General features: G+C 48.0%; 2 protein-coding genes and 1 long non-coding RNA gene across 8 annotated transcripts in view; 2 read left to right on the forward strand and 1 right to left on the reverse strand.

Moving 5' to 3' along the window:
• The window catches only part of LOC120867981, a 30,926-nt gene extending 19,923 nt beyond the window's left edge, over positions 1-11,003 (forward strand). Inside the window, exons 4-5 of the long non-coding RNA XR_005722104.1 lie at positions 9,804-9,877; positions 10,561-11,003. This is a non-coding gene — a long non-coding RNA (uncharacterized LOC120867981). The remainder of the gene's footprint in view (positions 1-9,803; positions 9,878-10,560) is intronic.
• Positions 11,004-18,511: 7,508 nt separating this feature from the next.
• Positions 18,512-28,449, forward strand: KCTD6 (potassium channel tetramerization domain containing 6). 4 transcript variants are annotated; one of them, XM_040246507.1, is made up of 4 exons: positions 18,638-20,840; positions 23,469-23,678; positions 25,583-25,652; positions 27,019-28,449. In XM_040246507.1, exons 3-4 carry the CDS (start codon positions 25,626-25,628, stop codon positions 27,703-27,705), a joined length of 714 nt encoding a protein of 237 aa, XP_040102441.1. In that variant the 5' UTR covers positions 18,638-20,840; positions 23,469-23,678; positions 25,583-25,625; the 3' UTR covers positions 27,706-28,449. The 4 variants fall into 4 exon arrangements, with proteins under 4 accessions (XP_040102444.1, XP_040102441.1, XP_040102442.1 ...); XM_040246508.1 differs by having other exon boundaries at positions 23,516-23,678; XM_040246510.1 differs by lacking the exons at positions 18,638-20,840; positions 23,469-23,678 and adding an exon at positions 18,512-18,622.
• A 2,571-nt stretch (positions 28,450-31,020) lies between these two features.
• ACOX2 (acyl-CoA oxidase 2) lies at positions 31,021-60,695 on the reverse strand. 3 transcript variants are annotated; one of them, XM_040246513.1, is made up of 15 exons: positions 60,614-60,695; positions 58,398-58,636; positions 57,622-57,784; positions 57,019-57,170; positions 56,492-56,599; positions 54,197-54,316; positions 53,765-53,880; positions 52,912-53,084; positions 50,694-50,856; positions 49,380-49,570; positions 47,661-47,840; positions 45,080-45,185; positions 41,871-42,088; positions 35,238-35,370; positions 31,021-31,374 (listed from the first exon to the last, which is right to left on the reverse strand). In XM_040246513.1, the coding sequence occupies exons 2-15, from the start codon at positions 58,558-58,560 to the stop codon at positions 31,312-31,314; spliced, it is 2,049 nt and encodes a 682-aa protein (XP_040102447.1). In that variant the 5' UTR covers positions 58,561-58,636; positions 60,614-60,695; the 3' UTR covers positions 31,021-31,311. The 3 variants fall into 3 exon arrangements, with proteins under 3 accessions (XP_040102447.1, XP_040102445.1, XP_040102446.1); XM_040246511.1 differs by having other exon boundaries at positions 58,398-58,679; XM_040246512.1 differs by lacking the exon at positions 60,614-60,695 and adding an exon at positions 59,420-60,603 and having other exon boundaries at positions 58,398-58,679.
• Positions 60,696-60,948: the final 253 nt, after the last annotated feature.

Raw genomic sequence — 60,948 nt, forward strand, 5'->3', positions numbered from 1 at the left:
GCACAACGGCACGAGGCCAAAGCCACGTGAGACTCTGAGATATTTTTAATTTCTAGAGAAAATTAATATACATTAGATGGAGAAGAAAAGAGAGCTCAGGACTAATCTCTTTATTAGTTCACAAGGCCCCATGTTTATCATCTTGGGTTTTCAGAATGATTCTTCCCTCACCATCAAGCTAACCTTTGGTTGGAAAGCCGCAACACATTGCACCGGCCACTGGGGTGTACCCCGGACCTTTGATCCCTGCTTGTATTCCGTCCCAAGGCTCCCTCGGAAGCTTGGTCTCACTGTGGAATCTTCTACCTCCGAGAATAGTCATTTCGACACCTTTTAGAGTCATTTCAGAACCACCTCCTCCCAGGGGCTTCTGTACTTACCTTGCTCACCAGGTCCCCAGTACTAAACAGCATGAATGTGTCTGTCCACCCTGACCCCTGCCCTCCAGGCTTCAGTTGTTAGGGTCCAGATGTCAGGTCACACACTTCCTCGTGTCAAGAATGGAGGCTCCAGGTCATGCTGCCCTTCCTGATGTCCTTGGACAAGTAGTAACAACTGAACCTGAATTTGCTCCCCTGTACAGCTGAGGTGATAGATTATAACAGTACTAACAGGGCCATTGGGTTGTCCTGCAGGTAGTAAGAGGGCATCCACCATGGGCTGGCTGAGGACACAGTGGTGAACAAAGATGAGGCCTTGTCCTCAGGGAGCAGAACTAAAAGAGAACAAAACTGCAGTGTTCAGCCCAGCCTTTGACATGTAGCTGAGAAATGTTAGTTGTTTCATTATTGTAGTTAAACTCAATACTTGCATATGGATCTGAATGGAGTGTGAACACAGTATTTACACATCAGGTCTCTAGTATAGACTCGTTCATTGTAGTCAGCCATTAATTACCATTAATTGTTAGGAGGTATCCTGGTTTCATCCCATTGCTAAAGTCAGATCAATTCCTGACCAAGGTCACTCCATTTTGTGCTTAACACTTAGAATTATTCTGAATTTAATATCTTATGTCAAGTTAAGTAAAAGTCTCTTACTGTAAACATACAGCTTAGAAAAAAGTGTTGTTATTCACACTTGCAAAAAAGTCCCTAACAGTGTGTTCAAAGGTTCATATATTATCAAAAGCCTCGCATAACAATAAAGAACAATTTCATTGTTCATAAAAAGCAACACATTCATAAATAGTTAATCAGAAATACAAAATTTAGCAGGGGAAAAAACCCTTAGAGGAATTAATTTTTCAAATTTGTAAAGATGTCCAAAAGTTGGCAAGAAAAAAAAAAAAGAAGCAGCAGATGACAGCTGAATGAATACTGATAAGAGTATTTGACATTTAGGCAAACCGTTCATTATGCAGCTGGTTACTGAGCAAGCTGGTCACTAGGACATGTAGCTCTGGCCAGAGTGCTCTGTTCCTAGGCCAGAACCAACATGATGGCCGTGGGCAGGTTGGCTGTAGTAGGGCTGAATGGAAGTGTCCTCTTGGATGAGTCTTAAGCTCCACCCGTGCTTCCAGGAAGTGGGGAGAGAGATATGGGGCCTCTCTGACTTCCACATGGTAAATTGGGGCCTTGTTCCCATCTGTGACCCACACAACCACAGAGGCTCCCAAATAGTAACCAAAAGACGTTCATTATGGTAAATAAATATCATGAGAAACGCTGGACTGGAAGAAACACAAGCTGGAATCAAGATTGCCGGGAGAAATATCAATAACCTCAGATATGCAGATGACACCACCCTTATGGCAGAAAGTGAAAAGGAACTAAAAAGCCTCTTGATGAAAGTGAAAGAGGAGAGTGAAAAAGTTGGCTTAAAGCTCAACATTCAGAAAATGAAGATCATGGCATCCGGTCCCGTCACTTCATGGGAAATAGATGGGGAAACAGTGGAAACAGTGTCAGACTTTATTTTGGGGGCTCCAAAATCACTGCAGATGGTGACTGCAGCCATGCAATTAAAAGACGCTTACTCCTTGGAAGAAAAGTTATGACCAACCTAGATGGTATATTCAAAAGCAGAGACATTACTTTGCCGACTAAGTTCCATCTAGTCAAGGCTATGCTTTTTCCTGTGGTCATGTATGGATGTGAGAGTTGGACTGTGAATAAAGCTGAGCGCTGAAGAATTGATGCTTTTGAACTGTGGTGTTGAAGACTCTTGAGAGTCCCTTGGACTGCAAGGAGATCCAACCAGTCCATTCTGAAGGAGATCAGCCCTGGGATTTCTTTGGAAGGGATGATGCTAAAGCTGAAACTCCAGTACTTTGACCACCTCATGTGAAGAGTTGACTCATTGGAAAAGACTCTGATGCTGGGAGGGATCAGGGGCAGGAGGAGAAGGGGATGACAGAGGATGGGATGGCTGAATGGCATCACTGACTGGATAGACATGAGTCTGAGTGAACTGTGGGAGTTGGTGATGGACAGGGAAGCCTGGCATGCTGCGATTCATGGGGTTGCAAAGAGTCGGACACGACTGAGCGACTGAAATGAAATGAAATGGTAAATAAATAGAGTAAGGTAACATTGACTTCAGTCACTGTTCATCCGCCATCCAGCAATGTGACTTTGCAAAAGTACTCTAAGCTCTCCTCAGCCTGAGTTTACTCATGCATAAAATGTCAGTGGACTTAGATGGTCGCTGCCATCCCTGTAAGCCCAAGATTTCCTGAGATTTCACTGCTGTCAGGACTCCTCCCATGCTCTGACCTTTCCAGAAGGCTGGAGGCTAGAATGGAGATAAGGAGTACCTTTTTTTTTTTTGAGGTGTTTGAAGACAGGCATGACTTTGCTATAGCAAAGGTTAATGTTCCCTGTCTCTAAGATCCATTTCCCTAGGCTCTCAGAATGTAAATGTTAAAACGATGAAAACAGTGAAATCTAGCTCTGGTTCATTTGAATTAGGGCTCCTCACCCCTCATGGTGTAGTCCTGGAACAGAGGGCTGCCTCTGTGGCCTGCAGCTTCATAAACTTGGGTTTAGGTTGTCAGCACTGATTTAAACAGATTTGGTAGTTCAGTTTGCTTCTGGGAAAGAACTGACATTCACAGTGGGGTTTGGGGGCTAACAGTGAAACCTGAGCTGGCTTCTTCCCTCCCTGGAGGGGCAGAGTGAGTCAGATGTTTGCACAGAAGGCTGTGGTGTCAAATCCTCAAATTCACAGGCCTTATGCTTTCTCCACTTCAAACTAGAAGGGTGTTGCAACACGGTTTTAATTGCTAAACCCTAGCTGCAAACCCAAATCTCTGGATTTATTAAGAGCTGGGTGTGAAAGGCTATGAGTACTGGCTGTTTTCTGCCAGGTGTGTTTCTTTGTTCCTCCTTCACTCATTTGCTTCTGTGTTTGTGCCTAAAATCCCAGACCAAAGGGCTGCTGTCCTCCAGGCGCTAGGCCTGTAGTGGTGGCTACGTTTGCCTTTATTTCGCTTCCTTGCTGGAGTCTGTAGACCTTGTATTCACCTCAGTCTGTTGAGAACAAGCAACTCTTGAATTCTTGCTGTAGCTGGTATGAATCTCAGCCCGCAACTCAGGTGGGCAAGAAATAAGGCTTGCTTTCCTAGAACTCCACTCTGAGTGCAGGTCTCTGTCCTGCTAAGCTGGTGTAAAGCCTCTAATGGCAGTCTGTCCTGGGCACACCCGCCCTCTCCTAGGCAGTATATACATACTGAGTGTCTCTCGGTCCTGGGGATTTAACCAAGACCAAGGTTGGGGAGAGGGAGAACTCTGGCTCTGGGTCATTAGTCACATGGTTGGTCACAGGACCTGTTGACCTCACCCATATTGACTTAAAAATATGAGTAGTCACGATCTGAAAGTTGAGAGTTATGTTTTATTCAGAAGGAATTTTTAGGACTTCAAGCCTGGGAGACAGCATGTTAAGTAACCCATGGGAGGGGCTGGCGGGGGTGGGGATGTCGGATTATATAGAAATTTGCAACAAAGGGCAGGTAGTCTAAATATCAAAAATATTTTTGTGAATTAAAGAAAACCAGGTATCTCAAATTAAGGAATTTAGTGCTTCTCTGTGTGGGAAGATGCAAGTGTCTGGGCTCACTGAAATCATCCCTTTCAGCTGCACCTCAGCTATCTGGGGCCAATATCGTGCGATTTTCCTCAGTGTTCACCATAGGGACTGGCTGCAGCCTGGTGGCTGCTGGATCTCAGGTATCCTTCTCCTTCCTGGTTGCTCTTAGGGCTCAGAAATTCACATTTGGAGGGCCTAAATTGCAGATGACTGTGACATCCTTGTTTATGGAGATGACAAGAAATATTCCATTTCTCCCTGTGTGGCCCTTTTGGCTCCAGGATTATCTGCTGCTTTCCTGACATTGTGGGGCCCCAGGAATATTTGAGGTTGTCCCTCAGGCCGGTTGCACCGCCTTTGATAGGCTTGCAGACTCCAGGCAGCATTCCCAGAATCAGTTCCCTTTTCAAGTAAGAGGAAGGGAGAAAGGAAAACACAAGAAGAACTGACGGTGTGGATTAACAGTCTCTGGCATAATCCAGGCTGGTAGTCAGTTCACCCTTTACTCCAGCTCTGTGTTTCTACATGGGAGACTATAGGCAGCTACTTTTTAAAAAGGGATAATTAAATGTTAAAAAGTAATCTCCTTTTAACATCCATTGAATACATTCTGAACCCTGGCATTATCCAATTTAATCAGCACACCTGCCTTTTGAACTAAGAACTGTAGTTATATCCATTTTTTACAGATCTGCACACTGAGGTTCAGGAAGATAAGAAACTTGCCAAAGGTCACACAGACAGTAGTGAGAGAGTTGGGATTTGAATTTCAGTCATCCTGACTCTAAAATCCAAATCCTTATTTGTAGGCAGTGCTCAGCTGCATCCTAAATGCTCAGCAGTAATGCCAGACCTGTAAGCCTAGGGTAGAGTTTAAAAACTTCTATTTCTATGAAATTTGTAGTATAGTTTAGCTCTTCTTTCAGTGGGCTGTAAAACAGCACCCAGCAGTTATTCCAGCTGCCAGGCCCATGTTATGAGCTCCATAAATGCCTGTTACCCGATTGATCGTGCATCTCACAAGCAATTTTGCACTTGAAATACTTTTGTGACTGGTTCAGAAGTGGCCAAAAAAAGTGAAAAGTTGCTGGCAGCATTGTCTTCCCTAAAAAAGTAAGAAATACCCTTGTAGATCTGTTTGTTTGTTTGTTTGTTTGTTTTGCCTGTTGAGGTTCCTTCAATTCTTCCTTCATTTGGATTTCTTAGTCCCAGCCAGACTCACTCAGAATGGGATGCCCTGCAGGGTTTTGGCAAGACAGTAAGAACTGGCCTTTATATCCTGGCTCGGACACTTGCTGTTTGTGTGATCTGGGCTCATCGTACACCCGTCTGAGTCTCCACAAAATTTCTATAAAACAGAAGCAATAATAAAAACCTATGTCAAGGATATTATGAGTGTACATAATAGTTACTCAATTCCTAGTTCTTATCTTTATTAATTAAACCTGTCAATTTAGACATTAAACTTAAGGTCCTTCTGAAAACTCTTTACAAATGCCTTGAGTAAGAAAAAAGAAGAATGTCATGGATGGATAGATTAAGGAATTCACATTAACATAGCTTAAAGGTGATGTGCCAAAAGGATGTTTTCAGCCGCAAGGAAGAGAAAATGCCGACCCAGACTGGCATAAATAGTAAGAAAATACATCATCCAAAGGTGTGGCTGTTGAATCAGTGGCTTACTGGTGTTGGTAAGGATCCAGGTTTCCCTGCTCTCTCTCATTCTACTCTCGAGTAGGCTGTATCTACTGGTGGTCAGAGGTTAACTGGAGCAGCAAGTAAAGGCATCCTACCTGGATACAGCAATATCCAGAGGTAGAGCAGGGGGGCTTTTATTCCAGTTTCTTCTTCTTAGGAGGGCTTTCCTGATGGCTCATTTGGTGAAGAATCTGCCTGCAATGCAGGAGACCCCAGTTGGATCCCTGGGTTGGGAAGATCCGCTGGAGAAGGGATAGGCTACCCACTCCAGTATTCTTGGGCTTCCCTTGTGGCTCAGCTGGTAAAGAATCTGTCTGCAATGCAAGAGACCTGCGTTTGATCCCTGGGTTGGGAAGATTCCCTGGAGAAGGGAAGGGCTCCCCACTCCCGTATTCTGGCCTGGAGAATTCCATGGACTGTATAGTCCATGGGTTGCGAACAGTGGACATGACTTTCACTCACTCACTCACTTTTGGAAACCAGGAAACCTTTCCCACAGTCATCCCATCAGATATACCTTACATTGCAGCGGGCAGAACTGAATTACATGCTAGGGTCTAATGAGACCCCTAAGGTGGAATTAAACCAGTTAGGATTTATCTCTGAGCTAGAGATAAGTCATGTTAGGGAGGATGGCTCCTTGAATGAAACGCAAGTTCCATTAGCAAAGGAAAATGGGGGAGGATTGTTTTGATCACCTCCTATTCTCCCCGTTAGTGAGGAGGGATTCCTACTCTGTGGTTGTGGGGATGACCAAACACACGACGCCGCTGGGCAGATGAGACTGACAGCAGCTGTTAGTCACTGGTACTGTCAGCGTTGGAGAGGAGGACGCCACACACCCATGCAGGACCACGTGAAAATACACTTGGGAACCGAGAATGCATCGTCACAAGAGGTGAGGTGCCACTTAGTTGCTGCAGGAGGATCTGATTGGCTTTTTGGAATAATGCCATGGGCTGGCAGGAACTGAAGCCCACTTCTCAGGGTTAAGCAGGAACTGTGCCCGATGCCCTCGACAAGAAAGGTTATTTGGCTAAGGGACCTTATGGGTGCAGAAAAATGGATAAGGAGACTTGTGGTTAGACCATTTAAGGGCCTCCCAGTTTTATCAGATGTCAAGGCAGCATATAATACAGAGCTTTAATTTTAGAACTTAACAACACAGGTATGGACGTGGAATATATTACATGTGGCAGATGACCATCCATCTGAGCAACCATCCTTTTCTGCCTTTTGTCATCCATCCAGCCATCCATTATCCATCTGTCCATCCAGCCATCCTCAGTTCAGTTCAGTTCAGTCGCTCAGTCGTGTCTGACTCTTTGCGACCCCATGGATCGCAGCACGCACGCCAGGCATCCCTGTCCATCACCAGCTCCCGGAATTCATCCTGCTGGCCTCTGTATCTTCCACAACGGACTGACATTATGACTGCGTCTCTGGTTAGTTTCCGTGGCGTCCAGCGCATAGCTGTTTGAGAGTAGTCAACATTCAGATCAGCCCTTCTAGTCCTGTTGCCAACTCTTCACCTTTCTCAACTCTGCCTTTGCCAGTAGAATCAACTCTTTGGAACCTGGAATATGTTTGTTTTCTGCTCTACTTCTGCTTTTGCTATAACCATCTTCCTTTCTTTTAAACTACTTGTCCAACTTTCCCCTCCCTTGAGCCAACTCCCTCATCACTCAAACACACTTTCTCTCCCTTCCCTGAATTCTGGTTCTCTCTCGTGTCAGCCCAGAACTGGTTGGGCAACTGCTTTGTGAGAGTGCATACCCACACACTCCTGTTGTCACTGCGTTTACCATCAGAGTGAGAGTGAAAGTGTTAGTTGCTGAGCCGTGTCCAATTATTTGTGACCCCGTGGACTGTAGCCTCCCAGGCTCCTCTGTCCATCGAATTCTCCAGGCATGAATGCTGGAGTGGGTTGCCCATTCCCTTCTCCAGGGGATTTTCCAAACCCAGGAATCGAACCCACGTCTCCTGAATTGCAGACAGATTCTATACTGCCTGAGCCACCAGGAAAGCCCATTTACCATCAAAGTCCTGTAAAAAATATTTATGATGTAGATACAAAAGTGGTGTGACTAGAATCTCTAAGTGAGCATTTATCTAGCATCTGGCATGCAGAAGGCACTCAATAAAAAAGTATAGAAATGGTCAATAAAACACCTGAATAGCCCTAAAATTCTAAACATTATTTTTAAAAGCCTGCATATTGATTGATCTGTAGAGAATTTCAGAGCTCAGAGAAATGATTTCTCTCAATCTAGCTCACTATTTGACTGGCTTCAACATTTGCTGCACACACCCTTAGAATTTTCACGTTATCTATGCACTATCTATATTATTACCAACATGTTTTTTTAAATTGATTCATTTTAAAACCTATTCTAGCTCAAAGCAACAGTATCTGTGATACTGAGGGCTTTATGTCCTAGTTATTTTCTGGTATCTTAGAAAAAAACACAATTCAGGTATCAACTAATGTCTAGGTGACACCTGAACTTCTTTCGTGTGCCACAGTTGGGAAACTGTAATCTTGCTATATTCATATTTATATCTTTTATGATAAAAAGCCAGTCAGACACAAACACACCATTGAATGTTGGCTTCTGTATGCTTCTATATGAACATTTTATTAGAGGCAAGAGACGGAGCATCAGTGGTTGCCTGGGGCTAGAGATGGAAGTGAGGTTGACCTTGAACAGGCACCAGAGGACTTTCTGGGGGTGATGGAAGTATTCTAATGCTGGATGGTGGTGATGTTGTACACTATATACGCTCAGTCGTGTCTAACTCTCTGTGATGCCGTGGACTGTAGCCCACTAGGCTCCTCTGTCCATGGGATTCTCCAGGCAAGAATACTGGAGTGGGGTGCCATTTCCTCCTCCAGAAGGTCTTCCCGACCCAGGGATCGAACCCACATCTCCTGTGTCTCCTGCATAGGCAGGCAGATTCTTTGCCTAAACTAGCGCCACCGGGGAAGCCCCCCGCACACTGTATGAATTTAGAAGAATTCATCAAACTATATTTTAAATGGATACATTGAATGGTTTGTAAATTGTATGTCAGAGAAGAGGAAGGAGGAGGAAAAGTAAGAAAAATGATCAACCAGCAAGGTGTATGATGGAGTTTCTGGCGTCCTGGTGGTAGTCTGTTTCTTGATCTGGGTGTTGATTACAAGGTGTGTTCACTTTGTGAAAAATTCATCAAACCATTCACTTATATTTTATGCACATTTGATATATGAATGTTATATCTCAGTAACAAAATTTACAAAAAACAAACAAAATAAGCCAAGGTTGGGGAGGGGCACACAATTCCTCTCCAAATGATAAAAATTTATTACTTTCCTATTTATTATTTTGTATAATCACATTACCCTGCCAATTTAGTCTCATGACATTACAGGATCAGATTTGGTCTATCTTAATACATAAAGGGCTATAAAAAGATCATATTTAGCTTGTTACACAAATGCTATAAGAATGTTAGCGGAAGCCATTGTTTCTTAATTATCCACTGCTGTTATCAACATGGACGATATTCAACTTGCAACCAAAATAAATAGATGTCTTCTTAAGAGACCTTGGTGGAACAATCAAATCACCAAGTCTCAAAAAGTAACCCCCTCTCTTAGCCCAGTTCTCCTGCTGCCTGCCAGAGTTTCGATTCTATATTTATCTTTCCAGATCAGCAGTAGAGCAATTAGTTATTATAATAAGAGCTACCAATTTATTGTGTGCCGACTTTATGCCAGGCTCTGCATTAGCAGAGTTTTTCATACTTTAATTGCCTCACTTCACTGTCATAACAACCCTGCCCCAGAGTTGCTTTATTCGACTTTATGATGGAAGAAACTGTGGCTGAGGGTCCAGACCTATACTGCTGGTGACAGGGCCACGTGAGTCAGCTGGAGTCCCACCCCGAGTGCTCTGCTCTCTCGGAACCTGACGTCAGGCGCAGGAAATAAGTGACACGTGTAGAATTCTGAATCCTGAAACATGGCTCTTTACACGGTTACTATAGTTACTTCTCTACATGATGCGCTCATTTTTTTTTTTTGCCAGGATAACAATGAATCCACTATTAGCCAGTGAGGTTTTGAACCCCCACCATCATCATGAAACCCAAGGACATCTCAGTAGGTTTAAAATAATGTTCCTGCCTTTTAAATAGACCTTATGTTTCAGAAGCCCCTGGGGCATGAACAGATCCTTTTCTGTGGCAGCTTTACAAATATTGTTATTTGCCCCTTGTGTAAAACATAGGAGCTTTCTAAAGGTAATACAGCTGTAGTTCAGGCAGAGTCCCACAGGACTCCTTCATAAAAGCGATGCATTTGGGTGTTGGGGGCAGGGTGCACGGGTGTTCTCGTAGTACATAGGGGTAGGGGGAGAGCATCCAGGCAGGAGGGCATGTGGAAAGAGAGGCCTTGGATGCGTTAAGAAGAAGAGACTCAGCCTGAGAGGGACTGGACAGAGGGAACAAGAGCGGTGTGCTCTGCTAAGTGAATAAGGCTCTTGCTAAACTAGGACACCCATGCTGAGGAAATGGTTTGGATTAGCAACAGGCAGGAGGGCAGCAGAGGCCTGAAATGTGTTACTGACAAGCATTTAGAGCACTTAGCTGTCAGGGAGGGTGAGAACTCAGAATTGGGAGTTGTCTTGCCTCCTGCGTGCCAGCTGGCTGTGCCTTGGTCCAGGCAATTTTCTTCCCTTTCGGCACAGAAGGACTCTCAAGGCCCGTGAACTTCTCACATGTGGCCCACTAAAACACTCCAGGGACTAAAGACAGAAGCTGACCTCCTGATCCCTTTAATTACAGAGTCAGAATGGTGAAGAGGCTGGTGACATCCAAGGACGACCACAGGGCCTCTCTCTCAACACTGGTGAGAACCAGATTCCTTCCCCTGGTTCTGTAGCTCCAAGCTGAGTTTTGGAAGCCGATTAAAGAGAAGATTAGACATAATAGGTAATTAGAAACCTTATAAAAAGGAAAAATGCTCTTGTCAAATTTACCAAAGCGTCTCCATGGCTGGAAGTGGGGGAGGCGTTGGAAACCTTGCCGGCTGCAAGAGGGTGGCCCAGAGGCTGGGGCAAGTGTGCGGAGGGACTGGAGCCGGGCCCCAGGGTGGAGCCGGGAGACTGTTTACAAATGGATATCCCAGTCAGGGCAGCCAGTGGGCAAAAGGCTAAGGAAGCCTTTACCAGCCCCAGGAGAAGCTGAGACAGTGAAACTAGTGGCTCAAGGACTGAGGGGGAGAAAGCGAGAGATCCCAACCCAGGGATCGAACCCGGGGCTCCCGCATTGCAGGCAGCTTCTTTACCATCTGAGCCACCAGGGAAGCCCTCAGCCAAGTCTTGGGTCCAGATAATTCACACAGCTGCTTTAGGATCCCTTACCTCCTGGGGTCCTGAAAGACTGTCTCCATCCTGGGAGGGGTTGTGGGGGGGTAGTTCAAGCATCACAAGTGGCTGAATGTAGGTTTAGCCCCCAGATGACCTGCTTGGACTCTCCAAGCAGTTGGTCACCATCCCCTAACTTTTGGGGGGCACCTTCCAACCCAGGGGATTTTCTCAGCCTCTCTGGGATCTTTGAGACATACACTCCCTCTCTGGTTCCCACAGGGCCTCCTGTTTGAACGCTCCGCAGTCTGTTTGGGGGAACCTCCTGAAGGCGCACAGACTTTCTTTTTGCATATGCCTGGCCCACCCATCCTAGGGCCCCAGGAGGCTGGGGGGACTCTGGTGACACAGTTAGGGTGAGGTGGCAGGGGTTCCCCGCTGTGGTAATCATCCAAGAGATTCATGCTGCTCTGGGGGCCACGTTTCACTTGCTGGTTCCATTTCCCATCTTGTTTGCGCTTTTCTCTTTGGTGCTTTTTCATTTCTCCACTCAGTAAACCTCACCACCCGGGCTTGTGGCTGGGGCTGTCCCAGGTGAAGCCAGACTCCCTGAATGAAGGCTGAGACATGGCCTGCTCTGTCAGCAAAGTCACATTCCACTGGGTAACCGACAGTCATAAACAGACTGAGTGTTTATGCTCAGTGGGGGCAGCAGCAGAGGGGATGATCTCGGAGCCCAGGAACGGGTGGTGGGGGTGGTGGGGTGAGGCCAGGGAGGTCTCCCAAAGGAAGGGGGAGCCGGTGCTCATTCCTGCTAGAGTTCCCAGATAAAATACAGGACGGCTTGTTATTTAGTGCAGTATTTGTGACATACTTAAACAATTATTCGTTGTTTATCTGAAATTCAGATTTAACTGAGCATCCTGTGTTTTCCTTTGATGAACCTGGCAGCCCTTGTTCCTGCTGAATATCCAGGAGTTAGCTGAGTAAACAGAGCGACTGGAGGGAGGGACACCCCTGTGGCGGGCACAGCATGTGCAAAGACACGGTTGACTGTGCTTCGCTTAAGGAGCTAAACATCGTCGGGGCAGAGAGGCGTGGGGTTTGGGTTGGGGGGAAGGAAGGGCTTGGAGGGAATGCACTGAACTGTCACACGGCTGTCGAGGAGGTGCTCAGCCAGGCACACGGCGAAGACCTCGGGCGCTGTTGTGAACCGAACGGACAAAACGGCTCCCGCTCTCAGGGAGCTCACGGTTCAGCTGAGAGCAGTGAGGTGGGCAGGAACGGACTGACGCTGCGGGAGTTACTGCTGGGGGACGCCAGCTGGGCTGGGAGGTCAGGGAAGATGACCTTCGGGGAGATGACACCGTGCTGAAGGAGGAGGAGGGCCTCCCCTGGAGGCTGAGGAAGAGTGTTCTAGGTGAGGGAACAGCATGATGGCAGCCCTGAAGTGAAAACGTTTGCTGTGGATTCCCGATACCAGAGGGGCCGGGAAGGTGAAGAGCGGGAAGAGGTGCCGAGGGGAGAGGCTGGGCCAGTGGGCAGGGGCTGGATCACGCGGGAGGGAGGGGATGGGGACCAGATCCCCAAGGCACTGGGAGCCAGGGACAGTGAAGCTGCAAGGGGGCCGGGTGGCACGGCCGGCTCTGTGTTCTTGAAGGTGACTCACGCTGGAGAGAGGAGGACGGATGGATAGCGTGGGGGCAGAGATCGCACAGGGGGCCTGGGGGGGCTACGGCAGATGCCCAGGATGGACAGTTGGGTGGCTCGGCCCCGCGCGCTGGAGAGAAAGGGAAGGCGAGATGGATCCCAGCTGCACTGAGGAGGAAGACTTGGCAGGAATGGCTGATCTGGTGCTGGGAAGTGAGGGGGTGGGAGAAGCAGGCGTGACTCAAAGCTGCTGGTTTGGACAGATGGGAGGACGGTGGCGCCACGTGCCCAGCTGAGCTGGGGACTTGGGAGGCTTGGGGGTGGTGAGGCGAGAGCATTCAGGTTTGTACATGTCGAAGGTGAGAGAGCCGGTGGTGGACTGCGGAAGGGGAGCCAGGCAAAGCGGTGCTCAAACCTCTTTTCTCGGACTTGGCCGTGTGGCCTTGATCTCTGACTTCACCTCTCCTGGCCTTCGTTTTCTCATCTGCATTCATGGGATGAGGTGGGTCATCCTTCTGGTTGTGAGGGTGCAGCGGCCTCCAGGATTGCCCCTCATGATGCTGCTTCCCGGTAATCGGGTCCTTGTGTCGTACCCTCCCACGCTGCAATAGGCTTGGTCTGTGAGACCAAGAGACTGTTGGTGTGTCACTTTCAAGGGTAGGCTATAAAAGACGCAGGAGTTTCCTGGTGCTCCGGTGGCTAAGACGCTGCGCTCCCAATGCAGGGAGCTGGGGTTCCTGGTCGGGAAACTAGATCCCACATGAAAATTACACGAGTTACCTAGAAGCACATGTCTGTGCCCCAGCCAACAGCAGTCCTCCTGACATCCAGACTGCAAGATCTTCTACCTACCTAATCCGCTTTCAAATTCTTGACCTTCAGAAACTGTGAGATAAAAACGCATTTGTTGGGAATTCCCTGGCAGTCCAGTGGTTAGGACATGGCACTTTCACTGCCCTGGCCTGGGTTCAGACCCTGGTCTGGAAACTAAGATTCCACAGGTTGAGTGGTGTAACAAAAAAAAAAAAAAAAAGGAAAGTTTGTTGTTTTAAGCCCCTAAATTAAATTTTGGGAAAATTTATGATGCAGCCACCCTGAAAATTCACTGGAAGGACTAATGCTGAAGCTGAAGCGCCGATACTTTGGCCACCTGATGCAAAGAGCCGACTCATTGGAAAGGACCTTTGCTGGGAAAGATTGAAGGCAAGAGAAGGGGACGACAGTATGAGATAGTTGGATGGCATTGCTGAATCAACAGACATGAGTTTGAGCGGACTCCGGGACATAGTGAAAGACAGGGAAGCCTAGCATGCTGCAGTTCATGGGGTCGCAAAGAGTCAGACACCACTGAGGAACTGAACAACAAGAAGTAGATAACTGATACGGACGATAAAAGCATTTAGCATAGTGCTTGGCGCATAGCAGGGGCTTTAGCATATGCAGCATTTTTAGGTCTGGAGTTCAGGAGAGAGGCCTGGGCTGGAGATATGGATTTGGGACTGCTTTGGCTTAGAGACAATAATGGCATCCATGGAGGTGACTGAGTTAGTCCACAGCGGGGGTAGATGGAGAAGAGGGTACAGCCCCGGCCAGAAACCGGGGCATAGGAGTGGGTAAACCAAGAGGAGGAGCATCTTCATGAGTCCGAGACGAAGGAAGAAACTAGAACAGGGCTGGGGAAGAGGTTGTCCCTAGGAGAGTGTGGTCAGTGATGTCACTTCAGGGAGATCTGAGGGGTATCTTTCCGATTCAGCAACAAGGAGATTCCTGGTGGCCGGCCCCACAAGAGCTCCGCAGGTGGAGAAGTGGGCCCTGAGGTCAGCTTGAATGCTGTGAGTCAGGATACAAGGGTAAACTCTCTACCCCTAGGCCCCAAATCAAGATGACCTATAGGAGAATCCTCTGGAAAACCCGAACAACAGAAAAATCTCAGTCTTACAGAGCCTGCTCTAATGAGTAGACACCTACTCCTTAATTTATTTTATGAGGCTCATGTCACTTTGATAATGAAACCAGATAAAGAGAGAATATGATAGGAAAAATCGTAGGCATATCTCGTTCATAGCAATGGATACAGAAACTCCAAATAAAATATTAGCAAATGAAATCCAGTACTATATGAAGAAGAAGAAAAAAAAAAAAAAAGCACATTATCAAGGTGTGTTTATTCCAGGAATGCAGGGATAGTTTAACACAGTAAAAGCCATGATTGTAATTAACTACATTGGGGGGGAAATCTCATATTTGATAAAATTCAACAGGGCTTCCCTGGTGGCTCAGATGGAAAAGAATCTGCCTGCAATACGAGAGACCCAGGTTCAATCCCTAGGTCAGAAAGATACAACACTCATTCCTAATAAAGCAGAATAGTACTCCCGTACTCTGATAAAGGGAATCCACCAAAAATCTGCAACAAACACCATATTTAATGGTGCCATATTGGAAACAGTCAAGAACAAGATAGAAATGGCCACTTTCATCATCATTCAAATTTGTGCTGGAGGTTTTAGTGCAGTAAAATAAGGAAAAGAAAATAAAGACTGGACGAGAAGATTCCAAATGTTATTACTTGCAAACTGTATAACTGCTTACATAGAAAATTCAAGAGCACATATAAACTTATTAGAACTCAATTAGAACTAAAAGAGTTGCTGAATATAAAATTATAGAAAATGAACCACATTTCAGTAACTATCAATATGTTATAAAATATAAATTTGATAATATGTTACAATAGCAATAAAAACTTTTAGATATGTAGGAATTGTATTGACACAACCACCGAAAAATTAATTCCTCTCAGTTTTTAGATGAGGAAATAGAAGTCCTGAGAGGAGAAATGACTCCTTCAGGGATACCAGTAAGCAAAGGGCAGTTTTGGATTTTCATTGGCACCAAATCCTGGAGGTCTGAGTGTTGGGTAATATCAGAATTATCTTTCTTAAAAAATAAAAACTTTTTTTCTAATTATAAATTCAGCATCCATGCACTCTAGGAAAGATAGAAAATTCAGAAGAACGTTTGAAAGTAATGTCACTAATATTCCCATCCTACTGCCTAGAACTATGATCAATGATTTGATGTATTTCCTTCAAAATGTTTGTCTATGGATATTTACATTTCTGAAAATAAAATCAGGATTATACCATGTATACCATTGTGTGCACTGCTTATTTTTACACACATTTCCCTGTATCCTCACCTAGTCTTTTTGAATATAATGGTGCACTCAGGTATATTAATGAAGCGTATGCCATTTATGGAACCTATTTAGCCAGCCAGGCTCCTCTGTTTGTGGGATTCTCCAGGCAAGAATACTGGAGTGGGTTGCCATTTCTTTCTCCAGGGGGTCTTCCTGACCCAGGGATGGAACCCACGTCTCCTGCTTGGCAGTCAGATTCTTTACCACTGAGCCACCTGGGAAGCCCACTGAGTTTTTCAGAGAAAAACAAATATCAGATATAACTGTGATGATCATGCGGATAAACACCAGAGGCAGTCACATACTCGAAATGGTGATGCGCAGGTGAGTTTACAAGGCAAGTGGTTATACTGGTAAAGTGTAGTACAGTTCAGTTCAGTTGCTCAGTCATGTCCAACTCTTTATGACCCCATGGACTGCAGCACACCAGGCCTCCCTGTCCATCACCAACTCCCCGGAGTCTACCCAAACTCATGTCCATTAGTCAATGATGCCATCCAACCATCTCATCCCATCATCCCCTATCCTCCCGCCTTCAATCTTTCCCAGCATCAGGGTCTTTACCAATGAGTCAGTTCTTCACATCAGGTGGCCAAAGTATTGGAGTTTCAGCTTCAACAAAAGTCCTTCCAATGGACGCTCGGGACTGACATCCTTTAGGATGGACTTGTTGGATCTCCTTTTAGTCCAAGGGACTCTCAAGAGTCTTCTCCAACACCACAGTTCAAAAGCATCAATTCTTTGGCACTCAGCTTTCTTTCTAGTCCAACTCACATCCATACATGACTACTGGAAAAACCATAGGCTTGACCAGACAGACCTTTGTTGGCAAAGTAATGTCTCTGCTTTTTAATATGCTGTCTAGGTTGGTGATAACTTTTCTTCCAAGGAGTAGGCGTCTTTTAATTTCATGGCTGCAGTCACCATCTGCAGTAATTTTGGAGCCCCCCAAAATAAAGTCTGTCACTGTTTCCACTGTTTCCCTATCTATTTGCCATGAAGTGATGGGAAGGGATGCCAGGATCTTCGTTTTCTGAATGTTGAGCTTTAGGCCAACTTTTTCACTCCCCTCTTTCACTTTCATCAAGAGGCCCTTTAGTTCCTCACTTTCTGCCAAAGGGTGGTGTCATCTGCATATATGAGGTTATTGATATTTCTCCCAGCAATCTTGAGTCCAGCTTGTGCTTCATCCAGCCCAGCATTTCTCATGATGTACTCTGCTGCTGCTGCTAGGTCGCTATGTCCGACTCTGTGCGACCCCATAGATGGCAGCCCACCAGGCTCTTCCGTCCCTGGGATTCTCCAGGCAAGAATACTGGAGTGGGTTGTCATTTCCTTCTCTGGGATGATGTACTCTGCATATAAGATAAATAAGCAGGATTGACAATATACAGCCTTGCTGTATTCCTTTTCCTATTTGGAACCAGTTTGTTCCATGTCCAGTTCTAACTCTTGCTTCCTGACCTGCATACAGATTTCTCAAGAGGCAGGTCAGGTGGTCTGGTATTCCCATCTCTTTCAGAATTTTCCACAGTTAATTGTGATCCACATAGTCAAAGACTTTGGCATAGTCAATAAAGCAGAAATAGATGTTTCTCTGGAACTCTCTTGCTTATTGTGAAGGAGAAATAGCAAAAACCCTATACCTGATCTCACCTGGAAAGGGATGGGGATTTGGTTAGCCGGAAGTGAGTTCCGTTTGGAAGGAATCTATGTTTGGAAACCAGTTAGCTCAGAGACTTTAGGTAATTCCCCACTCTTGCAGCCTTGGCTTCCTCCGTGGTGAAATGAGGACAGTATTGGTGCCAGCTTCCTCAAGGGCTGGCTCCTTCAGTCCTCAGAGCCTTTGCACTGGTCGTTTTCTCTGCTGCCCTTCTCTCCAGCTGGCTGTCTTTCCCTGTCTCCGCCCACAAGACTGGAGAGGTGACCTTATCAATCCCACAGAGGGCAAGGCCAGGAGTCCTGGGACCACAGTCCCGGAGTCCAGATCTTGTATAGTCACCGTATCTGCAGCAGAGGGCCTTTCTGCTTATTCTCCATCGAATTCATGTACCTCCCAACATTTTATAATCATAACTTTTTTTTTTGTAGTCATTTTTTTGTCGGCTGTTTACTTGAGTCTTTAATGTTTCTCCTTTCACTAGGAAGCCCCTCCTTCTTGGTGACCGCTTTACTCGCCAGGCCTGGCACTTGGTTGGGGTCCCTTAATTATTCGTAAAATGACCGGAGAAACTAGGCTTGAGTCCTAGCGAAAAGTGCCGGGGGCTGGGCACATCCCCCAGTGCGGCTGGAGGCGGGACGTCGGGCGAATTCTGGGCGGAGCGCGTGGGTCTGGGGCCCGGGCCTCGGGGGCGGGATCGGGCGTCGGGGCGGGGCTTCAGGGCCGCCGCGGAGCCAGCCTGAAGGAGCCGCCCAGGCTACGCCTGGTTTGAGTTTCTCCGGCCGCTCGGCCCTTCGGTCACTAGCCCGCGCCGCCGTTAGGGGGCGCCCGCGCCTGTGGCGCCGCGTCTCCGCTGGAAAGGCGCCGCCCGCGCCGGGCGGCAGGAGCCGCAACTCCGGGCGCGGGCTCAGTCGTCCCTTCTGCCGCCGCCGCCGCCGCCGCCGCCGGGCGCGGGCTCGCTCGTCCTCGCGCTCGCGCTCTCTGGCCGCCGGCGTCTCCCGGCCCGGCAGCCACCGCCGCCGCAGCGCAGTGAGTAGGGGCGGGCCCACGGCGCGGAGGCCCGGGGCTCGGGAGGGCCGGGCTCTAGCAGAAGACCGCACGGAGCGGCCCGGCAGCGGGGTTGAGGGGAACCCGGGCGGTGGCGGGGCCGCGCTCGGGGGCCCTCGGGGAGTCCAGGCGGCGCGCTCCGGGGCTGGCACGAGCCCGCCGCGGGCTGCCCGCGACCAGAGGCCGGCCTTGGGCGGAGGATCCGGGGCCTGCCCCGCTGGGACTTGCGGGTTCGGCGCACCCGGGTTCAGGGCTCGGGTGCGCGCCCCATGCCCGGGGCCCGGGTCGGGGTGGGGGACTCTGCCCGTGGGCAGCAGTGAAGCCAGGACGGGAGCACCTCGAGGTTTGCTGGAAAATGATTGCTTGTGGGTGGTGCTTCTTGGCTACAGTTTACCTTATTTTAAAGCCCCCGGCAGGACTTCTGAACCCTGCCTTAGGGGATTTTTCTGCCCCAAAGAGGGATTGACCGCAGCTGAGTTCTTAATGCCCAGATTTGTGTGTGCCAGGGCATTCTTAATGCTGGACGTCAGAGGTGATAAATGGCCGTGGTGGTGAGGAGCCCCTGAAGCACCTGCCGGGCTGGGCTGTCAGTGGTGGAGGCTGTCTGAGGGGTGGGACTCGAGAAACGAAGCAGAGATCCTTTTTGGATATTGTGCTGAAGTTACCATGTTTCTGCAACTATACCAGTTCTAGAACAAGTTGGGTACTTCCAATTTTAGGGCTTTGTGATAGGAGAGGTTTGAGTGCCAGGAGACCTGAGGTAACTTGGTTTGGCCAAGAGCGTTTGGGGTAGCCTAAGCGTGTCTTACCGTTTCCCCTTGGTATGTGCATTTTCTTTGCTGTCACAAACGCCCGAGTGTATGAACGATTCCAAGAGAGGAAAGAAGCGAGGGGACAGCGTTTAGCACAGGACTGAGCCCAGGACTGAGATGTTTTCGAATAAACAGATGTGTAGCTAGGAAAAGGAAAATCTCTTTTTTAACCTGCATGGTTGGTAGGTTGAGACAACTTGCTCTTTGGTCAGACCATACTAGTACTTCATTTTGCATAACATCATAAATATTAAGAACTGAGTGGTGAGGACCACCATAGATGCTGTTTCTAAGGTTCATGTCATTTAAATTTTAATTTGTCACAGTTTAAAGCATTACTACATGAAGAAATTCTAGGGTGAATCTGTGAATCCCTGAACGTGTCTTGGATTGTGATATTTGGAGTCTATTTAAAATGGAATCCAAATACTTATTTGGATTTGGCTTTACCTTGGACATAATCCTGAGTCATGCTTTAGAGTTCCTTCCTTCTGTGATGAAGAGTTCAGACGCCTGGTGGTCTCTGTGAAAGCCAGATGCTCCGCTTTACCTGAGGTTCTCCCTTGTGGGGCTCCAGGAAAAGGAGGACGGGATGAGGGAGACTGGAAGCAAATTAAGTGCCCTCCTCTTCCATACTTGCCCGGTCTCCATGCCCACGCTCGGAATTACTTATGTCCACACTCAGGTTTCTCAATTCACCACAGAAATTGTATGGATGCTACTTCCAGTAGTATTTTCACACTTGCCAGTTTACCCATAAATTTTCGATTCATGATCTCACTTATTTTTTCTCCAAGAAGCAGGTGGGCAATACAGAGTGATTTACTCTGGGTCTTATAATTAGTCATGAAGCCAAGCTGGCTTAAGGATCCTCACCTGTGGCCTTTTCTCTCTCTCTCCTGCTCTGACCTGTCTATGACCTCAAACCCCAGGCCCCCATCTGTCACCCTGTAGGCCAGGTGTTGCCTCTGTGTTGTGCTTAAGTGGTACTGTTCCTTTTGGGAATGTGGTATTATTCTGTTTTATCTTACAGAAATTAAGGTAAGAGGGATGGTATGGTTTTGTGACTATTTGTGGTAGCTCTTCAGTAGGAAAAGTCACTTTTCAACCTAGAGCACCTTTTTTGTAGACCACATGGAGAGAGCAGAGAGAAAAAAGGATTAGGTTTTGGATGAAACGATCTATTTGTGTAATGGTTATGGTCAAGCGTAACCTAACACCATAATCACATTCTCCTTCTGTGCCTGGCTACTTAAACCAGCCTGTATGTGAATGTTAACCCCAAAGACTCCTTTAGTTGCTGAACTAGTTACTATAAAAAGTATTTCACTTTCAAAAACTCCCACATTTCAAGAACAGAGAAATTCAGCACAAAGGTGATTTTGGAGGTATGTATAGATGGAATTTGTTGAGTTGTCTCTTCTGAATGCCAGCTACAAAGATTTCAGTAGAAAGGCATTTTTAAAGGGCTACCTGGAAACTTAGGGAAGGAAATAGTGATGTGTTCATTATTTATTCAAGTTTGGAGGTGTGTATTGCAATGTATAAGTTATTATGTAGGATAGGAGCAGGAGTTTTATTCCAGAGAATTCTTAGTCTGTAGCAGAAATGATAAGCCCAGAATATGTGTGTTAAATTAGTTCATCATAACCACGAAGCCTGTAATTGAGTTCTGCTGTGGTGAGGAAAATGAGTTTCAGGGGTTCTTACATTATTCTTTAAGTCATTCACTTGTTGAATTGTGTGTTTTTCACATTTGCTAATGTAGAAAATTGTTAACAGTTTTTTTTAAGGCTTTCATAAATTCTTGAGTTTGTGTTTTCCTTAACATAATTATCTGCTAACATTACACTGTCAGAATTTATATATTAGTCATAATTAACCTTTGAAGCTGCATCTGGGTGAATTTTCAGAACTGCTTTACTTCCTTTGGGAACAGTCTGCTGGTTGTTACCACATGTATTTTATTTGCACCAAAGGTCAGATCTTTTCAGGTGAACTTGATTTTACAGGGTCAGAAGTCTGTTTGAATTTTTGTGTATGGTTGCATTCAGAGAAGGCAATGGCACCCCACTCCAGTACTCTCGCCTGGAAAATCCCATGGATGGAGGAGCCTGGTAGGCTGCAGCCCATGGGGTCGTGAACGGTCAGACGCGACTGAGCGACTTCTCTTTCACTTTTCACTTTCATGCATTGGAGAAGGAAATGGCAACCCAGTCCAGTGTTCTTGCCTGGAGCATCCCAGGGACGGGGGAGCCTGGTGGCCTGCCGTCTATGGGGTCACACAGAGTTGGACACGACTGAAGTGACTTAGCAGTAGCAGTATTGTTGTTTAAAACAATTTTTAGTAAGGCAAGTCACTGTAAAGGAAAGATGTTTTTTCATTGGTACCTTCATGATCTCCATTCCTGTCCGTTTTTCTGAAATATTAGGTGTGTGTTCCTCAAATAAGACAGGCACATTTGATGCACATTTCAAGAGCTTCCTTCTGCTGTCTGTCTTGTGGTCCTTCAATTTCTCATTAAGTCCTCCACTGCTGAGTGCCAGAAGGGAGAGAAGATGAAAAGCAAATGAATCATTTCTAATTGTTAGCAGCTCTGGAAAATGACTTAGTAGAAGAGACTGAAGCTATTCTGGAAATTCTTTTGCACTGGGTTTTATTTCGTTCATCTGCATTGTCTCTAAGATGGTCCTAACAGTCATCAGTTCAGAGGTTGATTATCCAGCTACTGGTTGACCAGGAATGTCCTTGCTTTTTTTAGTTTGTGCTGTGTCTGAGCGTCTCTACAGATGATGTTTAGAAGTAAGGCATAGAGCTAAAATGTAAATTAATCATTACTATTTTTCCTGCTCTAGAGCTCTTAAGTGGACATTTTTATTTTGAGGGTACAGTTTAGTAGTTGTTGAAATTGATAGTAACTTCATCTTATTTTGATGTATCTTATAAGAAATGAAGGGAGGCTTTTGGGTACTTGTTAAAGAAACATGGACTTATATAGATCTCCATAATTGCTCTCCTGAATTATTAAGCTTTGAGGTTTTATTACATCTTTGTACAGGAATAGAACCTTGCCTTTTGCTGTAGAACAGATTCAGGAGCATCATCTGTGTGTGTGTGTGATTGCCCAAAAAGCTATCTTGTTTTGATTTAGCGGTAAAAGAAAGGATTAATAGTGGACAGTCCTTGCATAACAGCCGTGACTTTGATGATACCTGTTTCTTTGTTTGGTTTTTACTTGTCTTTGGTCTCCTTTTTTTCTTTTTTTTTTTTGCATCTCTGATGTCTTATTCAACTATTTGGATATTCGCAGAGTGGAGTTGTTTAAGATTGAAGATAGCATTCTCGAATCACACTGGACAGTGAAGTGACGTGAAGTCGCTCAGTCGTGTCCGACTCTTTGCAACCCCATGGACTGTAGCCTATCAGGCTCCTCCGTCCATGGGATTTTCCAGGCAACAGTGCTGGAGTGGATTGCCATTTCCTTCTCCAGGGGACTTTCCCAGCCTAGGAAACGAACCCGGGTCTCCCGCATTGCGGGCAGACGCTTTACTGTGGGAGACGTCAGGGAAGCCCACATGTCCTGGACAGTAGGTCCTTGGCATTTTGCTTCAAGGGAATTTTACAAATCCGTGATAACTGCTCAGTTTGGCTGAGTTACTGTTACATTTGTAAATAAACCCTTAGGTGGATAGCGTTAATAGATGGCTGTTAGGGGTTTTTAAGTTAATCCTTTGGATTTCTCGTTTCTTGGATATTATTCTTATAGTTTCTGTTGGAGGAAGAGGTTTGTGGAAAGATTTGGACTAAGAATCAGAAAACCCAAACTCCTGTTAGTTACTTTCTAGCCATGGGCCCTTGAGCAGGTCTCTTAAAGTGCCTTTTCTCTGTTACATCTCTGGAAGTGGAAAGTGAAATTCACTTAGTCGTGTCCGACTCTTTATGACCCCATGGACTATAAAGGCTGTGGAGTTCTCCAGACCAGAACACTGGAGTAGGTAGCCTTTCCCTTCTCCAGGGTATCTTCCCAACCCAGGGACTGAAGCCAGGTTTCCCGGATTGCAGGCGAATTCTTTACCAGCTGAATCACAAGGGAACCCCAAGAATACTGGAGTGGGTAGGCTATCCCTTCTCCAGGGGATCTTCCCAGCCTAGGAATCGAACCGGGGTCCCTTGCATCGCAGGCGGATTCTTTATCAGCCAAGCCACCAGGGAAGCATCTCCAAAAGTAAGATAATTATTCACATTCTGCTTACTGTATCAGGGATGTTGTGGGGAGCCCTCAGCCCTTTACTTAAATTGTTTCTTTATTCTAGAATCCCTTTTCAGGTTGTCCAAACATTCCTGCTGAGTTCCGTTGAGATGAGCCCTTCCCCAAAGCCCTCCGTTTTCATGTTTGGCGCTGTTCTCGCTTTCTCCCTCAGCTCTCTGCCAGTCCATCTCTTATACAGGACCTTTGAATTCTGTACTTTAGTTGTTGCATCTGGCCCTTCTTCATAGATTGAAAGCCCCACCAGGGCAAGGACCATACTTCCCTGTTTGTGTATCTGGATTGCACATAGGCCCCCCACCGCCCCTTCTACCCTCCAGTGAATGTTGGTCGACTGAATTATTTTTGAGGCTGCCAGTAATGAACCCTTTGGGTGATGGGGAAAGGCCAGAGGTGGGCATCTTAGCAGAACTTCTGGGTGACTGACCGTTTAAATCGCTCAGTTGTTCCATCTGCTGATCTGCCTGTTGCATCAGTAACTGAATCAGGTGCACGTAATACAAATTGGTAAAAACCTATTTCTTGGTTCTGTTACTTCAACTTCTGTTGTTGAAGTCAGTCAGAGGAATGAAAAGTTGTCATCACAGCCCTGAATTTGACATTTGTTCCATTTCTCAGCCTATAGCGTGTGGAGCCCTACCTATACCCAACTGCTGAGTGTGGAGAATAAAAACTGACCCCACAGTTGTCTGGTTTACATTTTAGCTTGTTTGCTTTGAAGAATTTGCAAGGTAGAGAAATGGATGCTTGAGGCTCTGATTTCAGCCCCTGCTGTGCTATGCAAATGTTCTCTACATGCCTGAGTGACCTTTTGAGAAAGAGCCTTTGTGATCTTCTGTAGCCAGGGCCTGTTCTGGGAATTAGTGTGCCAGATTCCTCTAAAAGTGGGAAAAATGAATCCGTTAAAAAAAAAACAAGACCAAACAAACAAACAGTGCTTTTCCTGGTTAAATACCCTTAAGCCATGTTTCTTATCGTCTCTTGCCCAAGCTTTTGAAATTTGCCCTGGAGTTTGCATTGCTGGGTGGTTTGGGGATTAATGTGTGTGAAGGAGAACTGACTGAAGCAGTTCAGGAGCTGAGAAACTGTTTGTTTAAGTGCTTTTGAATTGTAGATAAAAATAAAATAAAAATGGCATCATGAATATCTGGGTGTTTGTCAATGTCTTCAGGCTGTCCCTTCCTAAGTGCCAGCCTAGTGACTCTCATGATAGATTGGTAAGGTTCTTTTCTGCCCCAAATTGTGCTCTAATGGTTTGGCATTTAACTTGTTTTGTATTTGTTTTGATTATTGTAGAAAATGTATCATTATTAAAAGTGTAATTAGGTTTTCTGTGTTACAGCAGAGCCACGTTGCTGGTGTATTTCTCTTGGAAGGAGACGCCAGTGTCTTGGAGGTTTATGGTTTTAATGCTTTTACTAAGATGTTTAGTTTATGTAGCTGAAATGCTTATGAAGAGTTTACTATTTCCCTCTGTTAACCTTTTTGATAAGGATCGTCATAGTTTTGTACCAGATAATGTTGTAGCGTTAGTCATAATGTTCTCCTGCAGGAATTCTAAAAATTGAATTTTCAGAGTAAGGTAGCATTTGAATAACTGGTTTACTCCCTAGACTCTCTACCTTCCTCTCAAAGTTTAGGATAACTCTTTCCTCTGTAAACATTCGCCAGTCTCTTAGGTACCCATTGTGGTAAGGATGTCGGGGGACCCCTAGGAGACCTTTGGGAAATCGTTTCTCCCCTAGATCTTTGCCTTAGAACAAAGATGAGTTTCTCTGGTGTTGGGCCTGCTGTCGGGTGAGAAAACTTTACTTGTTTTTGTGGTGATATGCACTGTCACGTGTCTTTTTCTCTTCCCCAAGTTTCCCTGGAACCTGGGCTCCCCGAGACGCAGCACTGGAGCAGATGGATAATGGAGACTGGGGCTATATGGTGAGAGGCTTTTGAGGATGCGTTTTGAAGGCTGGCAAATTATTCCTGTGTGTCTTTTCTTGCTTCATATGTTTTCTTAGATATAATGCATCTCAATGAGAATGGAACTTAGCGATGGTACAACCCTTCCCTCCCCCGCAATTAGTTTCTGTGTATTTTGGGGTGTTTTAACTTTGTTTGGTGTTTTTAAGTAAGCGAGCTCAGCGTGGACTCTCCATGTAACTTTTAATGATCACTGTTTTTTTGGTCTTAAAGTATCTTTCTCTTGAGACGCTTCCTTCTTAGAGTAATGACTGTTAATGAATGTGTAGTAGGTGACAGTAGACAGGATACTTTCTTGTGGTTGGCGAGGTTAGTGGTTGAGAAGATGCCACTTTGCCCACGGGTACTTTTTTTTTTTTTTTGCATGTGCATGTGTCTTCCTATACATTTTTTTCCTTTGGTACGAAATATTTTATTTGCATATTACCTGTCTTTACCTGTCTTGCTTTATTCCTTAAGTATGGTTTTAAAAGCCAAAGATATGTCTTATTTCGAGAAGCTTGCTTTTCAAAATTAAAGGTCAGATTGTGATATTAATGTTAAAAAAGTGATTATACTATCAGATTATGAAATTTGAAAGCTGCTATTAGCCTTTGGATATGTGAGAACCCACTCCAGTCTTCTTGCCTTGAAAATCCAATGGACAGGAGCCTGGCAGGCTACAGCCAGTGGAGGTGCAAGGGTTGGACATGACTTAGACGCTGAACAACAACAAAAAATATGAGATTGTTTTGACCAAACTGTGTATTTTAAGTTAGTATTTGGCACTATTTCTTCCATGAAAAGTTGAGATTAAGTCCACATAAAGTTTTATTTTTAAAATTTCATCATTTCCCTCCTTATGTTGAGGGGGAAAAGACAAAAATATTGAAAGTAGGTATCTTTATGTTATTCAATCATTTATATTCTATTTTATGTTAAATTGAGTTAAGAAACATAGAAGTCTTTTTTTTTTTTAATTGGGGGAAAAAATGAGTATATTTTAAGTTTCTCTTCCTCTTCCCATAATGTACGCTAACTTGAAAACCTCTAGACCCTGGGCCTGAAATTAAATGGCTTCGGAAGTCATGCCCTCCTTTCTCAGTGTAAGGCTCTGAAGAGGTAGACATCTCTCTCTTTTCTGTTGAAAGCGAATGTTAGACCCCTTCATCTGGGTGGGTTTCTCACTGAAACTAAAGCTGTTTTGCACCAGTGGCTTGCTGGATGTGCTGTAGCCTGAATCTTTCGCTTTGCTTGTTGCCACTAATTTTCTTAGTTTGTCAAAGTTAGGATTTAAGAAAAAAAATTTTTTTCAGATGACTGATCATGTTTTAAACAATTTCAGATGACTGACCCAGTCACGTTAAATGTAGGTGGACACTTGTACACGACGTCTCTCACCACATTGACGCGTTACCCGGATTCCATGCTTGGAGCCATGTTTGGGGGGGACTTCCCCACAGCTCGAGACCCTCAAGGCAATTACTTCATTGATCGAGATGGACCTCTTTTCCGATATGTCCTCAACTTCTTAAGAACTTCAGAGCTGACCTTACCCCTGGATTTTAAGGAATTTGATCTGCTTCGGAAAGAAGCAGACTTTTACCAGATTGAGCCCTTGATTCAGTGTCTCAATGACCCCAAGCCTTTGTATCCCGTGGATACTTTTGAAGAAGTCGTGGAGTTATCTAGTACCCGGAAGCTTTCTAAGTACTCCAATCCGGTAGCTGTCATCATAACCCAGTTAACCATTACCACCAAGGTCCATTCCTTACTAGAAGGCATATCAAACTATTTTACCAAGTGGAATAAGCACATGATGGACACCAGAGATTGCCAGGTGTCCTTTACTTTTGGACCCTGTGATTATCACCAGGAAGTCTCTCTCCGAGTCCACTTGATGGAGTACATCACAAAGCAGGGCTTCACGATCCGCAACACCCGAGTGCACCACATGAGTGAGCGGGCCAACGAGAACACGGTGGAGCACAACTGGACTTTCTGCAGGCTGGCCCGGAAGACAGACGACTGACCTCCCGCCCCGGGCGAGGCTCCTGGAAGCGGACTTCCGGGACATCCCAGAGGCTGACCTTTTTTTTTTAATCACAGTGTGAGATTTTTTTTTTTAATATTTGTATTTATTTGAAGGCATTGGGGACCAGAAGGAAGATTTGCGCTTTAGCAGACTCCTCTGTATTTTGTTCCCTTCACCCCAAGTGTGCATGTGCCTCTTCCGAGCCTCCAAATACCTTTTTTTTTTTTTTTTTTCAATACAAAGAAGTCTGAAAATCATTATGGTCTGTAATGTACCCTTAACAAAGCTTTCTTCTTTTTTTTTTTTTGCAGTGCTAAAATGGTTTCTGATTAAATAGTCCCTAAATCAACTAGAAGGCTAAAAATGCAGGAATGAAAGAATAAACAGATATACTCATGATGCCTTGGGGAAAAATCAGAACATCATGTAGGGTGACCTCGTTTTCAGACCAATAAGCAGTATTGTAATATTAAAGGAAAACTATTCCAATCATGTAAAAGTACTTGTTAAGTACTGCTTTTTACAGTTATGACAACTGTTTCTTTCTATGCATATAAATCAAGCAACCAAATATCTGTAGCCATGGAGATGTCTGACTAGAAATATTTATATTGAATTCTGAATACAGAACGTCCCTGTGGTGGAAATCCTGACTTCTTATGCCTGGTGCAGTATAATTGTCAAGTGGTACTGTCTACCAGAAAAAAATAAAATAAATAATAAAAATTGAAATATGAGAAATAGGTGTGTATGGGTTGATCATTGTTAAGGGGGGAGATCTTAATCCTTGTCTAAAATCTGCATTGTTTTATGTCCTAATAAATACTGCCCATAGCACATTGGTATTTGATTCAGAAGGACCCAGTGGGAGCTTCAGGGTGCAGTCTATGGAATTCTGCTGTGCTGTCGAGTCAGGGAATTGATGAAATCACTGGTTTTATTTAAAATAGTGCATAGTTGGACAGCTAACATACAGCTTGACAATTTTTTTTCCAGTAGGACTTATTTTGAAGATTATAGATTTTTCTCCAGTTGTCATTGCTCTATGACCCTTATTCTAGCTTTGTATTGGGCACAGGGACAAACCGACTCAAGCCCTTTTATTCTCACGTATTAATGGTGATCCATGAATGCAGTTTATTATTAAGATTAAATTTCTGAGGAGAAGGAACCTGGAGTGAACGAAGGATCTGGAACAGGTGGAGAGACGGTGTACTTTTATTTATTTCACTGTAGTCTTATTTTGCATAGTTCATTTGATTCTGTTTCTTGGAAGTTGCTCACAGGAAGGATTATGTTAACTATAGTGAAACTTCCTAGCTTACTAGAACACCTTTTAAAAGAAAATTCAGAAATTTTCCTGTTGTCTAAGGGAGGAGTAGGGTTCTGAGGCTGCGCACCCCAGACTTCCTTTTCTTCTCTGAGAAGATTCTGAAATTCTCTTCTTTCAAAGGAGGATGAGAACACTGTCTTACATCCGTGTTTGCCCACATGGCTCTGAAAATTTAAGGTTTGACAAATGACCAATATCTAGAAACCTATAATTACCCCCATTTTCACTGTTTTCAAACTAAAATCCCTTAACATTAACTATTGGTAGGTGGCTGTGGTTTCAGTAAATGTACTAAGTATGAGGTTTATCATTTTAAAAAATTGTCTCCTACTTCAAATTGATTAGTGGTTACCTAAAAAAGAAACAACGAGGAAAGGAACAGCCTAGCCAGTTAATGGAGGTGAATGAAAGATGAAATTAATTTGGACTGAAAACTGGTATGGAAGTGTGACTATTAATTGTTCCAGGGTTTTAAGATTTAAATATTTATGAGGCCTTTTCCTTGTCCAGATTACTGGAGATAAGTTTGCTTTTGGTAAATTTTCTAAGATTTATGTTATTAACGATTAAATGATTAATTATATGAGTATATTAGGAAAAGTAGCCTGCTGAGGTTTTTTTGCAATTTGTTTGATAATATTTAATTTTGAGTGTGTGTGTGTGTGTGTTTGTTTTAACTTGGGCAGTTGAAAATGATGTGAAAAATGTAGCGTGGTTATATTTGGACACTTTGAGACAGTTATGTCATTTATGAAATTTTAAATGATTTTTACTGTAGAAGAGTTGATTTTTAAACATTTATTGTTGTATTCCTAGGGCTCTATTTTTTTTCTTTTCAGTTTTTAAATTGAAGTATAGTTGACATACAATATTGTGTTGATTTCAGATATACTACATAGTGATTGGACATTTATATTCATTATCAGTTGATCACCATGATAAATCTGGTGACCGTGGGTCACCATACAGAGTTTCCACAGTGTTACTGCCTATACTCCCCATGGTATACGTTACATCCTATGACTTATTTCATAACTGAAAGCTTGTACCTTTTAATCTTTCACCTCCTTCCTATCTCCCCAATAACCACTGCTGTATCTTTGAGTCTTTCTGTTTTGTTTGCTCATTTGCCTTTTTTTTTTAAGATAGAGTTTCATAGAATTGAAACTATATGGCCTTTGTCTTTTTTGTCTGATTTATTTTACTTGGCCTAGTACTCTCTAGGTCCGTTCATGCTCTTGTAGCTGGAACAGTCTCATTCTTTTTTATGGCTGAGTAATATCGCTGTTTATGCACACCACAGTCTCTTTATCTGTTCATGTGTTGGACACTTGGATTGTTCCCGTGTCTTTGCTGTCGTAAATAATGCTGCAGTGAGTGTAGGGGTACACAGGCACCTGTTCACGTTAGTGTTTTGTTTTCTCTGGACACACACGCAGAAGTGGAATAGCTGGACTGCATTGTAGCTCTATTGGTAACTGTTTGAGGAGCCTCCACACTGTTTTCCATAGTGGTTGCACCAACTTAGACTCCCCTCCAACGGAGCACAAGTATTTTCCCTTCTCCATATCCTTGCCAGTACTTGTTATTTACTACCTTATTTTTAAAAGTATTTATTTATTTGGCTGTGCTGCGTCTTACTTGTGGCACGTGGGATTGAGTTCCCTGACCAGGGATCGAACCCCTGCCCCCTGGCACTGGAAGCACAGAGTCTTGGCCACTGGACCATGAGGGAAGTCCCTATTTCTTATCTTTTTAGTGACAACCATTCTGATTGGTGTGAGGTGATCAACATTTTATTTAGACTGTACCAAGTATATACACTTTTAGAAGAGGATTGTTTACGTGTGTGTGTTTTAAGCCCTGGGATGAATAAATGTATGCTATAACAACACAAGTGATAACTGATAGATCTGCTGGCTTTTGCCAGAGCTAAAGCAAAACCCTGGGATTTCACAAAATAGATGCTACAAATGGAGAGTGCGTTTTGTTTTTTTTTTAATTGTGGGAAATTTCGAACATTCGGAAGTAGAGAGACTAGTGTAAACGCCCACATACCCATTGAACAGCTTCAACAATGATTCACTCCCCCTATTTCTTCCCCTGCATTATTTTGGAATAAATCAGGTATTTCATGTGCTTCAGACTGTGTCTCTGAAGGATAATGATTCTTTTAAGCAACACGTACATGGGTAGCTGTAGATTTTAAAGACACCTGCGCCGCAGGGTGACTAGCACGTGGCGGTGCCTCTCCAGTGCTGCTGATCGTCTCAGAGCCTGGCTCTCCGGCCTTGTAATAGTGGTCTTATATATTTCTCGTAGGCAGGGTTCCCCTGTGAGTAGAAAGAAGTGCATTATTGAGACAGACTCTTTCTGCCAGGATTAATGACTTTCACTTTCACATGAAGTTTGTAGTTTCAAAACAGTAACGTTTGTTACATAAGATTCTTAATTTTTAAATTTATTTTTAAAATCTATTTTGTGGTGAACATATGGGGAAACATTTTTTTCCAAAGGGCATCCTTCCTTTTCTCATGCAGATTTCAAATTGTGGATGCAGGTGGCCAATTAAAAGAACACACCTTATCATTTTGCTTTGGGGATTTAATACAAGTAAAAGGCTTGACTCTTTGAGCACATTAACCAAAAAGCAAGAAACCAGAAGGTGGAATGAAATAAGCAGCGTTCTGTGTCAGAATGGGGTGTTCTTAATATACCTTGTTCTCTCTTTTTAAAAATATTTATTATTATTTTTTTGGCCCCATTGCACAGCACATGGGCTCTTAATGCCCCGACCAGGAATCGAACCTGTGCTCCCTGCGTTGGGAGTGTGGAGTAGAGGAAAGTCCCTACCTTATTCTCTAATGTGATGTCTTGATTTCACTGCTCTACCCTCATCTTTTATGATATTGTTTCACTATTTTGCCTGTCTGAGCTGAAACTGTAAGCTCCCTATGACAGGCGTTCTCCAATGTGTCCTCAGCACCTAGCGTAGCTTCTGGTATACATCATATGCTCAATAACTACTTGTTAAATGATTGAATGAGCGAGTGAATCGGTAGGTGTGTTGAACATCTGGCAACCATTTAACAAATTTCTACAGTAGAATAATTGGGAGACAGGATTCTTGTTTAGAAATTATCCCCAGTGGTGCCTCTACTGCTTGCATCTAGAGGGAATCACTTAGAGGAGTTCTAGTGGGGAAGGGTTAGGGTCACTGCAGACGGTGGCTGCGGCCATGAAATTAAAAGACGCTTACTCCTTGAAAGGAAAGTTATGACCAACCTAGACAGCATATTCAAAAGCAGAGACATTACTTTGCCAACAAAGGTCCATCTAGTCAAGGCTATGGTTTTTCCTGTGGTCATGTATGGATGTGAGAGTTGGACTATAAAGAGGGCTGAGTGCCGAAGAATTGATGCTTTTGAACTGTGATGTTGGAGAAGACTCTTGAGAGTCCCTTGGACTGCAAGGAGATCCAACCACCCCATCCTAAAGGAGATCAGTCCTGGGTGTTCACTGGAAGGAATGATGCTAAAGCTGAAACTCCAGTACTTTGGCCACCTCATGGGAAGAGTTGACTCATTGGAAAAGACTCTGATGCTGGGAGGGATTGGGGGCAGGAGGAGAAGGGGACGACAGAAGATGAGATGGCTGGATGGCATCACTGCCTTGATGGACGTGAGTGTGAGTGAACTCCGGGAGTTGGTGATGGACAGGGAGGCCTGGTGTGCTGCAGTTCTTGGGGTCGCAAAGAGTCAGACACGACTGAGCAACGGAACTGAACTCAGTGGGGAGGGGGAACAGCCTTTTGCAGTTCATTACAAAGAAACTGGCTTGAGATAGCATCCAAATCAGGGGGGAAGACAGACAGGAGACACCGGGGAGAGAGTCAACCATGGGAGTGCATCCTGCTGCCTGGGTTAGAGCTCAACACTTAACCTCCCCAGACAGAAGAGATGCTTACAGTTCTAACACATTTCACTCAGCATAGCATTTTCCTTTTGGTAGCAATGTCAGGGAAATAAATTCCCGTTTGTACTTTTGTGTCTCACGAGGCATATTTCAGAGTAGCTTTGATTTTAATTGATTTGAAATACCTGTAGTGTTCCTTTTTCTGCTAGCACAAACGAGGGGGAAAAAATGTCTCTTTCTGTAGTTTCAAAATTACCTACAGCAGATTAGAAAATAACTCTTTAAAAGTGCTATTTTGGTAGTCCGTAGAGGAGCGGGGAATGTAAGATGAGGGGGCTGAATATCAATAGTCCAACAAGTATCATTTCAACTGGCTGGAAACAGTTCTTCAAGGTCGGTGTGAACTCACATTCCTAAAATCAGCGTGCGTGCAAGAGCCATGTTGCGCTCCCTTTCATCTTTTTAGCAAGGTGAGGTACGCTAGGGTGGCGAGAGCTGGCGTTACTGTGTGTGCGGCAGGGTTCTGGTCCCCCAGGAAGGTCACAGAACCATGTTCATTTACTCCGTAATGCAAAGTATCTACTCTGTGGTAGGCCCTGGAGTTAGGACGATGCAGATCGCATCCTGTTCACAGTCAAGTGGCGGGAGATCGGGGAGGGTGCGCGTCCGCATGTTGCCTACCCGGTGTGCTGATGCACGGGGTCAGCGACGCCCATTTAGACAGGCCGGCCCTCATGCAGTGTCCAGAGTAAACTCTTTCAAGAAGAAGGGCAGAAACAAATAAAAGACAGAGAGCGCCTTCTGTTCTTTGGTGAAGATGAGGAACAGGGGAACTGGCATGCTTCCTTGCATTGCTGCTAAAGCAGGTTTGAGCTGGATATGGCAGTGTTCCCTGACAGGTGTTAAGGCAGGGGAGGTTTTTCTCTCGAGCATCAAAGGGCACGTGTGTCTCTTTAGACCACAGGGGCTAATCTAGAGGGATGGAATCGCTGTAGCTCTTGGCCAAAGTTTAAATGTTAGAAAGCAGAGATCTAATTATTAGAAAAAGTAACATAATGTAAGTAGCTTGACTGTGCTAACCAAGAAATGTACAGTCTTTAGCTAAGTTCTTGATATTTCCTTGCTGAGTTAGAAGGGTGCCTTCCTGGAGACAGGGAAGGACTGAAAGGGATGAATTGGCCTTCTATCTGATAAGCTTCTTCTTGGGGGTAACTGGTTGTGGTGCAACTTAAGATAACCATGTTAAATTAAGCTGTGAGGTATGACAGGATGCAGAATGTTAAGAGCAAGTCTAACACCATGCAAAGTGTGAATGGACGCCTGAGAGGTGCCAATTTGACGAGGTGTTAAGACACTTTTTCTGAAATTTGACAGAAGAGGTAAAAAAGTAAGCATCATCATCTGAATAACACATTTGCAGTATAGAATTCAAAATAGCCTGTTGTGTAGCTATAGAGAGCCTTTGTTTTGATCATCTGTATCAAGTCAGCTATTAAATGTTGGTTTCCCAAATTCTAAATGCAGGATCCATTTCTCTCCTCCAGTTAATGTACCCGTTGATATTCCTAACATTTCCTCGAGGCTCAGCAGAGTCTGGGACCCTGGCCCTAGGCTGTTAGGATTGTATGGGTCCTCCCCCTTCTGTTAATGAGTTCTGGTGGTCTCTCCTAGGACTGCTGGGGATCTTTTCACCTTCGCCTTTGTAATTGTCATTCACTTGGCTTCCCTGGGATACTGATGCACTGCGGCAGCCCCCTCTGTCCCTGGGATGTTGTTCCTTAAAGAGGAAGGCGGCATCTCTCGCAGGCGGTGAGATCTGAGAGACACCCCCGCCCCAACCCCCAAGCTTCCGGTCCCTCTCAACACCTGCTGTATCAACACTAAACTGAGAGTTAAAAAGCTGAAAATAAGATGGTTAAGTCAGTGCAGTCGTTTGTCTTCTTATTTCTGTTACTTAAACGCCAGCCTGCCTCTCTGTGTGTATGCCCTTGGGTATGTCAAGCTGTGATTTAGAGCTTGGTCCTTCCTCCTAATTCCCTTCACCAAATTCTGAGCAGTGCATTTTACTGATTACAGTTCAAACTCAGAGATGCTGCCAGGCCACATCCCTGCTCCTGTTTTTTTTTTTTTTCCTTGTATTCTTAAAATACTGTAAATAGATATACTATGCCAAGCAATTTCTAACCTAATGGACATCGATTGCCTTGGGAAAGCATGGAGGTATAGTCACTGCTTGTTCCCTGCTCTCTCAGGTAATTTATGAAGTGTTCTAGTCAGCTACCTCAGTATTGGTGGGTGACTTCTGAGCCCAGTGGAACAGACGTTCATAGGCATGTCCATCATAACAGCCAAGTGCTGAATTTAAACACTGATCCGTGAAGTCAAAAGCATCAGTTAACAAGATGGCATCCTTCCTGAGAGGAAAAAAGAGAGTTTGTGAGTATATTAGATTGCTCGAGTCATCTGGGATGGTGAATAACAACATCTAATTAGAAGTTGCATCATTATCCACTTTTTGAACAGCTCAGTTTTAATGTTTTTTGGAAGTTTTAATTTTTGATCAGTTATATAGGCACAGTAGAAAGAGTCTAATAGTTTTTCAAGGCTTGTTATTTAAAATCAGCTTATCCCTGCGTCTCACCTCCATTTCTTCCCCCCCAGCCCCTAGAGACAGTTGCTTTTACTCTCTTAGCGGCTGTTTTGGGAACTGACCTGAACGCCTCTCAGTGTCTTTTGTATTACTACTTCCTGTTCAGTGTTGCTAGATATCATCTGTTGCCTGTTACAGAAGATATGGGTTTGTTTAAGCATCCCTCTCCTCGCTTGGGCCACTGTGCCCTTGCCATCCCCAGCCTCTGCCTCCTCTCCTTGGTCTTCCTGCCTCCTAGTATAGTCAGTTTTGGCCAGACTAATATTCAGTGGTTACCTTGTTACTGCTGTGTATTCTGTGTATTATTATGACTTTAGATGTACTCTGTTCACAGCTCGGCCGTGTTCCCGCCACCTCTCTCCTGACACAGGGATCACTCTCCTGGCCCTTCTGTCCTAATTCTTAGTGATTTCACTGTCTGTGTGGAAGTTCCTCTGGAGCTTGATGTCTCAGTTCCTTGACTCTCCTCCACTGATCTCTGCAGCCTCCCTCTGTCTGCCAGGGTCACACACCGGGGCTTGTCATCTGTGTCTTCATTTCACCGTAAGCCCAGCCATTTTCTTTTTCACCGTTTCTTGTCTTTCTAGCTTACTCCCTCTACGACTCTGACTTCTATAATTCTCATTTTACCTTTCAGGCAGCAAAATTCTTTTCTTTTAACCTATGGAATGAAGTTATTTAAAAACCTGTTTACATGCTTCTCTTCCTTTTTTAGCAGAGGATATGAAATAAAATACATGACTGTTTACACTCTTCCCTAACCCTCATTTCACACGGCATTTGAGGTGCGTGGGATACTGTACTTACTTTAATCCTGGATGGCCTTTTCTCATTATTATAACATGGTTTTCCTACAGTGCTGTTCATAATTCTTTGATTCTACTCGCACCTACTGCCTCAAGTCCCTTATCTGTGTGGTCTCACTTTCTTCATCCATCTGAAATTCCATGGTCTATTATATTCACTTGCTGCAAGATACATTCAACAGGTTTTCTTGCTTGTCATACTTGTTCAGCAAAACACCATCCCTTGTTATATCTCGTTTTCCACCAACTTTGTCCCGCACCTTTGTAACAATATATGCCTGAAAAAACCAATACTGACTGCACTGAAGACTCCAGTGGGCCCTAATTGCTACTTGGCAATCATTCTTTGGTGGTTTGAATTCATTTACTTGTTCATTCTCTCAGATGATTCTCTCCCACCTTCTCTCTGATCCTTAGATCTGTGGTACTCACTTCCCCATCTCTCTCAACCTACGTGACTTTGAGTCCCGTTTGACTGATATGAAAATAGAAGTGGTAAGAGGAGTCCCCAAGTTCCCAAGCATACATTTAAACATACGGGGTTTTGTCTCTCTGAACAGGTACACTGTCCTAGTTACCAGCTCAGGCCAGTCCCCGCTTGTCCACTGGATACCTTCCCCGCTTGCCCAATAGAGAGCCATGTTCCAGAAGTCCTCCTGTATTTCCACCACAATGTCGAAATTCCCCTCTGTACTGGATCATGTCCATCAGTATACAAACAGGTTGCCATTTCTCCCATCTGTATCAAACTCATTTGACTCTGTTTCCCTCCCCATTGTCTCACCTGTACCTTGCCTCCCCTTTGTGACGAAACTCCTTGAAAGTGTCAAGCTTCTTTACGCTTGCTCTTTCCAGTTGTTCTTGTCTGGCTGTTCTCCTCAGCTAGACTCAGGTTTTCATTCCCTCCGCTCCACTTAAGCAGCTTTTGTTGAGGTCATCTCCTCCTCATCTTTGAAGGGTCCTGAGACTCAGTGCCTGGGCCTCTCCTCTCATACGCTCACCCCGCGTGATACTGTCCCTCTGGTGGCTTTCAATACCAACCGCACGCCAGTGGCTTCTGAGTTTCTCTCTCCAGCCTCACCTGCTTACTAATGGTTTACGTGATTTCTAGCGGGCTCTGCAAACTTGATGTATCCAAAAGCATCCTCCTGATCTTTGAGACATTCTGTCCACCCTGCCCAGACCTGGCTCTCCTGTAGCCTTCCCCGTCTACAGTAAGTGGTGACTTGGTCCTGGCCCAAACCTGAGCTCCTCTTGGTCCCTTCCTTTCCACGTCAGATCTGTTAGCAAATCTCGTTCTGTCTCCAGAATAAACCCAAACTTGGACCACTTCCCCCCACCTCCAGTGCCATCACGCTGGTCCAGCCCGCCAGCATCTCTCACTGGGCTTATTGCGGCAGCCTCCTAACTGGCCTCTCTGCTTTTCACTCTTCCCCCCTCCCCAGTGGGTTCTTAACATGGCAACTGGAGTGATCCTTTACAAACACCCCTCAGATTCCCTCAGATTGTGTGTTTTATGCTCAGAACCGTCCTTGTTCCCACTCACAGCGAAGGGCAGAGTCTTGTCTGCCGTTCCCTCCAGCCCCTCCGCTGCCCTTCCCAGCACACCCGAAGCTCGCTGACCTCCTCTCTCATTCTCCGCCTCAGTCACGCGACTCCAGCTGCCGCGGCCTTTTCTCTTTCTCTGGTGGACGTGTCGAGCATGCTCTGCCTGCCAGCGTTCGTACCTCTCCTTTGCGTGGAGTGCGCTTTTCCCAGCCAGCCACACGGCTCCTCCTCCCTGCCCACCTTCAGCTCTTTCTTCAGATCACCACCGTCCCTGGGAGGCCCTCTGGAGCCGTCAACCTCCAGTCCTCCGTGCCCCCCGCAGCGCTCCTGACCCCCTGCCCTGCTGGCCTGCCTCTGTAGTGTTTGCACCGCTGCCTAAATTTTGGCCTAGTTCATGTGTGTGTGCGTTTCCTCTCTGGTCTTTGCAGCCTGAAACTCGAATGCTTCATTTGAGGAATGTTTTCTTGCACTATTTTGTTAATGATTTGCTCCCTTCAGCATTTTCTGTCTTCTCTCTCTAGCCCCGTCCTTCAGATGGACAGGTAGGGTCAGTCCCCTTTTACTACTTTTTATCTTCTGTCCTTTTCCTGTCTTTTCGGGTTTGCTTGCTTTCTACGAGATTTCTGCAGCTTTGTCCTCCGGTCCTGCAGCTGAGCTTCTCATTTTTGCTGTCATTGATTTCACAGAGCTCTTTCTGTTGCTCTTCTTTGAATATTACTTCTTAAGAAATGACGTTCTTTTCTGCTTGCCATATGTCCTGTGAACTCTTTGAGGATGTTACTGATCTTTGAAAAAAGTTTTCACCAGGAAGATTCTCTTGTGTCTTTGGAGTTGCCTTGTTCCTGTTTAGTCTCTGTTTTTTGTGATGGGCTTTCCTTGTGTGCTGGCAATTCCTGAGTGTCTGGTCATAGCTAAGAGTGGGACAGGCTAGCTGATTACAAGCCTGCTGTACTTGTCAGTGTGGAATTCCCTGCGGGCTGAACTGGGTGGACCATTGGGGAACCCCCATGTCGGTATCTTCACTTCTCTCTCCTTTGGACTGGTCAGATTCTCCAGAGAAAGACCATGATGTCATTTTCCTACAGGACACTGACCTGGCCACCAGTTTGCTGGGAACTTGGGGGGAAAGGGAGCTTGCCAGGTGGGGCTAGAGGTAAAGAACTGCCTGCCAATGCAGAAGACATAAGAGAGGCGGGTTTGATCCCTGGATGGGTAGGATCCCCTGGAGGAGGGCATGGCAACCCACTCCAGTATTCTTGCCTAGAGGATCCCAGGGACAGAGGAACCTGGTGGGCCACAGTCCACGGGGTCACAGAGAGTCAGACACGACTGAAGCTACTTAGCATGCATGCACATGTGGGAAAAGAGGGCTGGGGAAGACGGCTGTCAGCATTAGCCTATAAACATGGCTTCAGGCCCCTGGTTTCTGTAGGGTAGCCCAATGGTCCTCACCCTCAACTAAGGCTGAGGTCTTCTAGTCTGCAGACCCTCTGTTCAGCCTTCTGCCAGGGTTCTGTCAGGGAAGGTCTTTACACCTGCTCAGATAGGAGGAGGGGAACCGGGGATTCGGCTCCTTCTGAGAGAGACTCCAGCCCGCCCTGTCTTTCCTCCCTTCACGCCTGTTGCCAGAGGGACCCGGTGCTGCAGTTCTTGGGCTCTGTGGTGGCCCTTGATGGCTTCTCGGCTTTTGCTACTTTTGGTTTGTGATTCAGTGTAATCAGATCTGCCCAGTCACTGTTTGTCCATCTCCTCTCCAGATTTCCTGTTTCCTTCTCCTGCACTCTCTGTCTGTGGGTTTATGCCTTTTAACATTTTTTAAGTAATTTGTTGATGTTTTTAGTAGGGTTTCAGGAGGAAACAACAGTAAATGCACATGTTCAGTCTGCCATCTTTGCCTAAAAGTGTCACCTCTGGGATTTTATGACTGTTTAAACCACTGAAAACTGTTTTAGTCACTGATTACCATGACGCAGAGAGCTGGTTCTTAGTGACACTTAGAATAGTGTGCCATCCTTCATTTGTCATCTCAGAAATCTGAGGGTGATGCTGAATAATCAAGGCATGGAGTTGTGACACAGGACGGTTAAAAGCCTGGAGTCTCTTAGGTTCCTAATTACCCAGCAGCAGTAGGAAGGTTACTCTAGAGACCATAATGTGAATAAATCAACATACGGGTTTGATGCATGCGTATGTTGTCTGTTTGTGTCAGTGCTGTCTGTCTTGTCTTGAATTGTAAGTCTCTGGGGCCAAGGGAAGCACTCAGCATGCTGTTGCAAATTTAAAAAAGAATCATGCTTATCGGTGATCTTTTGTGTTTCATTATCACCAACAGTCAGGGCTAGAACGTTGTCGTCTTCATTTGCTTTAAATGCCAAGCGTTTCAGAAAGGTGGATAGACTTGGGCTTGAAGTGTGCAGTACTCAATTATGCTATTAATGGTTCTAACCACTGGATTCTCTCTATTAGGAAAAGTTTAATACCTGGGACATAATTTTACATCTGATGTAGTTTTGATAATTTTTGAATTTCAGTTCACTGAGCACTAACTTGGAGTCACATGTAACATGTTGGATATTGTTCAAAATAAAAAGTTGGTCTAGTTTTTTTTTTTTTTTAATCTCCTTCATGAATATCTTTTTTTTTTTTTTAAGTTCAAATCTTTATTGGCTGTGCCTTGCGGGATTCGGGATCTCATTTCCCTGACCAGGAGGGATTGAACCTGTGGCTGCTTCCTGTAGTGGAAACGTGGAGTCCTAACTGCAGGAGCATCAGGGAAGTCCCCTTTTCTTTTGTTCTCTCATTCTTGTTGATGATGTAAACTATTGGAGGTTTTAGGGGAAGAGTCGTACACTTAAGCGTCATGCCCTGCGTGGCTCCCAACAAACACAGCAGGCATCGTATTTTCTCAGAAAAGCAATGTCTCAGATTGTCTCCTTTTCCATCTTATGGACAATGGTTACTAATTAGTAATAATTTCTGTTTCTTCCAGTATCCTGGTTATGTTGGGGCTTTGGTTTTCTTAAAGTGATCATTTTGATTATATATAAAGTGACAGGATGAATATATTGCATTTGTATGTCATGGTGGTAAACTGCACTGCTTTATGCTGTCTGTAAAAACTATATTATTGTTTAGCAAACTCCAGGAGATCGTTGAGAACAGTGAAGCCTAGCTACAGTCCATGTAGTCACGAAGAGTCAGACACGACTGAGTGACTGGGCAACAACAAATTGTTTTACAAGTCAGGACACGAATTACTAGATTTTAAAAATGTCATCTTGAAGCTGAGGGAGTATTAAGTGAGTTCAGTCAACTAAGCACATTCAACAAAAACAAGGATATATTTGAAATCAACAATAGCCCAGCCTTCATTTTAACACACAGTTTAACAGCACGTGCTCTGGAGGCAGACCGGTCCTAGACTGTGCCCTGCTGCTCTTCTGGCTGATTGTGTGACCTTCAACCCCAAGTCCCAGCTTTCTCTCCTTTATAAAGTAGGGAAATTAACAGTATCCACTTCGGAAGCCTATCGGGATTAAATGAGATGATGCATATACAAGCTTTGGGCATGCTGTCTGGTGAACATAAGTGTTCCTTAAGTACCAGCTAAGACTAAGACTCATTAGTACTATTCTTGATACACAGTATTAATATGTAGTATGCTTTATTTTATTCATATTCTATAGATTCTATCATTGCCAGATAATGTTAGAGTTTGAGGTAGCTAGATGATTTACTCTGAAACATTTTAGTTGTAATTTTTTTCCCTTTTTTTCCCCCTTTCTTAATCCATAGTGTGTCCAGGACTGTTGCTGCTTTTGCCAGACCCCTGTTTAGCAAGAATTTTGGAGCTGAAGGTTTCGGTGTTTGAAATGAACAGAGGGGTTGAGGGTGAAGGGCAGCCACTCACCGGATGAGGGGGAGCAGGTCCAGGTAGGCTTTCCTCGCCATGTCTGTTTGGGCACCAGACAGGAAGCCGTCATGGAGGAAGTCGCCTGCGTTTGTCAGGATGCCATGTAGGGCATAGAGGTCACAGAGGCGTTTGAGCACCTGCTGAATCGCTGGCTGGCTTTCCAGTTTCTCCAGAGCTTCTGTGAAAATCTTCACAGTGACATAGTAGAGGTGTGCCTACAAAGACACAGAGATGCGTTAACCTCTGATTTCTTCCTCCACAAATCATCCCGGAAGCTTGGCAAGACTGCTGGAAGAGGGCTGCTGTGGCCGCGTGTTTCCCAGCAGGCTGACAAGCAGCCGCCTCTCTCCTGGCTCACTGCATCTGACTAAGCCTTTTCGATGGTGTGTGTGTGCTTGCTGGCGGCTGGTGGGCTCTGGAACTTGGCCTTTCTCTTCTCATTGTGCTTGGGCAATTTCAAGTTGGTTTGAAAGAAAGAATACAGGAGTGTTGGAGGCTGGCCTGGGCCAGGGGGGACAGCACCGCTTTTCTCGAGAAGATAGCTGTTTGTTGTCTGCCGTGTTCATGCTTTGCCACCTGGACCTGGGCCGCTGACCCCGTGCCGGGTTTGCAGCATTTGGACGTGGTTAAGGAGCGGATGTGCTCCGCCGCCCTTCCGGGTCAGCTGCCTTGGAGCTCAGGCTGCACCCGCTGTGGCAAAGTTAGAGACCTTCACTTTCCCACTTATACGCTGTGTCCCTTTTCTCACCTGAGAGCCGCATCCTTGAATTCTCAGGGCTCTGGATTGAAGAGTCGAGTGATGAGCTGCCCGAGGGTGCCTGCCTCTGCCTTATGGAGCAGGAGGGGGACCAAAGAGAGGAGGGGCTCCTTGGGGCAAGGCTGAGCTGCACCCTGGCACCGTGCTCTGAACACAGTCAGCCTTAGTTTGTGAGTGTATTGGTATCAAGCTTCTCTCCTGTCCAGTCTGGGGTGGGAGTGGGGTTATACTCTAGCATTTATACTCTGTGATCAGTCATGTCTGACTCTTTGCCACCACTGGACTATAGCCCGCCAGGCTCCTCTGTCCATGGGATTTCCCAGGCACGAAGACTGGAGTGGGTTGCCACTTCCTTTTTCAAGGCATCTTCCCAACCCAGGGATCGAACCCACGTCTGCTTTGTCTCCTGCATTGCAAGGGGATGGACTCTTTACCGCTGAGCCACCTGGGAGCCCTGTTTATATATATACTCAAGGTGGCTCTTTGAGTTTTACATCTATTAACTGGTATAACCTTCACGGTAATCCTACAAGGTAGATCCTGTTATTGGCTCCATTTTGTGGCGGAAGCGTGTGAGGCATCGAGAGAGTGAATTCCTTGCCGAGGCACTGGCTAATGAGCCGTAGCAGTGAGTTCTGAACGAGGGCAGTCTGTCTCTCCGTTAAGAACTGGTAGCATTACTCGCGACCCTGCGTCACCAAAGCCACTAGAGCCTGAGGCTGGATGTTACTGGGCCAGGACCGGAACTGCTTGCCCGCGCCTGCCCTGTTCCCACCAGCCCCTTATGTGCGTTGCTGCGCACGTCTGGTTTCCAGATGAGACCCAGTTAGAGGACAAGGCCACCCAGGGCCCAGGAAGTGCAGGTTTCCCGGCCCGTTATGACTTTAGAGGGCTGGCATCAGCACCGCCTTCCCCAGAAGCTGCTCATCCTTAAAACTGAGATGACGCTCCTCTCCCTCTCAGGGTCATGGGTAGTAAATGAGGTAACTCCGGCAGGTCGCACCTGGTGCCTTTGAAGGCAGGGCGTGGGTTTGGAACAGTGGGCAGATGCGGTTCCTTTGTAGGCGTCTGGTGAGACTGCAGCCTTTGCTTACCCTCTCCTGTGCCAATGGCGCGTTGAACACAGCAGGCAGCACCTCTGGTGGACGGAATGGAATGGAGGGTGGCAGAATCACACCCCCACCCCGCCCCTGCGATGGAGGTGGCGGGCCACCAGGTGGCGCTCCTGTCCCCCTGCTGCCGGGAGCTGCTGTAGAACCCTGGTGGGCTCTCCTGTTCTAAGGTGGCCGTTTTCTGGGCCTGCTGCCTGAAGATTGAAGTGACTACCTTGCTTCTCCAGCTATAGGTAGGCCCAGAGTCCCAGCGGCCTGAGCTAGAGCTCAGGAGCCATTCTTAGCTCCATGCCACTCCACTGCTGTCTGACGCTTGTCCCTTCCTTTCTTCCACACCCTGAATATTTCATCCACCCATAATGCATCCACCCACTTCTCTCCTTGCCCTCTGACAAGTTCATGATCTGGGACTCCCTCAGCCCTTTCCAGACTGCTGCCTGCTCTGTACTGGGCTCTAGCCTCCAGTCCTCTCCTCCCCCTGCAGCCTGTATGATCCTTCTAGCATGAAACCCTGCAAAGGATTCCCACTGCAGGGAACACAAAACCCTGACTTCTCACAGTGGTGCTGGAGGGGCCAGGCCGTGCCTATCTTTCCTTCTCCTCTCCCTCCTTCCTCTCCTGGTTCGTCGTCTTCCTTTAGGTTCTCCTTGGAAGGACGTGCATTTCCTCCCAAACACTGTGCCTTTCCTTGCTTCCACCTCTTGCATCTCCTGACCCCTCTGCTGGAAACCCTTCCTCTCCAAAGCCACAGCTTGCACCCACTGCCTGGCTGATTGCAGCTCGTCCTTGCAGTCTTAGCCTGTATGGTTCTTCTGAGAAGGCTTTCTGACTCCTTGAGGTGGCTGGCCTTGGACCTGCTGTGGGGCCTTTGGGCAGCCTGTATTTCCCCGAGACAGTGCTTTCTTGATCGTAGCCATGCGTGGCCTCTCTTGAGCCCCCCAGAACCCAGCCTGATGGCGGGTGTTGGAGTGCTCGAGTATTTGCTGGCAGACAGTGAATTATGCACAAACACAAAACACAGTGGAAATGGAATCAGACATCTGTGGATTGTGGGACTAAGAGGAGGCTTGACCTGCTTTTCTATCTGGGAGGAAATATTTGAACAACCTGAAGCAAATCCAATAACACCGCCTCATTACGTTTTTTCTCTAAGAGCTACCAGCAAGACTGCTTTGGAGTTAAGTCCTTTAATTAAAATACCCGGGGCTAAAGCCTTGAAAGTGAAATGAGGGCAGCCACTGAGCAGGCCTGAGGCATAATGGCAGGTTTTCTTGGCCTGGCAGCTTGCTGGGGAAACGGAACGGGGCCCTTTCAGCTCTGGCTGACTGGCAGCTCACCTTGGTGGCCTGGACATGGATGACAGTGGTCTGGTTCCATGCATCGTGCTCATCGGCGCCGGCTTGCCTCAGTGTCTGTAAGTGGTGCACCGAGTCCTTTATGAGCCTAAAGGCCAGAGGAAAAAAAGGTTCTGTTTCTTGACCGAGTGGAGAAGGGATTGATGGCATTTGATCCCAGGATGCCTGGGTCCCACAGAAGTAGAACAGTTCCATTTATTGACTATTTGTTGGTGTTAAAAACCTAAACAATGAGTTGCCAATGTCTTTGTTGTATATAATCTTCTTAACCCTTTTAAGGGTGAGGCATTCCCAGTTTGCACTGGGAAACATGGAGTCCTAGAGAGGTTAATTCACTGGTCCAGGGTCATGCAGTTGGGAAGGAGTGCTTAACCCCCAGCTGCCCCAGGTGCCTCCCCTCTTTCTGACGCGGTCTCCACCCTGATCCCAGTGTTTTCAGGCCACTCAGTTGACTGACTTCTGTGCCCGAGCAAGGAGAGTGGTTTTCCTCTAAAGGCTAGTTGAAGCCTGTCAGTCACCCACTCTGCTCCAAGTTCCACCTGAGGGACTTTAGAAGGGAGGAAAGAAAACCATTCCTTGCTCTCCAGACTACAAAATTGGTCATTTGCCATTTAGTTAACCTTTATTCTCTTATCTTCTGTTCCCTGCCCATCCGCTCCTGACCCTTGGAATTTGTATGCAAAACAAGCTCTTTATTAGGCAATACTTACTTTGCTTTGTCATGGGATAGATAAGCACAGGACATCGAGTTCTGAGCAGAAAGCAATACACAGCCATCCCTTGCTGTCTCTGGGGGGTGGGTGGGGGCAGGGAGAATGGTCCCAGGACCCCCACAGACACTAAAACAGAGATGCTCAAGCCCCTGTATGAAACAGCGTGGTGTGGTCACAGGCTCTGCGTGCGTGGACGTGGAAGGCCAACCAGGATGGCATTTTAATTACCCCAAGCAGCCGCCTTTTGCCTGCCCCTCCTCTCCAGCTGAAATGTTACTTCTATGAAGCCTGGACTTTGGTTTCTATCAGACTGGTTTACTCATGGATCCTCAGAGCCTGGTGGATTATTAAGTACTTGCTAGATATTTGTGGAGAAAGTAGATGAATGTTCCAAGTTGCTTTTGATCTTGAAATAACTTTTAACCATTTCTGGGATCACCGGTTGGGATATAAGACCTCTTATTATGTACTGAAGCTGTTTTTTCCGGGTGGCTTTTGGTGTGCTAGTTGGGGAGGGCTCAGAAGGTGTCCCTTCTAGGTAGTTAAATCTCTTCTCCGTGGGAGTGTCTCTATTTGGCCATGCCCAGTCTTTATTCCCAGCCCCTGGCACATGTGGATGTTCCTGGTACATAGTCAGTGTCTGACAGTATTTACTGAATGACAGAGTGGAGGAGTCTTTGATCTTGTCTATGTGCCCTGAAGCCTACTAGACCCTGGAAATAAAATCTATCCTTTGTTATACTCATATTTTTAAACGTTATTTTTAGATTGTGGGATGTTTTGACCATGTAAGTACCATTATCCCTCTGTATCCAGTTTTCACATCTTCAGATTCAACCAAGGATCAAAGATATTTGGGAAAAATAAACTCCTGAAAGTTAGTTCCAACAAGCAAAAGTAGAATTTGACGCACACTGATAACTATTAACGTATCAGTAATGTTGTATTTATTCCTGTTCACATAATATTTACATTTTATTGGGTATTATAAATAATCTGGAGATGATTTAAAGTATATGGGGGGCTATGCATAGGTTTTATGCAAATACATACCCATAATATTGCAAATCTGCAAATATTCCATTTTATGGAAGGGATTTGTGTGTGTATCCTGAGAGTTTGATATCTACAGAGGTCTTGTAACCAATCCCCTGCGGATGCAGAGAGATGACTGCAATGCTTAGCAGTACTAGTATTATCAGTATTACATTATATAATTATATATAACTGCTGCTTCTAAGTCACTTCAGTCATGTCCGACTCTGTGCGACCCCATAGATGGCAACCCACCAGGCTCCCCCGTCCCTGGGATTCTCCAGGCAAGAACACTGGAGTGGGTTGCTATTTCCTTCTCCAGCAGGAAAGTGAAAAGTGAAAGTGAAGTCGCTCGGTAGTGTCTGACTCTTAGCGACCCTATGGGCTGCAGCCTACCAGGCTCCTCCGTCCATATATAACTATTGCATATATAATTATGTACATTATCATATATAATTACATTATTATCCTATAATATTATCAGTATTAGTACTGATAGTTTTTGGTATTTGCAGTGTATGGGTACATTCTCTGTATTTCAAACCATAATGAGAACCTAAAGATTTAAAAAATTCCTTGCGCTGGTTTGAGAGCTGGTATCTTCCTGTTATCTTGAGCAGGATGGGGAAGTGACAGGTGTGAATTTACCTTCTCTCTGCCCCTCGTGGCAGAAACCGAGAGGAGTGAGGAGGTTGGAAAAGGGGGCTGGTTTTTGGAAGAGGATCCAAGACTGTCCCCCCCAGCCAATCCCAGAGGCCCTAAGTGGAAAGGAGCCTGCCTCCAGGTGGGATAGTTGGTTTCCCCGCGTGGCTTACCTGACTGCCACGTGTGCCCAGGCCGTGGTGTAGAGCTCGGGGTGGAGGAAGTCGGCTGCTCTTCGGGCTGGACACCTGGCCACTCCAGGTGCGGTCAGGTATGCGACAGACTGAGGGAGAGACCCCTTCGATGCGGATCCTGGGGACTTCTGAGTGTTCAGGTAGCTCTTTATCAGAAACCTGGGGGGCAGAGGTACCAAAAGGTGAGAGGGTTGGGGGGGGGGCATGGGACAGCCCAGCACCCCTCTCTCCCAGCATCGTGCACCCTTAGGCTCCCCGTGGGAGAACCAGGGCCACCCACCCTCTTTCCTGGGTCCCTGCTGGTGGCTGCTCCTCACTCAAGCCACACTGCATCTGAGGCTATAATTTCTTTCACAGTGAAATGGGGCTGGAGCCACAGACCTGGGCAGACATTCTCAGATCCTGAACTTAAAGCCTTTCGATAATGGAACAGAATCTTCTGTCTTGGGTAGGATCTTGTGATTTGGGGATTTATGACGAATATCCTGTGACTGCGGAAATTAAATTTTCTTATCTGATAAAAGGATAGAGGCAAGATTGCGAATGTGAATGGGAGAATTACAGGTGGCTCTTAGCTGCTTCTTTATAATAATCCAGTGGTTGGAGGCTCTGGGCCAGAAAAGCCTGGATTCCCAAGCCACTCCACTGAGACCTCTGTGACCCTGTAGAAGCCGCTTCACTCCCTCAGCCTCCATGTCTCCAGCTCTAGATGACAATGATAGTCATCTGATAGGGGTCTGAGAAGACGGGATGAAACAGTATTTTCTCAGCGCTCGGCACAGTGTGGGGCGTAGAGTGTCTAATACGTGATTTTGTATTCCTTTTGTAATTTGAAAAAAGTAATGGTGTATAGTTACAGGTTTTTAAAGAAATGTCATATAGCGAATTTGCCAGTCCTTTCTCCCTGCCTGGAGAGTGTTTGCCCTGTCTAGTCCCCTGAAATGGAGGCACGTGAAAGGCCCCGTCAGCCACAGACGCACGAGAGGAGAAACTGCCTGTGGAGGGGATGAGGAGTGAGGCATTCCTCCCCGCCTTTCAGGGTGGGGCCTCCGGGGCAGACCCAGCCCTAAACCTGGGCATGCCGCAGGGAGCTCCCCAGCACACGGAGAGAGACGCTCAGATCGTGATAACTGCTCCAAGGAAATGGCAGTTGCTGCCCTAGACGGAGTGGTCAGGGGGAGTGTCTGGAGGACACTCTCTTTTAGCTGAGACCTGAAGGGTGAGGAGGAGCCAGCTGGAGGGGAGTGAGGCCCTGCAGAAGTGAGCAGAGAAGGAGGTGGGGAGAGGATGGAGGGAGGCAGGGCCAGATCGAAAGGTCCTTTTAGGCTGCAGTGTGGGGTGTGGCCTTTTCCTGGGAGCTGAGGGAAGTGATTGAAGAATTGGGAGCCAGGGAAAGAGGTGATCTTCTTTAGGCTTTGAGAAGGTCCCTTGGCTGCCTGTGGAGAAAGGACTGAAGTGAGGCAGGTGGGAAGCTGCAGAGCAATGAGGAGACTGATGCTGTGGTCCAGGCGGTGGGGCTGGTGGCCTGGCTGAGGCTGCAGGGTCTGGGGAGAAGGGGATGGATTGGAGACATGGTGGGGGAGCTGGGCAGCCCCCACGTGGCATTCCCAAAGTCTGCTCCCTGGGCATGAGATGATGCTTCACCCAGGCAGCAGCTTGGTGGGGTCCCTGGGGGCCAGGCAGATGCCTGAGCCTTACCTGGCCGTCTGCAGGTAGAGTACTGTGTTCTCGCCCTCATAAGTGCAGGAGGCTGTCACTCTGGTGAGCAGGGAGGGCAGGCCGCTCAGCTTCGAGTAGCCGTGTCCACCGCAGGCCCTGCGGCACTGCTCGACCCCCTGGGTGCAGAAGTCCGACAGCATGGCCTTCATACCTGCGCTCAGCGCATGAAGCTGCGAGAATAGGAACGGGGTTAGGTGGCGTCAGGAACAATGTGCCTGCCACTCACAGAGCACCCAGGGGTGCTGAGCACCGCTCTGTGCGGTGAGAACTGTCTCCTCAGCCCATGACTTGATGAATAAGACAAAGACTTGGGTCACAGAGATAGGCAGTGTCACTGGAGGGCTGATAAGAACAGAGGGTAAGTGTCCAGGCCGGTGTATCCCGGGTCTCGGGAAGAGAGTGCTTCCCAGGTCGGTCTCACCATTATCCAGGAGCTGCAGATTGCCCCACAAGCACAGATTTTGGAGAGCTTGTCTGAGCATGTGGGTCCACCGTCAACCCACTGTTTTGAGTTGTGGGAGCAGCCGCCAGGCAGTAGACCTGGTTTGAGTTTTTGGTTCTTGGAGGCCCTTAGCCATCTGTCAGACTTTTCAGGTCCTTGAGAGGAAGGGGCATGTCCCTTAACCTCTCTGTGCTTCACTTTCCTTGTCTGTAAAGTGGGTATGGTGCCTGCTGTAGTGTGGGCAGATTACTGAAGCAATGCTCATAGAACACAGGACCTGGACAGACTAAATCTTAGTGTGTGTAGGTCCACAGTCCTTTATCTGAGAGGGCCTTGGGGCCAGATGTGTTTTTGGAATCAGAATATTTTTTGAATTTTAGAAAGGTAAAACAGGGCATTTAAGGTGGATTAAATATAATACACCTATAGGAGGCCAGGGGCATCTTAGTGAGCTGATTGATGTACTGGTATTTCTGCTGCAAAATATATTCACAGCGAGTGGGATAAAGCTGGGCAGTTCTGGTCAAACCATGCCACCCAGTGAGTTCTACGTGACTTTTGGTTTTCAGAACTCTCTGAGTTTCAGAGACACACCAGGGATTGTCCCCTGTGTTCTGTACACCGTCTGTGATTACTTTATCTAACGTATTTGGAGCTTCCTGGGGGCCAGACCTGGGAGGATTTCTGTGTCGGAATCGGTTCACCTGGGGTGGCGGGTGGGCTGGGATGTTGAAAATCTTCTGTGGGCGGGGAGGCAGAAAGAGCCCAGGGTGGGCAGGACTGGGGCTGTGTCCCAGGGGGAGGACAGTTTCAGCCACGGTCCCAGCTTCTGCCCCCCAGGAGGCAGGTACCTCAGGCAGGAGTGTGAAGTCTCTGTCCAAAATGGAGCTGTAGGAATGGCGGAAGAACTCCAGGAGGTCGTTGGCCACAAAGTGGAATGCATAGGCCATGGCCAGCGGAGGAAAGAGTTTCTGCTGCTGCGTCTGGTAATCTAGGACCTTCGCCTCTGGGTCGCTGAGGGAAAGGAAAGCAGATGTAGAAGGTTGCTACCTGCCCCACCTACCTTCCCCGAGGCCATAAAAGCCTTAAAAAACGGACAGTTGATAACTCACTGCCAGACTTGACCTAGAGGGACATGGTACTACTAATAACCTTAAAATTCCATCTCACATGAACATCCACACATTTCACTGTAGAAATGCTGACGTTTCCTGATGGGTGCTGCCCCTTGTGGAGCTCTACAAAATTATAGCATATGTACCTGCGAAAAATCTGGCAAGTTCTGAATACCAACATACCTGGTCTCAAGGATTTGAGGTGAGGGGTTGTGGCCCTGAAGCCTGGGGTATTTGACCCTTGACCTTTCACTCTCCAGCTTCACGTGGTGTGTGCTGGGAAACATCGTGAAACCTAGTCAGTAACTCTGAGGCTGTGAGCATGGGTTTGGTGCAGTTCTAAGGCAGGGGTTTCTCCTGCCTCATCCATTACTGTGTCCGCAGCGCTTGAGACTCTGGTCGGCGTTTGGGGCCTGCGGTAGGTAACTCCTTGTGGGTTGAAGAAAAGTGTGACTGTGAGAGGCCTCCCACAGGGCTGGGGCGAAACCTGGTGTCTCTTCCTCGGGCCAGCAGCCCCTCACCTGGATGTGCACTACTATAACCATCCTCAGGCATTTCTGCAGCCCATAAGCCTGGGCTCCAGCAGGACACCACTGGCGATACCGGCTTCCCAGCTCGCCTGTCACCAGATACAACTCCCTCAGCCCAGGATTCTGAAGCCAGGCTGGCCGAGGTACCTGGGGCTTGCCAGTGAAGGACCCTGGACTGAGGGCCTGGCGTGCCTCACCGCCCTGGAAGCGTGTTCTTGTAAGGCCCGTTAGTAGGTGGAGAAGCCGAGGGACGGAAGGGTTGGGCGGCTAGTCCAAGGTCCCATGGCTAGCGAGCCGCCGAGTTGAGGGTGGCCCCAGGCCTGCCTGGTTTCGACCCTCAGTCCACCTTGCATTAGTCAACTGTGGATCCTTGAGCCCACGGTATGAAAGTCTGCCAGATTCTTAGACCAGATGGTCGCAAGTTCCAGTCCTGGTGGTCTTGCTCGTCCCTTTAGAAGTGAGGAGGTAGGCCCAGAGAGGGCAGAGGACTTGCCCAGGGTCACTTAGTGGAGTTGGGGCAAGAGCCACCCTGACCCTGCCTGTCTCTGCCCTGCGAGTTCAGCCAGCTGTGCCGTGTCCAGCCTGGCCTCTCTCCCTGAGCTCACACTGCACCCCCGTAGGCCCAGACTCCAGTTTGCTGCATCCTGGGTGTGTGCCCATGTGGGACATGATTATTCTAGAAGATTCTTTGTCTACTGAAAATTGAAATGTAATGGGCAGTTCTCTATTTTTCTTCTGGTGAATCTGATAACTGCGTGTGTGTGTGTGCCTGCATGCATGAGGGAACATGGCTTTGTATACATACACACATTAAAGCAGGAATACTTAGGTTTTTCTCCTATGGATTACCTGCTGCTTTTAAAATGAAAAAAATAAGTGCAAATCATTAAAAAAAAAAAAAAAGCAGAGGGTATAGTCAGCCCCTTAGTGCCGTGGAGTAGGCAGAGTATTAGCCAGACACAAGGACAGACAAGAGAAGGATCTGGATGTGGACAGACCACAGCCAGAAGCTGACAGTCACGACCAGATAGAACCGTCTCCAGCCAAATACGGTCAGATGCAACAGCGGGCTTTTCTAGACACAAGCATTCACAGCCGACAGAGCAACCTCTGGGGCCATGTTCACCCACAGGGTGTGGCGCCCAACCCATCAGATGGCACTCAGCCTGGCACAGCCATGCGGGACTTGTATGGACAAACTGAGTCCACTCTGGTGGTGCAGGGCAGACACTGACCGACAGATACAGGTCGGGCTGGCCGGTCAGCCAGGATTCCAAGGAGCCAGAGAGACCCCACAGACCGGGTGGGCCAGGCCCAGGCAACCGTGTGCGCACGAGGGGGCTCACGTGTGCTCCTGGGACCCCACTCTGGCGGAGGGCTGGGGTCGGGGGGCAGACACTGTGGGACCGAGGGGCGCCCCTTGCCTGGGTCGGAGGCGGGACTGGCGGCGGACAACGGCGTAGCGGACGGCAATGGTGCAGGCCTTCTGCAGCAGCGGGAGGACCTCGCCCAGCAGTATGTCCACACGCAGCACCACCATGCTGAGATAGTTGCTCTTCGGCACTCCGAGCTTGACGTAGGCACCATCTGGCTGGACCTAGTAGACCGGGGCCAGGCAGTGGGTCTGAGCTGGGGCTCCCCAGCCTCCCCCATGCCCAGAACCGCAGGCCTGCCTACGCTGTAGACACCAGCGTCCTCGGGCTGCTCACCCGGGGTAGACCCAGCCAGCAGCAGCCGCGGTGTGCCGGTACGGCCAGTGTTAAAAACTGACACTTGCTTGTACTTCCTGACACATACCCACTGCCCACGTGCCTCGGCTCACAGCTTCTCCCCAGGCCACCCCAGACCCCCCCACAAGCCACAGCTTCCCTCTTATCCATGGTCATGCCTGGCAAAGTGGGGACCCCCCCCCCAGCACTCAGCTGATGTCTGTTCGGAGATTGGTTGTGTGCAGGCTGTACTGGAGGTGCGTACCTACTCCATCCTCAACCTGTTCCTCTTGTCCTCACATGGCCTTGCCACTCTACCCGGTGACTGCTCTGCCACCCAATGCAGTGAGCATTTACTCTGAGGTTCAGCGAGGCCAAGTGACTTGCCCAGGATCACACAGCTCCAAAACTGGGACTTTACTCAGGTCTGCGGTACACTAGAGCCTCTCTGGGAGGGATGCCCCAAACCCAACTCTGTAGAGAAGGACCCAGAGGCAGCAGCAGCATTCTGTGGGGTGTCTCTGCCCTCTCGCAGGCAGCGCAGGCTTGCAGCCTCCCCAGGACCCACCTGTGCGAAGCGATTCAGCATGTTCTCCCTGGGGATGCGCACATGGTCCAGTATGAGGAAGCCATTATCCATGTGATCAAAGTCCATCTTGGGCCCAATGTCCCCAGTGGTGATCCCTAGCAGGAGACAGAGGTAGGGGTGGCCGTCAGTTGAGGGCTCATGTGTCAGCACACAGCCACATGCAGCTTATCCGAGCCTCACAGCAGCCCATGGCGTTGGGGTTAGCACAGCTGCTGTGGGTGAGCAGGCTGAGGTCAGGTGCTGGATCTTGCTTGTATCCACCCAGCCGGTTAGCTCCAGGTCTGTGCAACTGGACCGGTCCCTGCCCAAGGGAGACAGGCCCCAGTTTCCCCCCTGGGCCTCTGGGGCCCAGGACGGGAGGCCTGGTGGGGTCTCCTGGCAGGGATCCTAGAGGAAGGAGCAGGAGCTCACCTGGCAGTGGGCTGTGGTCGTCGAGACTCCGGATGGGGACGATAAAGGCGTGCATGCCCTGCCGGGCTCCAGAGCAGATCAGCTGGGCCTGGACCAGGGCGTGGGTGGCTGACCGTCCCACTGCGGGCAGAGAGGGGAGAAACCCAGCGTGACCCTCCTGTTACAGAGGAGCAGGCCAAACCTCCCCATCGAGACCCTGGAGGAGGGCCCAGTCTGTGAGGAGGACCAGTGTGGTGGTTTGGGGATGGGGGGTGTTCTTTGAGGCTGGAGTGGGGCTTTGTTTGATCTGCCTCGGAGGGTGTGGGTTGGGGAGGCTGGAGGGCAAAGAGTATTTTCCAGGGAATCCGCACAGGCCGGAGTGCAAGGCAGAGGGAGCAGCCTGTTCAGAAGCCTGGGGACCAGATCAGCCTGCTGGGTCCCAGGTCGTGGAGTTGGTGGAGCCTGGGTAGCTGAGGGGTGCTTAGTCAGGATACCCCTCAATTTATACAGCCTCCACTCATCCTTGGAAATGACTGGAACCACCCCAAGAACTTTGGTGTGAGTGTCTCGCTCTAGAATGGACGGGGTTGGAGGGATTTATGGAGAGTTGGTGGCTGCGCCTACAGAGGGTTCCGTCTAAATGTTTGTATCGCAGCCACCCTGCGATACACAGGCAGAGTGCCCATGGGCTCGGGAAAGGAGGAAGGCTGGTGGAGATCTTAAGGGGGCCCATTGCTCTCCATCCCTTCTGGCTGCTCCTCTAAATGCAAAGCTTGACAAAGGCTACGGATTTTAATGAAAATGCCCTGAATGGAGCAATCTGGAAAAGCTTGGCCTCTTTTAAAACTTGGTCCTGCCACAGTCTTCTGAATGAAGTGCATGCTCTTGGTTATTTTCTTTGAATTCAGGGGGACAGGATTTTTACGTCATGGCTGCGGGGGAACATATGTAAGGATCTGTGGTCGGAACACAGGTCCCAAATCGCAGGGAGATGTGTGCCTTGCTGCCCCTGCCCCAGCGGGTGGGCACCTTTGAGACTTCAAAGAGTCACTGATTGCCAAGAGAGGGAGCTACCCCCAAAGAACCCAACAGATCTAGTAGTGACTTGCAAAAGGCATTGTGACAAAAGCAAGCTTTTTTTTTGCCCCCTGTCCTCAAAAACTTCCTAATGACCCTCTGTACCATCAACCTAATAATAGTGAATACAGATAACCAGCATTTCCAGTGTTTGCGGGCAGGTGTGCCCAAGTCCCATTTTCCAGAAAAGGAAACTGAGGCTGAGAGAATAGAGGGCTGTGCCCAAGGGCACTGACCTGAAGGGGGCAGAGCTCGGACTTGAACCCTGCCTGATTTCAGGGTCCCTTCTTCCCTGCAGTTTTGTCAGCGGTCGCTGCTCTCTTACTTCTCTGGCCTCTCTCTTTCCACTGATCTCTCCTCTCGATCATTCTCCCTCTCTGCTTGGCTCCCCTCTGTCTCTCCCCTCTCTCTCTGCTTTAGTTGGACTGCTCACATGTATTATATCTTTTTTTCCCAAAGACAAGTGAAAGTCGCTCAGTTGTGTTCCAGTCTTTGCGACCCCATGGACTATATAGTCCATGGAATTCCCCAGGCCAGAATACTGGCATGGGTAGCCTTTCCCTTCTAGAGGGGATCTTCCCAACCCAGGGATCGAACCCAGGTCTCCCGCATTGCAGGCAGATTCTCTATCAACTGAGCTATGAGGGAAGCCTCTTTCCAAAGAAGTATTCTGAAATCAGAGGAAGAGGGCCCTGGTGGAACCCAGCTCCTTGGGATTCGGCAAACCACCCACACTCTGGGAGGCATCAGGTCAGGGCGCAGCCTCCACCCGCTGCTCGCAGGGGTAATATGGCACCAGTGGCCTGATGGACACTGGGGTGTCCGAAGCAGGAGAAGGGAGGCACGTTTTTCTCACTGAGTGTGTACCCTGTGTGCTGGCTGGTGGCAAGCTTAATCATTAACTTGGAAGACAAGAAGAATGGTGAGTGCCTGGGGCTAGGCCACGTGTGTGTAGGGTGGCAGTGTGCACGTGAGGGAGGCCTTGACCTTCATCCCCAAGGTTGGGGTCAGTTTCCTCAACTGTTTCAAGGTCCCTCCGATGTCTTCTTAGCCACTCAGTGATGAAATTTTTCGTATCCCAACTGTTCTACCACATAAGAACCTGGGGCTCTGGGAAGGGACTTGCCCAACGTCATCAGCCTAGAACAGTGCCTCTGTCTGAGGTCTGCTGGACGTCACCATCAGCACTATTCTGCAGTCCAGCTTTGCTGTCCTTGGGGGATGAGGGGGGATACTCACGGTCCCCAGGCCACCATTTGATGGCCGTCATCGTGGGGCTGTGCACCACAAACTCCTGGGTGGCTGCATCGTAGGTGGCTTCGGTCTCCAGGCCCTGAAGATACGTCCCTGGGAATCAAGGCGGGTAGTTAAGACGTTGGGCCAGGGTGGGAGTCTGCTGGGCTAGCAGCGTCTGGGTGTCCCTGGAGCTCCCGGGCACCAGCCAGTGTGGAGTGGGGGTACACTCCCACTTCAGTGTGATCACCGGCATGTCTCTCCCTTCACTGGTGGGCTCTGCAGGGACACATGGCCAGCCCACGATAGCGGTGGTGGCTGACATTTCCAGTAGGAAGGACTTGTGCCACCACCAACTCATACGATATGTTCGTGTAAATTAGAAAAAAATCACCCCCTCCCTAAGACCTTTACACTGCCATGTGCTGTGACATCTTGGTAGTATATCAGCCTGTGACCACTGAGATGGAAATGGGCCCTCCGGAGCTGAGCAGGACATCGCCTGTATGCTGCATGCAGCAGCCCCTGCTCACCGTGCCCCATTTCCGTCTGGGCGTATGTCCCCAGGATCTGGAACTTGCTGCAGAGTGGGTCCCACTTTGCAATCTGCTCCTCTGAGCCCAGGCTCCTTATGGTTTTCTGGAAGATGTGGTGTATCGTGAAGCCCAGATCTCCAGAAACACTTCTGTAGGGGAGAGACACAGTGGTTGAACAGCCCAGCGGAGACAAGGGCCCCAGTACCCTCAGGCTGGCAGGGGGCAGGAGAGAAGGGGCGCCTGGCCCTGGCTTCCCAGGAAGCATTACCCTCAGCACAGAGCCGACTCACTCCCAGACCCTGATGCTGGCAAAGTGTGAGGGCAGGAGGAGAAAGGGACGACAGAGGATGAGACGGTTGGATAGTATCACCGACTCAATGGACAGGAGTTTGAGCAGGAGTTGAGCACTCTGGGAGATGGTGAAGGACAGGGAAGCCTGGCGTGCTGCAGTCCATGGGGTCGCAAAGAGTCAGACACGACTTAGTGACGGAACATCAATAACAACCAGTATCTTTGCTGAGGAACATAGCTCATGGGCTGGGTTTTCTGGGGGCTCCCAAGTGGACTCGTCTCTGGTAGGGGCGCCCTGGGAGTAAGCACCTGGAAGCGTATTGTAATTCATGACTGCCTTCGGACCAGCCCAGGCGCTGTGCTAGCATGAGGATGTAGAATTTCTTCTTAATGGCGGCTTCGTAACGTTCATTCTGGGTCATGAAATAATTATCCTTCAGGCTAAGCTCTGGTTCACTGTGGATGATGCTTTCTGTGAGAGGGACAGAGAACAGAGAGCTTAGCATCCTGGGTGAGGTTCCTGGTACCTTCACAGCTTCCCATCCACTTGCCTCATGAGTGTGGAAAGGAAGTCAGACCCCACTGTCAATTTACAGATGCAGTCAGTGAGGTCCTGAGATGGAGAAGCGACTCGCCCAAGGCTGCGAAGCTATGCCGTGGAAGAATAAGGACCTCAGGGAATAGTGACATGTTAAAGCTTCCTTCATAGTCCAAAGGGACAAATCTCTAATAGTGGAATTTTGAGAGCAGAATTTGTTATTTGAAGATGTATACCGTGTGCTACATCGTTTGAGAGAGTGTCCGCCTCTCAGCGACCCCATGGACTGTATGTAGCCCACCAGGCTCTTCTGTCCATGGGGATTCCCTAGGCAAGAATACTGAAGTGGATTGCCATGCCCTCCTCCAGGGAGTCTTCCCAACCCAGGGATTGAACCTGTGTATCCCACGTCTCCCGCACTGGCAGGTGGGTTCTTTACCACTCGGGCCACCTGGGAAGCCCATTTGAAGGTGCTATGAAGGGACTCTCCTTCCAAGAAATGCACGTGGGCAGAAAGCTGGGGCTCCGTTCCCCAGCCTGCTCTTACCCACTTTCCTCCGGAGTGCGGTGTTCTGGGCGCCTCCGTCAAGGATGTTGGTGAGTTCCTCCACGTTGAAGGACTGCGAGTGCCTCTCGTTCTCTATGTCAGGATGCATGCTTCTGCTCCAGGCGTCGCCTGCTGACACTCGGTGCACTGGACTGTCCACCATTGCCCGGCTCTGCCTGGCGTCCGAGAAGAGATAACTTCCAGCCCAGCTGCTCTGAGCCTTGGACTGTGCTGAGAACCTGTGTGCAGCACCAACTGCTCAGGGCCGAGTGTCAGCTCAGCCTGCTTGGGAGGAAAGCAAGTTCCTTTAAACGCTCGCGGGCCCCTCCTCCCGCGCAGCCTCCCCTGGGGCCCTCAGTGGTGTGCTGGGTGCTGTCCAGCGGCCTGCAGTGACTGCTCAGTACACGGTGCTGCAGTCAGCTGCGTTCCAGCCGAGGTTTCAACAGGGTCTGAGGACACAGCGGGTGTTCCGCCATTGCAGCTAGTGTTCTAAGCATTGCCTGCGGGACGGGGGATTCTCAGAAAACATCAGTGAAGGTCATGCATGAAGAAATTTCACCTTAGGGAGGCGAGGTGTGTGGCCTCTGGCCACAGTGCTGGAGCTGCCCAGGAACTGGGTGGTGTCCGGCCACAGAGCACACGCTCTGTTGATGCTTCATCCACACCGGGGAGGGGGGAGGTCTCACTGGGGGGACCGGTGACCCCATTCACCAGCTCCCCTAGGTCCCAGGCTCAGCTGGCCCATTCCTGTGAGCCTGGAGGAGTACTGTGGAGCTGTGGAAGGAAGCTTGCCTCTTGTCTGTGACATGTTGCCCCCAAACCCAGCTGTCTCCCCCAGCCACGGTGGACCCTGCATCCAGGCCTCTTAGAGCCCCTGTTCCTCCACAGCAGGACAGCCCCCAGGTTGAGTGTCTCAACCCCCTTGTTCTGGCCACCCGTCCCCTCTGCTAACCGCCTGTGCCGCGCCCGCTGCCTCCGCCCGCCCTCCCCACGGCCAGGGTGAGCTCTGACACCGCAGTCACCTGCCTGCCTCTCCTGCTGGCAGACCGGTTCTGGGTGCTCACTGTTTATGGGCTGGAGTCCGTGCCCTCTGCCATCTCACCACCTCTCGCCCACATGCCCCTTGCCCTGTATCCACGCCTCCCCACTCCCCTCCTGCCCTTTGCCCCCTGCTCTTTCCCCCAGTGTTCCTAGTGAGGCCCAGCCTCCAGGGCCACCCCCTTCACCTCCCTGATGGCTGGGCCCCCTGGGAAAACCCGACCCCCTTTTGGTTACCACCCCCACCCCGGCTGCTATTAGAGTGAACAATAAGGAAAGATTCCTTATTCATTCAAATGTTCCTCTCCCAAAGTGTGTGTGCCTGGGCAGCCAGCGCTGCTTTTCTGGGGTCCCCAGAGCCTAGCTCACAGGATGCCTGCTGTAAAGCTTTCCTGCAGGTGGCCTCTGTTGATTCCCACTCTTCTTCACAACCTCACAGATGCTCTATGTTACCAGCACTGTTTATTAGAGAGGGCAGGCGCCTCGGGAAGAGAAGAGACTTTGTAAGGTCACACAGCCACCTGCAGCAAATGGGGTTCATGCACGGACTGACAAACCGATACCCCTGAGTTGGGGAGGGGGTTGGGGAGTGCTGCGGGTTGCAAACAGAGGGCCCGAAACCTGCAAAGAACCCCATCATCTGCCGCCTGGATCCCACAGGCTGTCATGGCCTGGCCCTGTCCCCTCTGCCACTTCCTCCCTGCCCTCCAGCTGCTGCTCACTGTGCTTAGATACACGCGGCCTCACCCCCTCGCCCCTGCAGAGGCCAGGGCTGTGTCCTCCGCCCATAACATTCTTTCTCGATGTCCTCACCGCTCCCTGCCTCCCTGTGCAAGTCCTTGGTCTGCGCCACCTTGTCAGTGAGGCCCACCTGACTGCCGACTTTAAAACCCCACGCCCCTCCTCCAGCCTCCCCAGCCCCCCTCATCCTGCTCTGGGTTTCCTCTGCATCCCTTATCGTAACTTACAAGGTACTTTGCTCATTTACTGTTTTGTTGTTTGTATAGCTGGCTCTACCCGAGGGCCAGGATCTCGGTCACATTCGAGCCGTGGCGCTCATACTTGGCTCCCAGGGAGTGTCTAGGAGCAGGCGGCTGGGGAATGACGGACTCTGAGAGTCTGTAGGGGTGGCGGCAAGCGCGCAGTCGGTCCCGCTCCCTCTGGTGCCCCTGACTCACCTCTGTCCTATGCCTGCGTGGTAGGCCTGGCCTGACCTCCCAGCCGTGGCCCAGGCCTCTCAGCGCGGCTCGGCTGGCCCCTGTCTCCTCCCCGGGAGGGGCTGGACCACAGGAGACAGAGGCGCTGCCTGGCAGGCTCCCTCTGCTGGGTGTGTGGCCGGGCTGTGCCTGGCCCGTGTGTGCCCTGGCAGGATGGCTCAGAGGGCGTGAAGTGGGACAGATAGCTTAGCCCCTGGCTGGCCCAGCACCTCCGTGAGTGCCAGCCTCTGAGCCTCTGTCTTCCCTTCCTCTCACTGCCCATCTGGCAGCCTCCCAGATCCTGGTCCTGGTCAGAC

Source organism: Oryx dammah, unplaced genomic scaffold, assembly GCF_014754425.2.
Source record: "Oryx dammah isolate SB20612 unplaced genomic scaffold, SCBI_Odam_1.1 HiC_scaffold_9, whole genome shotgun sequence".
NCBI lineage: Eukaryota > Metazoa > Chordata > Mammalia > Artiodactyla > Bovidae > Oryx > Oryx dammah.

What these genes read in the sequence shown, in the direction of transcription:
- KCTD6 (XM_040246510.1), top strand. Translation starts at nt 25,626, where the DNA reads ATGGATAATGGAGACTGGGGCTATATG. An exon ending in ATGGAGACTGGGGCTATATG is followed by an intron (nt 25,653 to 27,018) that starts GTGAGAGGCTTT and finishes AAACAATTTCAG; the next exon opens with ATGACTGACCCAGTCACGTT.
- ACOX2 (XM_040246513.1), bottom strand. Translation starts at nt 58,560, where the DNA reads ATGGTGGACAGTCCAGTGCACCGAGTGTCAGCAGGCGACGCCTGGAGC. An exon ending in GAATTACAATACGCTTCCAG is followed by an intron (nt 57,171 to 57,621) that starts GTGCTTACTCCC and finishes TCTCCCCTACAG; the next exon opens with AAGTGTTTCTGGAGATCTGG. An exon ending in CAGTCCCGCCTCCGACCCAG is followed by an intron (nt 50,857 to 52,911) that starts GCAAGGGGCGCC and finishes CCTTTCCCTCAG; the next exon opens with CGACCCAGAGGCGAAGGTCC.